Source organism: Pholcus phalangioides, unplaced genomic scaffold, assembly GCF_987345545.1.
Source record: "Pholcus phalangioides strain wild (caught in Gottingen) unplaced genomic scaffold, Ppha-v1.0 ptg000002l_1, whole genome shotgun sequence".
In the NCBI taxonomy this organism is placed as follows: Eukaryota; Metazoa; Arthropoda; class Arachnida; order Araneae; family Pholcidae; genus Pholcus; species Pholcus phalangioides.
The window spans coordinates 9,797,303-9,869,391 of record NW_028301595.1 but is presented as its reverse complement, the minus strand read 5'-3'; the positions used below and the strand labels follow the sequence as shown (position 1 = coordinate 9,869,391).

At 37.7% G+C, this 72,089-nt stretch overlaps 1 protein-coding gene across 1 annotated transcript; it reads left to right on the top strand.

Annotated features, from left to right (window-relative positions):
* Nucleotides 1-31,535: 31,535 nt before the first annotated feature.
* Nucleotides 31,536-70,277, top strand: LOC149089356 (sodium- and chloride-dependent glycine transporter 1-like). Its single transcript, XM_089238276.1, has 15 exons — nt 31,536-31,907; nt 43,524-43,890; nt 50,408-50,539; nt 50,698-50,870; nt 54,212-54,261; nt 57,770-57,902; nt 57,998-58,132; nt 59,445-59,548; nt 59,669-59,799; nt 61,082-61,194; nt 61,303-61,431; nt 63,205-63,304; nt 64,089-64,189; nt 69,764-69,934; nt 70,021-70,277. The coding sequence occupies exons 2-15, from the start codon at nt 43,524-43,526 to the stop codon at nt 70,192-70,194; spliced, it is 2,013 nt and encodes a 670-aa protein (XP_089094402.1). The 5' UTR covers nt 31,536-31,907; the 3' UTR covers nt 70,195-70,277.
* Nucleotides 70,278-72,089: the final 1,812 nt, after the last annotated feature.

The window sequence follows — 72,089 nt, the reverse complement described above, 5'->3', positions numbered from 1 at the left end:
GTAAGCCACAGGACCCAATCCCGCCGAGGCCCCCCATCGCCCCCGACTCCTGGCAATTACACCCCCAAAGTCCCCGGAAACCCCCGCCAAGGAGCCCGGGCGAATCGCCCGCAAGAGGCCAACAAAAACATCTCGAGCCATCCGCCATCATCACTGTACTCTGTCCCCAACCATCAGCCAATCTGCAACACCAACTTCACTCATCTTGTCTTTTGTTGGAAGGGTTTTTTCATAGGTCCGAATCTGCAAATAGAACATGAAAAACAGGATACATGTACAAATTCAGGTCCAATGAACTATAAATATGTAAGTGGGAATTATCGATATTGATCAATTGCTGGTGTTAATAATATCACAAGACTGAAGGAGCCGGGGGGGGACTTTTCATTGCCAGTTAGAGACATGTTTAGATTTGGTTATTATAATCCTAATGATGAGATCAAGTCCGAAGAAATTACAAAGTTCACTTGAACATACAAAGTTCAGTTGCGCACTAGTGGATTCACCGGTGGTATACATTGGAACACATGAATATATTGATGAATAACAAAAATTATGGCGTTTCATAGCAGTTGAGAAAGTATATATAATGTGCTTATAAGCAGGTGTCCGGGTACAACGTCAGAGTTTTTATAACAGATGGGCTGTGGGAATGATCTAGACAAACAGCGATGCCACGAAACGTAAGATATATAGCGTACATGATGATATTATGTAAGCATTAAATAGTATATAACATGCATAGTAAATATACATGAAATGAGACAAAATTTAATTATGCTTATAGGACAACATCTGCAAACTACGCATGATTCAATAATAAAAATTTAGTGAACAATTCAATCAAAAAAAAAAAAAAAAAAATTAAAATTCAATCGACAATGCAAGTAATAATAAAATTCAATCAAAATTCAATCACAATCAATAATTCAATCAAAAATAAAATTCAATCAATAATTCAATCAAAAAAAAAATTCAATCAATAATTCAATCAAAAAAAATTCAATCAATAATTCAATCAACAATTGCGCTCAGCCCATCAAAGCAGAGTAGAAAAATTCAAACAGGATATTATTAAACATTGAATCTGAAGTAGATACTTTGGATACAAAAAATATATATGAACATGGAAAGAATACATATTGGCATCACTGACAATGATAAATTTCATTAAAATATCACTATACATATTTTATAGCACATGGGGTTAGGAAAGACGTCGCAATTATGGTACATAGTCTGAGTCCGAATCAGAGTCCAAGGGATCTTCTCTGTCTTGATATGCCATAGGTCTCGGGAAGATGTATAACTCTTGATTATTTTCCATAAAGTTGATAAGATTTTTAATCTTATTATAACTGCCAGGATTTTGGAAGACCTTCAACTTCCAAGACTGTGTATCAGCAACAGGGATTTGTAAGTGGAAGTCTTTGGTGAACGGGCAGGCTGTAGAGTAGTGGATGACCGTGCCCTCCCCGCCACATTTGCATTTCTCAGTCTGTCGATGAAATCTCGCCAGATATGCTGGGAAAGGACCATGTTCGGAAAAGAATATAACCATTTCCCTGGTCCATTTCCTATATCTGTATCTTGCTGTGGGGAGGAGAGCATATATTTTCCTGCCAACTTTGCGTTCTGTCTGCCATCGATTTTGCCACTTCTGCATCATTTCCTCAGATAAGATGTTCTTTGCCCATGACTTAGGGAAGAGCAGCGAAAAGTCAGACGTCACTCTTGCAGTCGCAGCTTTTGCAAGTTGGTCTGCCTGTTCATTCCCATATGTTCCTGCATGAGCTTTCACCCAATTGAGACTGATTTGAGGATTGGCACACAGAACCTTTCTGATTTGCCTAGCGATGATGTGTTGAGACAGGGGATCCCTGATTGAGTGGAGTGATGAAAGTGAATCTGTGAAGATAGATGTTCTCTTCTGGAGTTCTTCCGCTTTCTTAATAGCCATAAGTAAAGCAAAAAGTTCGGCTTGGAATACTGTGTTATTGGTATTCAATTTACAAGACCATCTGTAGAAGATGTCATCTTTCTGAAGGATAGTAAAAGCTGCTGCAACTCCATTTTCCGTCTTTGAACCATCGGTATAGATGTCGAAATAGGGTTTTTTAAACAGTTCAGTGTCAGTCGGATCTGCAGACATTTGTCTATCATCAGGATATTCTGCCGGGTGTCTCGTCCATCCGGTGATTTTCCTTTGGATTTGAGTGTGACTGATGTGAGTTGCATCTTGTAGTTGGATATTGCGTTTGTTCCGAAGTGCCCCCATTTTAGCTTCGTACTCCACGATATATCTTAGTGGAGGCAGACCAGCCAAGATTTGCAGGGCGTTTGTTGGTGATGTCGAGTAAGCTTTGAGGATGTACAATAAGCAACCACGTTGGATAGAATCAAGACGTCTACCCTGTTCCTCCGTTAATGTGATACCCCAGGCTGGGGCACCATATGCGATGATCCTCTCAGCCACTGTCATATATAGGATTCTTCGCATTGACGTGGTAATGCCCCATTCCTTTCCAGTAGAGCACCATAATCTTGGCATGAGGGCATTAATTTTGGTCGAAATTGTAGCGATATGGCTGTACCAATTCAGTTGGTCATCAAATGTCACCCCGAGAATCTTAATATTAGATCGTTTCTTAATGAAATTGTCGCCAATTTTTACCGATGGTGGTCTTTTGGAAGAGAGCCATAAAAAGTTGGTTTTATCCATTGCGATGCTGAGTCCGTGTTGGTCTAACCAATGATGGATTTCATTTAGCACATATGTGGCTAGTCTACCTGTGCCTTCTACTGTAGGGCCCGAGGCTATTACCGTAATGTCATCTGCGTAGGCCTGAACCCTGACATTCTTCGGCCACCTCTTAAGGAGGAGATCATTAAGGAATAAGTTCCAAAGTAGTGGCCCGGAACACGATCCTTGAGGGCATCCCCTTGCCATTCTATGTCGAACTGTTCCTAATGGTGTCCGCATCTGTACCACCCTGTGTTGGAGCATGCTTATCAGAATATTGGCTAGATTAGATGGTATAGGCAGATTAAGCAACTTTTCCCTGATAATATTATGATTGATGTGATCGAAAGCCCCCTGGATGTCCAGGGTAATTATTATGACGTTATGTTTTTTAATTCTTTGATTTTTGATCTCTGTGACAATGTCCATGAGAGCTTGTTCTGCCGAACTCCCATGGCGAAATCCATATTGAAGGGGGCTGATGACATTAGATTTTTCCAAGAAGAAGATAACTCTCTGGCAAATGACTTTTTCGAACAATTTACCCAGTGTTGATAACAAATGTATGGGTCTATATGATTTAGTTGATGTTGGATCTTTGTCTTTTTTGAGGAAGAAGAGGACATTGCTAATCTTGAAATGTCGTGGAAAATGTTCAAGTTGAAAGCATTTATTAAATAATGCGGAGAACACCTCGGGAAAGCTTTGCAGTAGAGCTTGAAGGGTTACATTATTAATTGCGTCTTCACCAGGAGCTTTTTTCTTATTTAAATGACTTGCAATGTACCACAGTTCTTGGCGTGAGATTTTCTTATTATCCGGCTCGTGAGACACCAAACTAGCCGTTGAAAAGTTTATTTGATGATTGGTTGGATAGTTAGCCTCAGGGAAAAATTCTTGAAGTTGCTTTTGGGCTTGTTCTAGGACAGTCAAATTCTCGTCTGTATCAGTTTGGAAAAAAAGTTGTGGGGACAGAGAAGATTGTTTCACCGTTGCTTTGTAAAATATACCGTACGGATTTGTAGCTGAGTTACACAATTCCCTCCAGGAGCTTCTTTTTGTCTTCCTGATTAATTTTGAATATAAGGCCCTGTTACGGTGGTAAATGATTCTCAATACCTCCTTATTATCTAGGTTTGCCGCTAGATACCTTCTCTTACTAGTCCTGCATTTCCGTCTAGCGACCTCTAAATCTTTGGTCCACCACCCGTCGAAATATCGTGTCTTTTGCTTTGATATAAGGAGATACTTGTTACCCTGCGTTTTCAAGAGATTGAAGAGATCATTCGTGCATTCTTCCAATTGTTCAGTGGATGTAGCTAAGTTGATATTTTGTACATGGAGAGGTAATTGATCAACCATTGATCTCGTGAACTTCTCAATTCGGCGTCTCGAGTTGGAGAATTTGACCGTCTTAATGATTGATGGTTGAACAGAAATAGAAATTTCTATATGTGAATGCGGGCTATGTGTAACATCGAGATGCCTGACCTTCCAAGTTACATTATCAAGCGGTGGAACAAAATTTGACAATGTAACGTCTGGAGCGCCTGTGGCCCCGAAGTATTCGTATGTGTTCGAGCCATCATTGTGAAATATCAGATGATTGGCATTAGCGAAATCCAGCAGCGACCATCCTCTGTTGTTATTATCCTTATATCCCCAGCTTTGGTGGTGGGCGTTCATATCTGCAGATATTAAAATTGGAGAGTTACCAGCTTTCCCACAAATAAGGTTCAGTTCTTGAATGGTATTTTCAATTTTCTGGTATGGGGATGAATATGCCGAGACTATAATTATTTCTCCAGAAATGGTGCAAATTTTAATTGCCACACAATTTGTCATGATGGAAAAAGTGGCACCGGAGAGATGTTGACTAGCAAGGACTATCGCTGCTTTTTTATTTAGAGAGGTCCATTTCGGCCAAGACGCTGGAAGTTCGAGTAGTTTACCTTTACCAATCAGAGGTTCTTGTAACATCAATATACCCCAAGAGTTTTTGGTGGCTTGCAACGGAAGAAGCGCAGTCGCATTTCTGCATTTGTTGGCATAAAATTGTAATATTTTGATGCCATTTGTGGAAGATGTTGGAACAGACACTGAACGTTGATGATCAGGAGAAGACATAATCCTATATAATGACAAATAAGGTGTTCTCTTAAGGGATGTTACACAAGAATTTAGAACCACGAAAAGAAGAAAAGTCTTTTGATCTAACGATAAGCCTGAGGATTAGATGACGCGTAGGTGAAGTTTGAGTTTAAAATTGTTATTGATCTCTCTCCTGATCGCTGCTTGTCCATACAAGGAGGAGCAATCTATAAAAAGACCATTCGGGCATTGAGAAATACGCCGAACTAGATGTTGGAATCCGGCATATTTGAGCTGTTCCTCCAGGTTTTTCATTGTGAGAGTTGGATTTCTACTGCTACAGTAGGTCATGTGAATTGGAAATTTCTCCTGTTCCTGATATTGCCTGTTATCGGAGGAGGTCGAAGATTGTGTTTGGTTCCATCGGTCACTCTTTTTACTAGGCATTCGAGATTTGATAAAGGCAATAGCATGATGATTTAGATAGTCATTATTCTCCAGGGAACTCTTAATATTGTAGCAAATTTCCCTGGATTTACATTGAATAGCCAGCCCATTTCTAACTGGACGAGTACAAATAATTTCTGAGTCGAATTCATCAAGAAATTCAATGAGGCTGATTGTTTCTTGACCTGTTGACTCTCTTCTCCTGTAAATTAAAACCGTCCCTGCCTGTGATGTCTTCTCCCGCTCTAGGTAAATATTTGATCGAGATTCAGCATTTTTACTAGATGATAATGTATTCCCAAGAACTCGATTAATTTTTGACGATTGTTGGCTGTTTCTATCCCCCATTTGGGAGTTGTTCGTGGGGATGGCATAGATATTGTCTCTTGTCACTTTTCTAGAGAGGACAGCTGTTTTTATTTCTTGACATGTTTTATTTTGGTAGCAATCAAGTGCATATCCTCTGCTTATTTTTCTGATTCTGCCTATGCCATTATGAAATTGGTTTAAAATTATTCGAAACTCATTAAAAATATATTTTTTTGTAGAGTTATTGTTTTTCAAAAGAAGAATTGTAAAAAATTCATCTGGATTTCTTCGTTCCTGTGAGATTCCTCTTTCCTGTACCTTTCGCTTATTCTTTTTCTTCTTGCGCACCTCTTGAAATTGTTCTTGTATTGTTTTGTCTTCCTGTTCTACGATCAGCTCTTCCACAATCTCAAATTGCCCCAATTCTTCTGACGCCGTTGCTTTTTCAGAAGCAGATTCTATTGGAGGCGGAATGGTTAGATTATCAATCTCGGTCTTTTCTTTATCCTCCGTATTGTTTTCCTGGGTCTGTGAAGAAGAGGGATTTTTGAGACTCACCTTCTTCACCTTTTTCTTCCTCTGCGGAAGGGGGGGAGGAAGCCCGAGAATTTTAGTAGAATTTCCCTTCGTTATCTTTGCACCGTCCTCTACAACTGAAGGATTTTTCAAAATTGTATTTCCTCCAATTACCTGTTTCTCTTGTGCTGTTTTGGACAATTTCTCATTTTCTCTACAACTTTCTTCTATCCAATCTTCCACGAGTTTGATTAATTTATCTGCTCTTTTGCGGGCGGCTCGAGGGATGTTGTGTCTAATCTTGTTCTCTACAATTGTAGAAGAATGTACAATGTCCGTGATACAGGTCATCATTTGCAGAATATTTGTGCATTTATCAAATCGTCCATATTCCTTGAATTGTATTTTTTTGCGATCAGGCTGAAGTCGGAACGCCAAGTCTTCCGCTTCTCGGACTCTGTTTTCATAGTACTCCTCCAAATTGCTGTTTTCTTCAGTACAATATAGACCTTCTAGTCTCTCCAATAGTTTTTTAGTCGCTAAATCTCTAAAAGATGCCTTACAGTGTCCACAAACTGGTTCGATACTCTTCTCGACGTCCGAGTCTGTAATATTTTGTGGATTACTGTCCAAGAGATTAAATTCTTTCGAAATACAATTTAATTGATTTGTTTCTGTACCTTTTTCATCTCGACGATTGTTGGGTGTATTCTTATCCCTGATATTCCGATCATCATGTTTTTTTCCCTTCTTAGTTGAGGATATACTTTGATGTTTTTTTGTTTTCTTGAAACTTTTTCTTCTTGTATTCACCTCGTCCATCAAAGCAGTATCGTCCTCTTGCGAAGAATCACTTAAGTTAGGGCTCCTGAAGTATAGAGATTTTTTGCTAACCTCTTTTTCCGTTTGCTGGGATGAAGACAAGTCGTTCGATGCATCGTAGGGTTCGTCGTCTCCCTCCTCGAAGGTGGTAGCCATTGAAGAAGAGTCCAAATTGAGGGACTGATTCTCGAAAAAAGACGAGTTCACGATATTTGAAGTGGCAAATCCGAATCTGGCCTGTGTGGCAGGGATAGGTGGTGTTGCTTGTCGTTGAAGATCTCCAGCTTGATGCGCTGAATCCAACGATATAGATGAGACACCTGATGAATTGTGCATCTCCGACATTGAGGTGACAGACAAATTAAAATCCAATGATGTTTGCGTCGGTCCTTTGGCAGTGGAACACATGGATTGCAGTCGTTGGCTTCGTCTGGGCGGATGAGGAGAGGTAAACCGGAAAAAAGATGGGCCTCTATCACACATTATTGGAGAATATACTGTACTGTTCGGAGAAGCCCGTGAATCGTCAGTTAGCGTCTCTTCCTGATTGGTGATTTTACTAACATTTTCAAGATTCTCAAAAACAGTTGCAAGTTTTTCTGTTGATTTCTCGTTTGCTAACACGTTTTTCAGCAATTTATAGTGCCCGGAGTATGTGCGACTCATTTTACACTGTTTTTACACAATAAGGGACAAAAAGCAACAAAAACAGGACAAAGAATGGGAACGTGACGTATGGTTCAGATTTCACCAATTAGCGCTAAATTCAGGAAGAAACATTTGATTCAACAATGCCAAGAATGACGAAAGACTTAATCCCGTATTCAAACATTTAACAAAAAATTCCCATACAAAATATAGTGATACAAACACACAGTGGTATGCAGTTAAGGCTATTCTCAAATATATTGATGATATAATGCAATAAAATGTCTCAATCTCAGAAAATAAACACATTATGTGTAACATAGGGCCATCATACCACAAAATGCATAATGGATATTGTCAAACTAAAACTTTATCATTCTATAATTGAGACAGTCCAGGATCATGTGAGAGGCTATGGTATGATATATAGATGCGTACAATAGACACAGAATGCTAAATAAAACAATGTCTCGCAAAATTTAAAAGTAATATGGTCACCAACCTATTACGGGACTGCGTAATAATCAATAGTTAAATTATCCACGGGGTACACGACGCTATTAATTACATATATCCATACTATCAGCATATGATGCAAATATACAATGTTCAGATTCTCAATTCAAATTATGGTCCGTCTTCAAATACGGGACTATAGAGTCCAGCTTGCGTTCAATTTATAACCTCCAAGTTTTAACCCTGTATAATTTTTTGCACGCTTCTGTCCCTGGCCACGTTGCTTCGATAATGGCGACCAAATGTCAAAACCAATGTTATAATAAGCATTCAAAAACATATATCTTGAATAATAATCATCTCAGAATTTAAATAATGACAGATTCTGAATCAAAAAAAAAAAAAAATATATATATATATATATATATATATATATATATATAAACGCCCCAGTTGGATACAAACAATGACATCCTACAAAACATATTACCTAATGGGTAATCATCTTTGTCTAACAGAGGGGCCGCAGCATTCAACTCCCAGAAACGTTTGGTTCCAAACATTTTGGGCCAATTAACATGATTTTTTTTCCCCCTTTTTTTTCTTTTCTTTTTTCTTTTCTTTTTTTTTTTTAAAGATTTTTCAAAGTTTCCCGTACTTACAGCTCCCGAACATTACACACGACTGTGTTAGCCCCAACACCTCGCAACGGCGTGGCATTTCCAATATCCACAGAACTTTCTCTCACTTCACTCGATTGCACAATTTTATAAAAACACTGTTTCTCCTACACTTAATGAATACTTATAACACATATAGTACCCGTCATGTTCTAATATACACATAAAAAATGTAATTTTTTTTTTCGAGCACGAAAATAAACAATCCCACTCCATTATGACTTGACTGGACTTCCGAGACACATGTACTAGACAATAGTAAACCAGACACATGTACTAGACAATAGTAAACCAGACACATGTACTAGACAATAGTAAACCAGACACATGCACCTCGTCCATATTTCTCTGCCGAACTTCTAACGAACTGGTAGATGTTGGAATGTACGTGTCGTGAACCTAACGCGAAGTTCGTTTATGTGTAATTTTTCTTATATGCAGTGCTGCCATCGGCCATCAACTTTTCTAACCATAATGATTGAAGATTTTATCGTTATAGACCTGCTGCTCCGTGCGGAGAGACTTTTTAACGAGGAGATCGGCTCGCATTAGCGCCTCGAAGTTGGGAAAACCAACTTCAGCCGACCACCACGATAACAACGGTGGGGTTTGAACCCGGGTCCTCGCACTGGCGAGTCCGTCGCTATGACCACTCGACCACCACAGCGACCATAGGTCGTCACTGCCAGTACCACTAAAAAAATGAGCTCTTAAGTATTTATTGTGAGAAACTAATTCATTAGTTCATAAAATTCGGTTAAATGCATTGCCCCATCTACAGGACTTTATTGCACAACACTTTTGTGTCTTACACAGAAAATATTGATACCAACAACTTCATCAACACTTTCGGTTATCATATGGGGCGAAATACCGACGATATTTATTCGCCCTCGGAAGAACGACAGCAAATGGCAAAGTTGAAATTGAATTCAAGACGGTTTTGAGCAAAATATAAAAATATATCGTTGAAGCGGTGTCAAAATCTCTTTAAACATCGTTAAAGAGGGACTTATCGTTGTGAAGAATATCGTCGTATCGAAAGGCGTTTAACGCTAGACTATAGACAATTCCAAATAAGATTTGAAAAATATCGTTTTTGAGAGGAGATTAATCGTTATGTTGAATATCGTTGTAGAGAGCAAGGTTTTACCGCATTATACTAGTGATATTACGAAAACGCAACTCAATGCTTACAGTCTTGTCTGTGCCTTCGAGCGCGTCATGCCTGCGTATCATAAAAGCCTGGTTTTGATGACTTTGACCACATACTGATGTTGATTTCCTCAACTACAGCCGGTCTTGCCACAGATCTAACGCAGAAAATATACAGTCGGCCTCGCTTAATCAGATTACGGATAACCGAATACATCGCTTGAACGGATCAAATCCTCGGTCACTATAATTTCTCCCGTAGAGACAATGCTAAACTTCTCCGATTAACCACTTTTGTGACTTGCCCGTGTCAGACACAGGCATCGCTTTCTTCTCAAAACTGACTTGCCTGTGTGAGATATGGATTTTTTCACCTTTTTGATCACTTATATTGTCTAACCTTAAGAAAAATCTGCCCTCATTGGGCAAAAGTGGGATTTAAATCAAATTAACTTTTATTCAAGTTACAGCAGTTTTACAAATGTACTGATTGGATAACACAAGAATGTAATGTTGAAAGTAAATATATATATTCAACGCGCGCGCCGCATGCATATTTGACATCATTTTCAAACACAAGGTCAGAACAAGCGAAATGCCCAACGAGGTCGCTAAAAAAAGATATCCATAACAAATATGGATGCCGTACACCTTTAAAATACAGCAACCCAATCAAAACTGCAATTATATAAACTAAAATCTATTTATATCCATGATAAAATATAATACACTGTCCATAAAAAATATTTATGGCTTTGCCTTATTCTAAGTATAGATAGCTTCTCGATTTACTTGAACATGTTTATTGTATTTATTTTTAAACATGTCAATATCGTGTTAGAATTTACTACCACCAGGGGTGTTATGGAGAATGGGAAAAATGGAAGGTGTAGTGTTATTATTTTTGTGATTATTATTTATTATACTCATTCGTCATATACACACACACGTAAATACTCCCTGTTCATATGTGGCCCACACGTAAAAACAAACACTACACAGTCACTAATTACTCTTATTAATTATTATGTGTTTCAGCGAGGCTGAAAATTGTATTATTTTTTATATATTTTAAAATTGTTAAATACCTCATTTGTGGACATTTTCTCTGTTCCCCATGCTCATGAGTTATACCATTCGGCGGCAAATAAAATCAAGAAATCGAATTCCAGATTTCTATCATGATCGTGTTTCGACATGAAACTTTGCTTGCTCTCCCTTCCCTGGTCCGTCCTTCTCTTCCCCCCCCCCCAGGGGTGAGTCACCATTGTCGCGCGTTTTCATCGAGAGGACATGACGTGGCTATCTGGTGACCCCTCCGCCTCCAATTGGAAGGCCGGAAAGTTGAAAGTCCGGAGAAAAGTTGACGAAGACGAGGCTTCCTTTTTTTTGGGAGGACTGAGAGATTTTGAGGTAGGACGTGCTCTCCTGAAGCTGCGTGGCCCCCTCGCCACCTACTCCCCGTAAGTCCGAACAATCCTCCTGCCCACGACTGAAGAAAAGCTCCCCTCCCTCAACCATCCGGGAGGAAGTTGCGAAAGCCGGTATCGCCATGGGTCAGCGACAGGGCCGTGGCCTTACTACCTGCCAAGATGCCGAGCTCCAGTTCCAGACATTACCAATAAACTACTGAAAAGAGCGACACATCCCGACGAACGGTATCAGCCAGCCACCGGGACATCAGCATGGATCAACAACCCGTGCCGAGCTTTAGTTTCTAGATGTCACCAGTGAAGACGGAAAATTCGGCACTTCATCTATGACCGACCTGTCAGATCAGCCACCACCATGGATCCGTCCGTACCGCTCCAGTGAGTGACACTTGCCTTCCGTCTTCCTGAGACAATTCGCATTCCACCCGAGAATGAGCTGAGGTCTTCATCCTCCGGGGGACAGCTCGGTAAAGTACTCTAAATTTACCTATCTTTCGGATACCCCCCCCCCCCCACTTTTTGTTGTCTCCGTCATCTGACGATAATGTCCAATCCTGGATCTTCGCTCAGGGATGCCGCCGTTCGCGGTGTGTCCATGTACAGCTATTAATATCTCTGTAATATTCATATTATTCGTTCCAAAAGGGGCGCCTAGAACCAACGGTTCATTTTTTTAGAATTAAATTCTTAATTATTGAAATGTTGTCTTGCTTGATTCCCTGTATCCTGTGATTTGTTGAGATGGTTTTTCCTTTTTATTTTTGGTAATAATATAATCTCAGAAACTATAAAAGAACCTGGGTGGTTATTCACCCCTTTCCCCCTCTTATCACGGCATTCCTCTATTTAAATTAGGTAATGGTAAACTTAATGCACTAAGAGTTAATCTAAATAAACTATATAACAGGGGTAAGCGATTCCATTTATTAACAACCCTATTGGAGAATAATTCCCTGCGACACCACAACCTGAAATTGCTCCTTACTAAACTATACTGGTGTCCCCCTGTCGAAGCAGTTGATTGACGGTGCATAAATTTCTCATGATCCATCCCGTCGAAAATTTTAAACACTTCGATTATAACCTCTCGACACTTACGTTCTATACCAATGTAAACATATTCAATGAATCAAGCACAAGCCCCGTGTGCCAATAAGGACACGCGCAGCTAATCTCGGCACCGACCCCCCCCCCAAGCAATTCCATATCCCTCTGCAATTATGGTCTCCAAACCCTTACGGCATACTCCAGTCGAGAACGAACTAAGCCCCAAGAAGAATGACTTTAGGAAAACGCGAAGACACCTTCCTAAGAATGAAACCGAGTATTCTGTTCGGTTTTTTGACCACCGCTGAACAATGTTTAGAAAACCTCAGCTACTCGTCAATGAGAATTCCCAAATCGGTGCCCCTAGCTGCATCCGGAATGACACCACCACCATTCAACTCGTAAGTGAAACGTGGGTTGTTCGAACCAGAATGACTGACCATGCACTTGTCAGCGCTGAACGTCACGCTCGATTCATTTGCCAGTGCTGCAATCCTCCATCATCTAGATGAATTCCTCCCCCCTCCTTCTATTCTTACTTCCATAAATTTCGAAATTCATTCTAAATTCGCGCTTCCCCCATTTTTGAAAACTTTCTTCCTCATATTTTTTTATAAGAAAGTCTTTTGTTTCCCGGTAAGTTTCCAACTTCCTGACTTCAATATCTTGGAAAAAGAGAACATTCTTTCGAAAAATTTTTCGTATATTTGAAGCAAATTCAAACTGACTTCTTAAGTCTCAGTTATTCAAGGTTCGACGCGAAGAAGAACCAAAAGGAAAAAAAAAAAGGAAGAGGACACAAGAATAATTAAAAGTAAAATATAAGCAATTAATCTCAACTCATTTATCTTGCGACTGAAACTGCATTCTTTGTTTGCTTCCGTCCCGTTAAATCTTCACTTCCTTCTTCCGCTTCTTTGATTCTGCTATTATATGCAAATTTTTCCCCCGCTGCGTAAACAATCAATAGGATATCTCTTATTTCTGAGATGTTTCCTAAAACTTCTTCCGATAAATTCTTAGACAGTTTTGTTTGGTATTTTCTACTTACGCTTCTCATTTTACCCGAATTTATGCGACATTTTCAAAAAAAAGAAAATTAAAGTAGGAAATTTTATAAGAAGGGAAATATATATAACGGGAGGGGTGGGAGGGGGTTGTTCACCATCGAAGAACCTGTCTGTTTCATGCACAGCTACAGAGCTTATGGCATGGCCTCCCACAAAGGTGGGGCTGATAGGGCTGTATCCCTGGAGCCTGGGACCATTCTCATCATTTTTTGTATTTCCACGCTACAAATTAAACGCAAGAAAAGTCTTTCCTGGGGCCCTGCCAAAGGTCTCAGCCTAGAGGTCCTGCTCCAGGATGTAGAACGAGGGGGTCAGGAGGCTGGTGTTTGAAAAGAAATTATTCTACCACTGCCACATTCACTTACGCTAGAGATGGCAGCACTTCTCGCTCAGTAGGTATCGAATTAATAAATTCATCGTATTCAATGTGCGTATCTGGTCTAAGTGTTCCCTCGTGGAATGCGATGGTGGCATAACTAAAAAAAGCGCATTTTGAGATCAATGAGTTTATAGTTTTCCTGACACTGATGGGTTTGGAGCGAAACTTTTGTAGACCAAGAAAGTTGCATCTAAACGTGATTTTATTTCAGTTCATGCATTTGCAAACACGAACTGCACTATCTAACACAAGTGACACTTACTGTCATGCGCCAATCAGAAATTCTCCTAGAGAGTGCTTACGAGGCCATACACGGTTCAGTACTAGTAGTAGCCGCCCGGAGGCTGTTTCATGACACACCGGAGTTGGTACAAACTGATGTCATGCGTGGCGTCATTTCTCAAGCAGAACCGAGTGCTTCAGCTTTGCTACCCTGTTAATTACGATAGCTTGAAATCTCTTTACTGCCCATTTTACTGAATTATTTACAAAATTATTTTTTTCGATTATTGGCATGAGTATTTGTGCATGTATTTTGGCTTGCTTCGTGTTCAACCATTTAAATAAATTAAAATAAGAGATTTTGCATTTGTGCTTATGGTTTAACTTTCACTGAGAATATTTTTCTCGGATTCATTTCAGTTGAATCACGTACGTTAGTTAATTTTTATTGGATCGATCGAAAACTAACTCGTGATAGATAATTTCAATTATTTTTTCAACTTTCCAACAATTTTTGATTATAATTACAATTATCTTTTGTTTTCGTTTCAATTATGTGTAGCTTTTGGAAGCTTGTACACAACTGCAACATAAAAACATGGAAGCAAATATGAAATGAAATCCTAATATAAAATGTTGGAAGTTATTATTATCATTTTAAATCCTGATATTAAAAGATATATATTATTACTTACCAACAATTTCTTGTATATAATCCATTTCTTAGCTTATAGATTATAAAAACATTATAAAAAATAACACGCGCGCAAACTAGTGACACTGAAACATCATAATGAACGAGACGCCACTCACTTAAGAACAGGAAAATAAGCAACAAAAATGTAAAAAATCAGCATACGTCGTACGCTGATGTCGTCTGCTAAAATAAAAGTGTTTACGCAGTGGCGTAGTTCCGACAATACGCCCACTGAGCCAAGGCGGCAAGCGCGACTTCCAATGGATGAAACAGTCCTTACTATACAGCCCTGGTAGCCACCACCTGTCGTAATCGCACAATGATATTTGCGGTTATTTATGTCAAACATTAGATCTGAATGCGAACTATGCACTGAATATAGTTTCAGGTCCAGATCGCTCATGAATCATGGCAGCACACCTGTCTTTCAAGTGCACCGACTGGTAATAATCTGATAGTGGCAGCATAGTGATCAAAAGTCAACGCGAGAGATCTCTTACAGCTAGATCTGTTGGTGAAATTCGGAACTAATTTGGAAATTCAGCAGCTCCCCACAACGAAGACGTAGCAAACATTGTATTTCTACCGCTAACCCGTTTTGTTTCCTATTCCTTCCAAAAGTGAATAATCGCTGCTGTGGTGGTAGAGTGGTCGTAGTGACGGACCCACATCGCGAGGTCCCGCGTTCTAACCCCCACCGGCGCCAAATAGGTGATCGGCTGAATTTGGTTTTCCCTATAAACCACAAAGATTTGGTTCCCAAATTCCAGGCACGAATGCGAGCCGATCTCCCCGTTAAAGAGTCTCGCCGCAGAGAACAGGCGGCCTACAAACGGTACAAATATTCAGTCACTACACTTGACTTCTGAAACACAGATGGCGGCACTGAAAAATCAGGCACAACACTAGATACGCACTTAAACTGTTGGGTACACACACTTACTATTCCGGCACAACTCACTAGGTAGTAATATGCCCATGGCGATAGACGTGAGTTGTGCTCAATATGAAAAAAAAAAAGTGTATAATTATATTCCAGACACCCTGTTATATCCGTCAGCGGTCATATGGAATGCGATTTTTATTTTTCTAAGTGAAAAACTTTCTTTAATTTGATGCCATTATAATATTCTTTGAAGATGAGACATTCAGAGGAGCGTCTGTATAGAACCAAGCACATCGAAGATTAATGTCCCTTCAACACTATCTGGTTCGAGAACTTCTCTTTTATTGAAAGAGAAAAGAAGGATTTCTCGAAGTAAAGATAACGTAAAGAAAAGCAGGAGAGACGTACACACACATATATATATATATATAAATGTTCTGGAGAAAAAATGTGAATTTTCTTTCTTTCTTTTATTCCAGAAGAAAAATTTGTGGAAAAAAAATCGGGAAAAGGTGGAAAAAGTGTTTCTGCCCATTTACCAACTTTCTATTCAAGGAGATAAACAAGGATGTCTCCGGCACCAGCAAGCGTTAAAAAGCGAAACGGATGGTGATGATGATAGCTGCTTTTCTTTCCCCCCCCCCCCCCGATTTATTGTGAGGATTCCCTTTTTTCCCTAGAAACTCTCTTTTCTTTGCAATTTTTGTTTACTCCATTCTGATATTACATGCTGCTTTTTTTTCTCCCCCCTTGTTACACATTTTTATTTTAGCGCCTTCCATCTCTGTCCGCGTACCTGTTTTCGTTGCTGATGAGTTCAATTGTTGAGTTTGCCATTTTCTTTTCCGGATTTTATTCTTTCATTTGTGCATGCGGTTATTCTTTCAAACCGAGCACACAACTCCGGTCTATCACCATGGGCATTTTGCTACCGAACGAGTTGTGAGGGAAGTGTGAGTGTGCGTACTTGATTGTCTGAGTTATTGTTGTCGTATTTATTGTTGTGCCTGTGAATTGTTAGTACTGCCATCTCTTTTTCACACAATGAATCAGAGCTCATAGTTTGAAATCTGACATGCTCGGGGCATGTAAGAATTTCTACAGGGCATGTATAAGAAATATGAGCCTGTTCTTTGTCTTTTAATATTTTCCATCAACGAAGATAATGCGAGCTGATCCCCCCGTTAAAAAGTCTCGCCACAGAGAGCAACAGTCCTACAACGATAAATCATTCACTCATAACACTTCACTCATAGCTTGAAAAACTGGTGGCAGGTGGCAGCACTACACATAACAAGCATTACAGAGAAACAAAAAACTTCACGTCAGGTTTCACTACACGTACACGCACATTCCCGCATGTACCGATTCGTTGGGGATTCCGCATGTGTGGTGTCGGCTCGGGGATCCATGATGTTCTTAAGTCAGCTACCTCGTTGGGCAATTTGCCTGTTGTGGCGTTGTATTTGTATTTGTATAAGATCCACGGGTTCTCCCACGCACGGGCTTGAAATTTCACACAAATGATTTCTTTGACAGCCATAATACATAGTCAACGTATTTTGATCCATTTGCAGGGACCAAATATTTAGCACCCCGGTGGGTTCTCATGTACTGTAACAACTACTTCACCAAAAACACCAACGCCGGCCCTATCGCTATATTTCAATATACTGCCATTAACGGATTTTGTTGGAAATGAAGGCGTCATCTATCGGTGACGGACTTAATTGAGCTCGTTTAGGGGAAAACCTTATCTGTATTCTTCCCTGGTTCGAACCTGGGACCTGATGGCATTCCCCACGGTGGTAAACGACATTGCACCACTGCGCCACATCAAATAAGGTTGGTTACTAGTCGAGGAAATTCGCCGCTGTGTGGTCCTTTTGGCGCATCGAGTAGGAATCTCATAATCAGGATCCGGGTTTGAACCCCATTAAAGATACAATAGCCTCGCTCACATGGGAAATAGAAAAAGCGGGTTTAAAACTTGCTTCAAGAATTTTCACCAATGACTGTTGTCCATTTCTTTCTTTACGAAGGAAAGAAAGTCGTCAAGCGGGTGCTAGAACTCCCATTGCTACCGCCATATTTACACATGTGAACGGAGCTAGTGATGTTCGTCTCAAGTTCGTTATCTGAGGTTTACCAGCTTTCAGAAACGAATGCGAGCTGGTTCTCATTTGAAAAATCTCTCCAAAGAGAGCAGACAGACCCTCAATACGACATATTTCATGACATGAAAATCGAAACTGTAGAGACAGATGGCAGCACCAAAAAAAAAAAAAGCAGCAAAATAACCACAACTCAATGTACTGTATTTTAACGTGTATAAGGAACTCCTCCCCTCACCCGTTATTTTGAGTTTAAAATTCGGAAAAAAAAAGTTGAAAAATATATCTACAACACTAACCATGTGTTCAAGAAACCCTTCCTATCTTTGGGGCCCAATTTTTGGCGAAAAGGGGTTCCTTATGAACGTTAAGATACAGCAAATACATTAGGGGGGGGGGAAGCCTTGATTCGGTACAAGCAAAACAATTCTGGAAATCAACCCGAAAGTAAGTGATCAAGTAGTTTTCAGTGATCATTATACTCACTTACAGTTTAGATCACGGGTCATCAACGTATATCTCGTAGGCCACATTTGGCCCCCGGATCTTTTTATTGTGGCCCACCAATCGTTTTCTGGAAAAGGTTGAAAAAACATTGAAAAATTATTTTTCTAAAAATTCTTATAAAAAATAATTTCGGAATTTATGAAAACAATAATTCCAAAATTAGTTTGACTTGGGGATTTTTTTTGCACATTAACACGTAAAAATATAATTCCCAAAATAAATATATTATATGATCCTATTATACAGCATATAAAGTGACCGAGAGAGGGAAAAATGGGATTTTCATTTTAGAAATTGTAGAAAATGTTTTACCGCATTTCTTCTCTTACAAAAATATCAGGAAAAATATCCATCACAAAAATATTGGCACCTGCTGCCACCTAGCAGATAAAACTAGCCTAATTGTTATAAGTTTGAATATAAAGTTAGTCGTTTGTTTCAAACCGGTATGCAGCATGAAAATGAACATGAAATGAATGTTATGATTTTATATTACATTTGTTTTTGTTCTACATACCAGTGGAAATTTTGTGAGCCAAAATACTGGTTAATGTTTCATGTTTGCGGTTAAATCACTTTTCTATACGTCTTTAAACATATAAACTGGTATTTTTCCGCATAAAAACTACATCAGTATGTAGAATAATAAAAAAAGTTATACAGTCGAACCCCGTTATAACGAACTCTAAGAGACCGGAGAAATCACTTCGTTATAACGAAATTTCGTTATAAAGGAATTACAGGCTTTTGCATCGTTCCTATGTACGCTTATCTGAGGGATTAGAAAAGTGTTCGTTAAAACGAGATTTTCGCTATAACGGTATTCGCTGAAACGGGATTCGACTGCAGTATTATACACTGTGTGTATAATACTACAGTCTCCGAGAGTCAGTATCCACTTTGCAGTTTAGATCGTTTTCGCGAATTTCCAGAAAAATACTTTGCTAAAAGTTCCGAAATTTAGGTTATTCAATAAAGGAAAAAAGTTTTTGATCGACCCTGTGTGTGTGTATGTGTGTGTGTGTGTGTGTGTGTGTGTGCGCGCGCGCGCATCATAAAAAGCTGCGAATTATTTGTAACTTTAGGAAAGTACATATTGCACTAAAACGTTTTGCCGCAATATCTGTGTGCATTTTTGTGAGAGTAGCACGTATATATTCAGGAAAATGCGTTTTTTTCTATAGAAATTCTAATTTTCAACGTATAATTTTTGCTTTATTACACCGCGAGCTCTCACCCAATTTTCACGAACATAAAATCAATCATGTGCATGAGATATACTTTGCACGAATTTGAAATGCGACAAATTATTATTCAATGAAATATGGGTATTTTAATAAATGATTATGAATTACACATGCAAAGGAAATGTGAATTTTATTTTTCATAATTTGATTGCCATGTATGTACTACTTTATCGCACACCAAAAAAACTCCGAGTACACCGTAATTTCTAACCAGGGGAGTTGGGGAACGAAGTCATTGGTGGTCACCCCGGACTCGATAGGTAAAAAACTTGTTTCCGATGTCTTTGCCCTGATTCGAACCCCTGTAAATAGGATAATACCCTTCGCCGCAGCGGAAGACGAGCATCTTACCACTCGGGCACCCAGGGAGGTACTTAGACTCATATAAAAATCTTGTTTAATGTTTTGAAAATCAATGAAAATATCGATGAAAAAACAGTTTGGTTCCGATCATAGGAAGTTGAAGAGGCCTACGCTTTGCGAGTTTTACCAATGTTATTCATACTGCACACGATCATCAAAAAACCAGTCATCAATCACAATCGAAGAAGCATAACAGTTGCGTCTTTATTTGATAGGTGGCAGAAGGGAAAGGGGTTCCTGTGTTTAATGATGTTTCTCAATATATAATACATAATCTACTGTATAGTTATTTTCTGAAAAGCTTATTTTTACTGATGAAATTTTATTTTTACCCATTTGTTGGTTATGGACAAAAATAACTAGGAAAGACACCATTTTTTCGTAGTTTTTCACCGATTTTTCAATCTTCTACGCAGTGTTAGGGATAAGATGTCAATAATACAATAAAAAAACTGAACGAGGGAGAACCGATCGCCCTTATTATCCCCCCCCCCCCCGTATCCACCTACGTTCAAGTTTGCACATGCACTGCTAGGAGTGAGCGAGTCTAATACGTACGTATAAAAAAATGAATGCACTCTTAATGCACTTTAACTAGAAAGACGTGGGTCTTACACAAATCTAAGGTACTTGAAGCCTGAAAGGTTGGTAACCACGCACTCAGATCACAGCAGAATTATCTTGAGTATTATATAGCGTCACTCAAATTCCATAAATTTCTCTTCAAAACGCTAACAAACTCTATTTTGAGTCTCATACTTCCTGAAAAATACTGACTTCTCACTCTTGGTGATGTATGGGAAGGACTTTTATGGGAGGAATATAAAATTTATGGTTTTTCCTCGAACGTTGATAAAACAAAGTGACAGAGTTCCTTACGTTGAATCTTTCTCTGCCTGCGTTGGAGTATATTCAGAATGGTCATGGTAATAGCCACGAATAAATATAAATACAGAAAGATTTAAATTCATTGATCTTCAGAGAGAGTGAGAGAGAAAGCACTCTTGGGGGATATTCAGTGGAAGAATCTTATTATGGTGTTTCTAAGAGAGATATACCCTTTCATGGCATCTCGAAGGCGTTAGGTGATAAAGCAGGGAGGGCTTTCCGAGCAATATCCAGATTAAGACAACACACACACGCGAACTCTCTCATACCTTATTCCATATGGGGAATTCCGTTGAAAACTACCTCGCTGCACAAATATTTGACTGTTGGCGTATTTGTTTTATGCGTTCAGTATTTTATCTCCCCGTGGCTTTTCTGTTCTAATGAATACAGTTGTGCATATTTCATGTCAGTACTCGGATGTCTCTCAAAAGATATCTTCAATAAATATCAATGCACTTTTGAACTTGAGTGTTGTCGTAAAATATAACCTGTCTATGAATTTCGACAGAAAAGAAGTGCATGGTAAGCTGTATATATCCTTCCGTGGGCTGTAATCTCGCGTAACAATCAGTGACTGGCAAGTGCCACATTGGATTTAGAACATATTTCTCGATTCTTTCGTCCTATTATGAACTATACCACAATATACTCACCGTAGAAGTTGGAATGTATCGAGAAGATAGTCGGTTATATGATACAGCAGTGTATTCTGCCATCCTTTCAACACACTAAATTAGCGTTCTTCAACAATGGTCCGTAGCCGGTCTGTGGGTGTTTCCTGCCGAGATCCACGAAACATTTCACCATATTCTTAAAGTTAAGAGTGAGGTGATAACAATGCTTTTGATATTTTCGTTTCTGTGAAGAAGAAAAAATTGTTTAGCTGCGCCAATATTAAAAACCAACGAGAGGAATCGACTGGAAAACGATCAGAAACAACGCTGAAGTCACGTGAACAGTGAATTTTCAACTACTGAGAAAAATGAAACGGGGTACCTGAATTCGTATATCGGGGTCCCATAGATGAGACTATAACAGCTCATACACCCGCCCCATCATTTTTTACTGTCATCATTCAATTGTCATCATTACATTTCCGTCAGCATCTTGGCTTCTTGATAACTTCAGAGCAGTAATATGGAAGACGTTCGCTAAAAAAAATTGCTAAGACTTAAAAAATGTGTGTGTGCCAAAAGGCCACATTATGGTTGCCTGAGTAATATTGAGAACAGAAAAATGTTCTGAAATATTGCTTGAAATATACAAAAGCGTTGCAATATGACTGTTGCTGCCACCTATCGAATAAAACAGAAACTATTTATTATAAAATTTTCAACTAAATTAAATTTTGATTTTAAAATGATGCGTAGAATATTGGTTGCATTTTCCAAGTTTTATAAATCAATATTTGTAACACTTTATAATGTAATCCCGGCCTAAGACGGAGATTTATCGTTGTGAAAAGCTTTTGAGGCCAAGCTCTGAACGGCGTAATGCTTTATCCAGAACTAAAAACGCTATCCAGAAATTTCGCTCGCTCTGACCATATGAATGACCGAGTAAGTGACCATGTGATTGGGTAAGTGATAGTATGAGTGACCCAGGTGAGTGACCATATGAGTGAGTGTGAGTGACCGTAAGAGTTAGTGAATGACTGTATAAGTGATCAAGTGTGTGAATGAGTTAGTGAATGACTGTATAAGTGATCAAGTGTGTGAATGAGTTAGTGAATGACTGTATAAATGAGTTAGTGAATGACTGTATAAATGATCAAGTGAGTGGATGAGTTACCGTATGAGTATTCAAGTAAGTTAGTAGGTGAGTGATCATAGGTGAATGAGTAGGTGAGTGATCATAGGTGAATGAGTAGGTGAGTGATCATAGGTGAATGAGTAGGTGAGTGATCATAGGTGAATGAGTAGGTGAGTGTCCGTATCGGTAACTAGTTAGTGATAGTATAGGTAAACTAGTTAGTGGCCGTATGAGTGACAAGTACGTGACCATACGTTTGAGTGACAAGTACGTGACCATACGTTTGAATGAACAAGTGAATGACCGATTTTCAGTGATCGCTGTGACGGTCACTCATACAGTTACTCACTTGCTCATTCACTCATATGGTCAGACACTTGTTTACTCATACGGCTATTCATTAATACTTGTCACTCACTCGGTCACTCATATGGTCCATCACTCATACAGCCACTCACACACTCCCTTGCTCACTCATATGGTCACTCACACGGTCAGGATAACCGAAATAGCTGGGACTGAATGTAGGGCGCGAAATATCGGAGGCGGAATTTCCATAAACCCCAAAAAAACAAAACACTGGGTATTTCTATACTCGACAGAAACCACAACAAAATTCTGTGTTACTCTTGAACACGTGTTCACGTGAGATTACGGAAAAGAAATAATAAAGACAAATGGGTTGATAAATATAGATAATGCGTTCTTTCACACATTTTGTCGTGATTTCCCTGGTGAATTTCCCACCGAAATGTGATAGTGGCGAGAGAACAAGAATTCGGAAGTGATTTTCAAAATCCTGGAATTGAGGTGCGAGTGATTTCTTTGCCGCGATTACTCTATATTGTTCCGTCATTCCTCCCAGGAACAAGTTGGAATATATATACAGCTCACCATATATTTCTTTTCTATCGAAAATTCTAGTTCCCGAAAAAAGTGTGTTACGTACACTGAATGCTTTTCCCGAGATCTCTGGAATTTTCTCCCGATTTCTGTTAGTGGTTCGTAAAACGTGGTATTTTGAGGACTGAAGGAGGAAAAAAAACGAAAATAATAATTTTTTTCCCGAGGGGTATTTTTTGGAGGAAATGCATCTCTTTTGTTTCTCATTTTACCCCCGTTTCCTAATCTTTTCCCGTTTTTTTTTTTGTTTCCTCTTCATACCGATTCCGGCTATTGTTTTTCCACTTTGTTGTTTCCATTCTGAAAGGCAATCAAATATTCGAGATGTAGGTACTCGGAAAATACACGAACTTTCGCGTGCATCATGGAGATGAGTTTTCTTCGGTGATCAAATTTAAATCAGCTAAGAGAATAAGAATGCAAATCTCACTCACGTCTATTTTTTTCCGAAGGAAAAACGCCTACAGTCAGCTCATCGGGTAATGGATAAACCGACAACCCGCTTATATGGATGGTATCTTCGGGAACCAAAATTTCTCCCACTGAGAACAATGTTAAAGCCCCCGAAACAGAATAATTTCAACCTTTTCCTTGCTTAATCCAATATTTCAATCCACACAATAAATGTATGGAAAAATAACGACAAAATTATTGCGAGAAATAATACTGCAGAACTACAAAGAGAAGTAAAGAAATAACTGCAGAACTACTGAGAGAAATGAGTGAGGAACTACTGAGAGAAATAAGTGAGGAACTACTGAGAGAAATAAGTGAGGAACTACTGAGAGAAATAAGTGAGGAACTACTGAGTGAAATACTACTGAGTGAACTACTGAGAGAAATAATTGTAGAACTAGTAAATAATTTCAATAATAATTTCAAATAATAATAATAATTATTATTATTATATATATATATATAAGCAATTTTGGAAGAAATAATTTCATAGTGAATGAAATAATAACGAAATTATGGGGACGCATTTTAGAATTAATAAAAGAAATAATTAATAAAAAAAATCGGAATCATGAATGAAATGATTTCAAAATGTATAAAAATTCAAATTCAATGAAAGAAGTAATTTGAGTGAATGAAAATTTTCAATATATTGAGGAACTCTAATAACAGAGATTACCGCGGTATGACTTGGCGGGCCGCGGGCTTCACGAAAGTTTTAATTTGGAACGCAATGACGGAAAGGTTGAACACCCGTGCCTTTATAAGAAGAAAAACTTTTACATATTCTTTAATTCCATAGCATAAAAAGTTATGCCATTTGTACCATTTGCCACAATTATTGCAACGACGAGCATTTTCTAGATACGACTTCCGAACCCTGAGAGAAATATGAAAATTTAAAATTTGTATTTTTTATTCAAAAATAGGTTTGTTTACTTGAAACTGCCATAATGTGAATGTTAACTTCATTTTAAACAATTTTTGCTATCGGAAGTTTTTCCATCGAATCTCTGTACTCGTGACGCGAAACTAAAATTTTAATGTTTCGAAACAGCGGAAGAGTCATTAGGAAATTTGTTTTTTGGAAAATATGTTGGAAATTCGAATAGTGTACTTCATAATTAACCCTTAACTGGCGTGGTAGGCTCATTTTGACCCCACGCATTCTTCATCTTGCCACCCCGTTAGAAAGAAATGAATCTGGATTTTATTTTCAATAACTTTTAAGATAGTTGTTTACACGTGTTATGACAAATTTATGATGTTTTTATACTTTCTATTCCATCTACATCATTGATCAAAGTTTCCGTGGGGTCAAAATGATTCCACCTCACCACGTGCGTAAGTCTTTTTACTATCTTACGGCGGGAGTTATCAGATCGAAATGGGGTATCGGAAGAGCGCCAGTTTTCTCAATAACTGTTTCAAATTAATGGCAAAACATCGAATATCCGAGGTGAGCATGAGGAGAGTGTTGTTAGTGATACGTAAGATACGTAAGTTGATACGTAAGATCTGTGTAATCAACATGTCATGGTGGTTTTTGCAAGTACTGTGTTTCCGACTTAGAATAAGACTAATTTTGGTGCTTGTGAGAATATAGTAAGTATTATTTTCTGAATATATTTCAATCTATATCAACAATTACATCTGTTCAAATTACATAATGATCAAATCTAGAACAGTCACATCTGTTCATTTTTTAGTCAAAAACATTGCGTTCAAAAAAAGTTTAATATGTAATTTAAAATCATTTCGAAAGCCGTGTATCCCTCCATTTCTTTCGAATGTGCGTCTTAGTAAAAGATAAATTTTGGGAGCAATAATTAAAAAATTCAAAAAATTATTTAGTGGATAAATTTATAGATGAATGAAGTCATGTAAAAAACCCAATGCTTTTACGAAAATTTATTTTGTTGATTTTTAAAATGAATTAATACTTGGTGTGATCAAATGGCACCACGACTCCAGATATGCACAGAATTCCCACGCCAGTTAAGGGTTAAAAGGGAACTCATTCAACTGCTAAGTATACGAAATAAGGTTAAATATTTGCAGCAGCAAAAATCAGAGAGAAGAAAATGATTTTCGTCTCCGACTATTATTTTAAGAAGAGTTACATGAAATTATTCTAACTTCTTCATTTTCGGAAAGCCGCAGAGAACCACAAATGCGTGGATACACTACTTCATATTTTCACGTAAAAAATATGCGCAACGAAAAGAAACGGCTGATAATCCATCAAGCACGTCGCTGGAGAAGCATAAACAACAAAAATGATGCAATACTTCACACCTAGATCGAGCACCGCATTCCTCGCATCATAGAAGCGAATATAACTCACGTTTTTCAATGGCTAATTTAGATTCAGGACTGTTACATAACTCTTTTTTTTTCCCCTTCGAGTTTAGAATGTGCGAAGAGACGAAATATCCATGGCTATACATTTAAGAAAGAAATATAAAAGGTACGAACCGGGACAGAATCGCAAAGAGAAGCGGAATTTCCCACGAGTGCTGTCCCCGGTACGTTATTTCGGCAATTTAAATCGGTCGTACATCTACGAATGAGAACACTATTTTCCACTAGAATTCCAGAAAAAGGACTTTCGTAGTTTTTGTGTTTGCGCAGCGTTTACGTCTTTTTCTTTTTGCGAACCATAAATTTTAAGGTAACTTTTTAGTTCTGTTCATAAATTCCTCAAAGGACAAGAACAAAAGAGGATTTGTAACCTACGAGAACAAGAAATATATCGTTGACTTTCTTATAGAAAAGTACAAATACAAATACTGAAAGTTCTCAGCCTATGAATAGTTTTTGGTACAATACTATAGCACCAAGCACAGTCCATGCTGCTTAGTGTGATCATATTAGGACTCGGGGTTTCTGATAACAATAACCGAATGAAAACTATATCCGAAAAGTATCCCTTGCAAGTACGGTGACCATACATCCACTAGACGTATGGTATAAACAGGAATTAGTAAAACCAGGGTATGAAAAATCATGATTTTTTTTTTCTAATCTGATTTTTTTCATTTAAATTGAGTTTTTTGATTGAAATTAACTGGCTGCTTATTAATTGAAACAAATATTATTAATCATTAAGAATGCATATTTTCATATGACGTAACTACTTTTTTCTCCTAATCTCTCAAATTTAATCCATCATTAATGAATAAACTACAAACGAAGTACAAGCAAAAAAGATTCCCAAAATTCTATGTTAAAGATCAAGATTACACTGTAAAAGTTTGTGAAAGTTATTTTACAAAACTTCAAAAACGCAACCAATAAGCGTATCGGTAGCTTTCGAGCGAATATAACCAAGAGATTTATTGGTTGTTTTTATTTTTTCATTTTTTCAAGTTTTGTAAAAGATCATTTGTCAAACTTTTATAGTGTAATCCCAGTCTATGTAAGATGAAAGGTTGTTGAGCTCAAATTAACTTCATGGATTAACATTTCTCTCGTAGAAAAAAAATGCTTTTATTCCCTTCCTCTTTAAAGTGAATGCCTGGTGGCGATTCAGTATCGCATGCGTTGAAGGTAATCATCTATTGACAAGATTGTTTCCTGATTCCTGCGCGATTGATGGATGCACATATCATGATGCATTTCCAACTTGCTTAATAATTTGTGCATTTTCATTCTTTTAGTGACTTAATGTGTTTTTGGTAAAAAACAAGCAAACTTTATACTTGCAGACATTGCGAAGCGTTTGAATGAAGCTGTCTAATGTGCATCACAAATTACGATATTTTTTCAATGTACAAAATCCGTTTCATAGATCCCTTCGAGAAGGTTTCTCGGGAAAAGAAATTTGAACCTAGCCAACTGAAAGAAACTGATCAGGAACTGAAGGAAGACGCTTTTTTTTGGTCATGCATTTGCCTTCACTATAGAAAAAAAAAAATCAAAAACACCTCCACATGCGAGCGCGAAAGTGTGAAGAAAACAGCGGAGGAAAAAAATGGATAACACAGCTTTAATACGGGTAAAGCGTTTTAGCTGCATTTAACGCTGTTTTTGTCAACTCTCGTCCGTTTTTTGACATGGAATATCTAAGTGAATAAAAACGTAGAATTTCTTTTGTTGGCATCAGGCATTTCTGTAATTATGTATACCTTTCGGAGGACTTTGCCTCTCGAAATATATGAAATCATATATCTCAAAAACTGTTTTGACTCTAGGTCTCCTGGCTCTTTCAAATGCACAGCATCACTAATGAATCTGGGAAGCATTTCACAGTTCTAAATACAGTTGTACAGATTTAAATGGGCAGTGCTCTTTAAGAGTTTTTTTTTTTAATTTTTCTGTCTTATACAGCTAATTTCTCAAAAATGGTCGGTGGGGCCACGGCCACATTTGGTCGGACATGGCTTGGGATCCATTTTTTTAGCCGTCATTGAGGGGTCGGTGTAAAAAGTATAAATAGTAATTATCAGAAGTCGGTCATTACTGAGTTGGCAATTTTCTGTTTCAGCTTCGAAGCACAAATGCGAGCCGGACTCCTACTGAGTCTCTTCTCAGAGAGCAATCAGGTAAACGGCATTTAAAGATGTCCTCAGAATCAAAAGAACTTGCCGAAGAAGGTGTCTCAGAACTTTTTGAACGCATACAACTAACATTCCTCAGGAAAAAAAATTTCCGATTGGGTAATCAGCACATTCCATCATGAACCAATTCGTTAGAAATCCCTCAGAGGAATGTTTATGAAGTGCATATAAACTCTTAACCGAATACGGCTGCATCGTACATTCGTGATCATAACTCGCAACCAAAAAATTAGCAACAAAAGAATCTTATACAGATTATGATATCTACAGATCTATCTACCTCTAGTTTATTGGGAAAGAATACTCCATTGACTAAAACAGATCTCTCTTCTCTCACAATGGGCAGCAGCATCTAATCAACACGCTAATCACTCAACTTAATTTCTCTTCCCCGGCATTCCTTACCGAAACTCTAAAGCCCTTTATTTCGAAAAGACATCAAAAATAACATTTTAACCGAATCCAGACAGCAGAGACAGTGTTATCTTTTAAATAAAAGAAATATTTAAGGTGTAGAATCAAGGATAGAGCATTGCCAAAGAGTGAATCCGTAGAAAAAGCAGAAGAAAAAGGCTTTATACGAGAGTAGAGTAAAGGGATGATGGATATCAAAATGCTTATTTTAATTCTGATTCTAAAAAGTAACGTGACTTTTTAAAAACTTCTCAGTTATTTGGAAGCTTCCCTTGCCAAGACAATTTTACGCGTAGTGGAGAAAAAACGTAAGAACACGCTGTAAATAGGGCTTATATCCATATTTAAATCGCTATTCGATCTTTCCTCAAACTCCCTTAATGAAATTACGTCGTTCCAGTGCAAGTTTCGTGCATAATGAAGCATTGCTATATTCTTTACCGAAAATATTTCTGGGAAAGATATGATTTTCCTCACCCAAGATGGCTTCATTTAACCGCACGAATTCTATGCTTTCTTAAGCTCCAAATATCTATTCTATTTAGAAATTTCTAAGAAGCGATTGAGGAATCGATGCCTATAGCGTCTTTTCCGTTACACTCACGTGGATATTATGATATTTTATTCACGTCTATGAGACGTATTTTCAGTATGATATACGGTGAAACACCTCGATAAGTCGTCACCTCATATTATCGGAAAATCATGATGGCTTAAGCGGAGTGACGACTTAAGCGAAGTGCCGTCAGTTCCAATGTGCGATATTGTGAAAATCGTATAAATTTAAATGAATATAACATTCATCATTTATTAATTATGAATCAAAATTACAATGTTAATAAAAACTATATATAGCAAAAGAAAAAAAAATAATAGAAATTTTTTTACCTTTTCGAATTACTTATTACTTAACTTTTTATGGTAAAATATACTGGTACACTTTGATTTATACTAGTAATTTTTATTTCATAATAACCAGAGCAACATAGTTCTTCACAAGAGAACTGTTGCACATTAATTTTACATATACATGAAATTTAATTTTAGTGTTTTAATTGTTCATCAGTAGTTCATGATACAACTACAAGATAGTCTCGAACACAAGAACAACTTTTGACTTGAGTGGGGGGGCAGGGAAAAGTAAACATTAGAAGACCACAACTTTGAAAAGAATGTCTGGTTTTCCAACAAAGATATTTTGTTTAAATTTGAAGCCCAAAATTAGTGGAGCCCATGCAGGAATCTAACATAATCCACTAATAGAACGCTCCCTAACGTTTCGAAAACCTCAGCGTGACTTACTAAAAATCAATCGTTTAAAGAATTTCAAAAAGAGGAGATCTGATAATACATGTATTTTTCCCGAGATTGAGAAAATGATTGAATTTGTTGGTTTGAAAATTTTGAAATCCGTTGTAGGTCATCCCGAAAGTTCCGTGTGTTCGGTAGGAGTACGTTTTAGCTACCGTTGTTGTGTCATTTAAATCATTTGTTTGTATTAATTTTATTTGAGTGTTATATATTTTTTTAATATAAAAGCAATTATATTGCTTTTATATTGGGTTGCTGCATTTTAGTTGTACTTTTCATTCATATTTTTTATGGGCACTTTTTTTCAGCAACCTCGTTGAGTATTTTGCCTCTTCTGGCATTTGTATTTGTAAATTCGAATGATTATAAATTTATATCTGTTTTGTTCAATGACGCCGTTAATTCTCTCCAAAATAAATTGCCAAAACCTTGGAAAAATTACCAAACATACCCGGAATTGTCAACGTATATGCTTTAAGTTGTCAAACAACAAGGGATAGAAGACTACAACAAATAGAAGATTCGGAAAAATTAGGATATCCCAGAAAATACGAGTAAAAAATTTAAGGGCATTCAAACTGAAAAATTTAATCGTATTTACACTCAAGAATTTGAACGTGTTTAGATTCAGAAAAATGTAATCATATATAATCCTAAAAATTTAAATATATTTAGACCAGAAAACTTTAAACGTATTTAGTTTCGAAAATTTAAACTTCTCAAGATTCAGAAAATTCTGAAAGTATTTAAACTAAAAATTTCAAACGCATTCAGACTCAAAAAAATTTCAACATATTTGGTCTCAGTAAAATTTAGGCATATTCAGACTCGGGAAAAGTTTCAATGTATTTAAATTCATAGAAAATTTAAAATGTATTTAGACTCAGAAAAATTCAGATCATATATCCCCACATAAAAAAAATTAAAAATCAACTTATTTACACTCAGAAAAAACAAAGTGTATTCAGACACAGAAAAATTGAAACATATTCAGATTAGGAAAATTTAAACGTATTTGGATTCACAGAAAAATTAAAACTATTCAAAAACGTAAAAATTAATGTAATGTATTTTGTGGTCACTGTTAGTGCACCAATCAATCCCCTTAACAGTTTCGATTATTCACTTAATATTTAAACTGCTCTCTCTCTCTCTACATGGACAACTGGATCACATGTTTGTGAAATTTCCATTCTCAAAAGTTCGAACCTAGAAACACGGGCGTGAATTATATGGAAATTCGCCCTCTTACTTCATACCCAAATCTTTTGGAAACACGTGAGACTTTCCATTTCTTCGCCCACATGCCATAGTAAGCTGCTGCCTCTGCTCCTTCAGGAGAGTGTGTGTGTGTATGTGCAAAATACTCTTGACACGAACATACATATATATTCTGGTTGAAAGGGTGTAGGGCAATGTATATGGAACACTAGGAGAGAGACTCTCCCTCTCTCTCTCTATTTCGGTGAAAGCTGCCAATTTGTCGTCTCAGCCTACCTGACATGAGAATTTCTTGTCTTTTCACCTCCTCTGTATATGCCACCATCAAACTTACTTGCGTAGCCTTACATCCACCCAATGTTCACCCCTTGAGGCACGATATGTGTGTTTCATCTCTCTTTCTCTTACACTCTTACACATAGTTTCAGCTGCGTAACTCAGGAGTGACGGGCTACCTCTAAATAAAGTTGCCATGCCGAGACAAAGCGTTATCCAGTTTTGTATGGATTAGGATTATCACCATAGTTCCGTCCAAGACACATACGCAATAAATATCTATATAAGGGTGAGTATAAGCAATATGATATACATATGATGTTTTTAATGTGTTCATGAATATTCTGGTATTTTATTTGATACGTGAATGTTTATAATCGATTATTTTACTTCTTAATCATTAATTTGAGATCAGTAATTGCAAGTTATGCAATGCAGAGAAGGCAATTGCCCCGGACGACGAAATTTAGGGGGCGGCAGTTTTAGGTGGGAACAAAGAACACCGTTACAAAATTACCGAATTTTCAAATTGTGGGGGTGGCAAAATAATGTTTGCCTCGCGCGGCGAAAATCCTAGTTAGGGCCCTGCTTTCCCATTGCTTTAATATAAAAAAGGAGTTTTGTAGGTTGGTTATAAGTGTGGGCGTATGCAGGATCGACCTTTGGAAGGGGCACAAAATTTGCTTCGCGAGAAATTTTAATATTGGTTAAAATTGCATTTAGAGGACATTTTTCCTCGATATATATTAATTTTTTAACGTAAATATTATTATTTTTTTCTTCTAATTCTTGGTCAGCTTCGGGGAGCACGGGCCTCTCTGTGCCCCTCCACTATGATCACGCCTATGGTTATAGGGGAGACTCCTCGATAGCCTCGGAAATTTTAAAACTGTTTCTGTACTACTGACCCCGTTGCAGTACAGTGATACCTTAATTCGCGTGATCAACTCTTCCCTCATAGACGATTGTATCATTGAAATCTAATACAATCGAATCCCGTTTTACCGAATACCGTTATAGCAAAAATCTCGTTTTATATGAAGAACACTTTTCTAATCCTGCAGGTAAGTTCAGATAGGAACAATGCAGGAAAAACCTGAAATTCTTTTACAACGAAATTTCGTTATAGAAAGCAATTTCTCCGGTCTCTTGGAGTTCGTAATAACGGGATTCGACTGTATATCTGGATTTTAATTTCATCATAGAGATTTTTCTAAAAATTTATTAGCATGGTGAAGTGCAATGTATTTTATGCAGTTGAGTGGTACCATGATATTTTGATTACTGTATAGTCCGTAGGTTTTAAATAAAAAATGAATATCTTAAAAATCTTAATGAAAATGTATTATTATCTTAAAAATCTTAATGAAAATGTATTATTATCTTAAAACCAACCTTAATATCTTAAAATTAATCTTAATCCTAAATTTTGAATATCACGAATAATCTTGAATAAATAATTTTACAATTTCAATCTTATTGTAAAATCTCATTACAAAAATTTAAAATTTATCAAAATATCTTGGGGTGTAGAGTTTTGACCGATTCTCACTTTCTTCAGTTTATGTTTCCCCGAAGAGCTTAGAATGAAAATATATATCATTTAAATGTAATTTGTCGTATAGATGGCAATGAGGATAAAGCTTATTGTACTAAACACCTGGGCAAACATCCCCTTCTTTCCCTTAGGTTTCCATTATTGGCGGTAAAATCAACAATCGGAGGATTGCATTTTATGACAAGTTGGTGCATTTTTAGTGATTTGGATTGCTTGAAACAGGAGGTGCTTGTGAAACCAGGGCCAAACTCATGTCAACGCTGGCCAAGTACGTTCCAAGATTTCTCATGGACAAGTAGTGTGGCCGCCCCACCATTGGGAATGATCGTCAAATGTCGGAGGCTGGAAGGGATCGTATTTCTGGTCGAACAAAACGACCAGTACCCTCCAACCTAAGTCAAAGAAGCCGCCTCTTCCTTTCCAATCTTCACATACGGCGGGCCACACATTGGTCGAAGAACACCAGCAGTCGCAACATAGGGAGTGTTTTCTGGAAGCAAATATTCGCCAAGGAACGTTCAGCCAGGCTGGGCCACTGTGTAGCCATCAGGCTATGCCACTGTAGTCGAGTGGTCATTTAGTGACGGACTCGCATCAAATATTGGAAGCAAATATTTGCGAATGATTATTGGGCTGGGCTCGACACGAGAGTGGCCAGGCTTTAGTTGAGATACTACTGCGAATTTTATCCTGTTGGATCAGTAAATCTCAGCCACGGGCTAGAACTGGGTGAAGGGGGGGGGGGGGACCATGAGATATATGGTTGAATGGGGGGCGCCATCAAAAGAGCTATGAAAAAAGAGCTATGGCCGCTGTGGTGGTCGAGTGGTTATAGTGACGAACTCGCGATGCGAGGATCCGGTTTCGAACCCCACACTGGTGGTCGGCTGAAGTTGGTTTTCTGTGGTTCCCAACTTCAAGGCGCAAATGCGAGCCGATCTCCCCGTTAAAAAGAGAGCAACAGTCCTACAACGATAAATCATTCAATCATAATACTTCACTCATAGTTAAAAAAACTGGTGGCAGATGGCAGCACTATAGTAGTGCTACAGTAGAACTGTAGCCCTGGGTAGAAGTATGTCCAGTGTTATAAGTCGGAAGAGTGATTTATTGGGTAGTTTCGTTGGATCGTACTGTGTTTTACGATACAGAGAGACCAATTTTTCCCATATAGTTAGGTGTTTAGGAGGGACGATCTCTACCCACTCCCCGCAATGGGTCTGCGCCTGGCCCATTGGGGTCCTGGGATCGACCATATTTTTGTTAATTTCAATTTAATCTTTGCTAAATTCAATTCACTAAATAGAAAGGGTCTTTCTACTCGGGCTTCCCACCCCTCCAAGAGAGAGAAAGATGGGACGCCGAGTAAAAAATATTGTCTGAAGGGAGAAATGAGTTAAAGAAGGTTAAAGAAATACTACTCTTAATCAAAATTGGTACGCAGGTTGGGACTCGGGGGGGGGGGGGGGCGTGCAGCCCCCCTCAGACGATGGAAAATTAAAAAAATGTTTTCAAATATTTTTGTTTAAATATATTAATATATTGAAATAATATACTTTCAAATACTATCTTAATCAATTTCGGTTGATTTAAAATGCTTTCTGTAGGTTGGTATTTCAAAATTTTCTCTATTAAAAATCCTTGTGCCCCACCCCCTTCCCGACCGAATGTGTCCCCTCCGAAGGTTAATTCCGCTGCGCCCCTGCTCTTGATTTGTTTGTTTTATTTTGACTATGTATTAGAAATTCGACACCGGCAGAGAATCGTCGTCAGATCTACAAAGTGTATGATCGAAATGGTGATAAGTGGTACCCTTTACTTGTCAGCAATCGTTTCCAATACTCGGTCCACAATGCCCTGTTTGGGCAGTAGTAGTCGCGGTAACCCGACACAAAATGTCGGGATATCATGCATGAAGAACTACGTTCGAGTGGACATAGTTTCCCAGGTCGATAAGATTCTCGCCTAAAGTACCAAAGGACGTTTACACTTGGCGTGAGTTGAATATCTGATTCGTACTTGTCAAAAGTTTTCCTGACGTGGAAGTACAACAGATACGGTGAAAATATTACCACACCTGAACCAGCTATGCCCCCCCCCCCGTCCCCATAGGGGGTATAAGCTGGATAACCCGAGTAGTATGGAGCCATGGTCGTCGATGAAGAACCTGACGATGACGATTTTTGTGCCCAGGACGAGTGAAGAAAACGTGATGTCCGTCATTGTGTGTGTGTGTGTGTGTGTGTGTGTGTGTGTGTGTGTGTGTGTGTGTGTGTGTGTGTGTGTGTGTGTGTGTGTGTGTGTGTGGACACAACTAAGTGCAATATTCACTGAGATATTTGAATTCAAATGACGGAGGAAACATCGAATTTCGAATATCTCAGTGAATTAGAAAGAATATATATTATTTTTTTGCATCAAAAGAGACAGGGTAACAACTTTTGAATTGCGTTTTCGAGCTTTAGGTTTTTGAGCTCCATATAAAAAGGTAATTTTTTTTTCATTCTAAAAACTATACGATCCCTTACAACATGAATTACGTATGTGAGAACTATGCGTTATTTAGGTCGGTATCACACTATAAAAGCTTGATAAAAGATGTTTTACAAGACTTGAAAAAACAACCAATTATCCCATTGGTATCGTAAGATCAAATGTAACTGATACGCTTATTGGTTGCAGAGTCAAGTTTTATAAAAGAACTTTTATCAAATTTTTATAGTGTACTTCCGGTGTTAGATACCTTTTCTAATTGGAGGTTTGCCTCTAGGATCATCGATCGATTTGCCAGTGGAATGTCATACGCTCTGTGACCTATGCAGCCAGTATAATAAATGTGGCAAAGGAAAACGTGTCCAACATTAATGTCCGGCTGTGATACCATACCGTGCAGTTGATGATAAAAATGTATCATTACTAAAATGAATATGATATGACACCACAGAAGAAGATTGCTACCCCCCCCCCCCTCGGGAGTCCCACACTAAGGGGTTAGCGCACCAATTCGGTGAGTAAAAGCAAAACGTCGAACTGGCAATAAATTGATGACCCCTGTCTAATTAGCCCTCGTGTGAAGAAAACGACCGTGGTGGGTGAAAAATGATCGAACTGTAACCTTCTGTGACCGCCGACGTTCAGATGCGTGAGTTGGAAAGTATGAATCATATGTTTTCTAAGCATTTCTCTTCAATAGACTAATCCAGTGGTATTCAATCTTCCGCGAGTAACGAGCACTTTTGATGCCCAATCAGTAGAAGAGCACCAAATGTCCGAGTTGACATTTGGTGCCTTGAATAACTCAAATTATAATACAGTCGAATCACGTTTTAACGGATACCATTATACCGAAAATTTCGTTTTAACGACCACTTTTCTAATTCCTCCAGATAAGTTTACATAGGGACATTTTTAAATAACCTGGAATTAATTTAAAACGAAATTTCGTGAGTTCGTTATAACGGGATTCGACTACATTTGCATCCTTGGATGCAATGTGAATAGGCTGTTTACTAACAGTGTTGATCAGGTACATTCCATGCACGTCAGCAAGTTTGCGTGTGTTGCGCATGAAGAAAAAGAAATTTCGTCAAAATCGAGAACCTGCGAATTTCCCAAGTTCCAAGTTAGCTTATCTTTCGTGCTTCCGAAATTTCATTATAAATTTTATATTTCATTTAGTGATGTAAAATAGTTGCGTTAAATAAAAATAAATGGTGTCATATAAATTCGTAAATAGTTTTTAAATTTATAAAAATTGAAGGAATTAGTATATTCGAAAGCAATTTGAAAAAATTCACTCTTATGGTCACTTTTTCCTCTCAATTTCGTTTTAGTACGGAAAAAATAATAGTTCAGAACTTTATCCATAGAGGGCGCTGCAAAACACTGGGGGAAATATCCAAATAGGAGTCCTATAAAACACCTGGTGTTCGATTAACTTCTCATTTCTCAGTTTCCCTGTTACTAGCACTTACATGACGTTTTTATTATGATATTCACATCGGTGGGTAAAGCAAAAGGACTATCGGTGAATTTGTTATATTTCAGCCAGAATCACCGGCTGTAGCTTCTCGAACGTTTCGGGCACGGAAGAGATTGAAGAAAGGTTCACAGGTTTAATCACTCCAGATTTGCTTCCGTGCAGCACCCTCTATCAGCAGGAAATTTCAACTGATTTTTTTTTTCTGTACCAAAAAAAAAAAAAATCCTCCTCCGTTAGAATAAATACTGCATTCGAATAACCAATTATTTCAATTTGTATGAATTTTTAAACTATTTACGAATCTATGGGGCGCCCTGTAGTTGATTGCAAGAATTTTTGACATTTTGGCATTAGAAAAATCTGCATATTCCGACACTAAGTGATTGCTGCAACCCTGGACTCCATTGACGTACAAATGTAATGAGACCTACCACGTTTCCAAGCGTCTAAAATAGACCGCATTACTCCGCGAAGTCAACGAAGTACTGTGAAAACATCTCATCAATTGCTTGGTTATCTTATCAGTGATGAGTGATTTTAGTTTCTGACCTACCAGAGTGTGTGTGAATTATTTTCTTAAGTGAAAGTAATAACAACTTCTCAGAAGAACTTTGAACAATCAGCAGCTGAAAACGGATTGTTGCTGCAAGATCTATTTTAGGGCAGACTGAGAAGCCAATGATGTTGCCACGTGGAACGCGTGAGCTTAAAGATTCGAAGAAATATTTATGGCTTCCAAAAGCAAGGGGTCATTCAAGTATTACGTCACAATCGATGGAAGACTGGAGGTGAGGGAATTTCGGGTTCGATCACTTTTTAAGGTGGGGGGGGGGGGTAAATGATGCTAACGTCATTAACCATCCTTTATAAAAATATGAAATATTCTTAATGGCATCTTGCGCTCAGTGTGCCAAATACGAGAAAAACTTTTCGCTAGTTTGTGAGCACCCGAACTCATTCTTCCTATAGAGCCGTGTAAGTGAGCTCTAAATGAATACATGGCTTAGAGGGTGGGTCGCAATGAATTTCTTACAATAAATTTTTGTTTTAGTTCTTAGCCTTCAAAAGCACTGAAATTGACTGAAATTGATTATAATATATAAAAAAAAATTCCTTCCGTTCAAGAAAAAAAATGAATTTTAGTTTTTTAAAATATTTTTTGTATAAAAAAATATTTTTTTGATCGTCCGGGATGGGTTACGATCCCCCTATAGTCGCGAGCACCACCTGTATCCATCATCAAAAGAAGAGCACCCTTACGGGAAGCATGAAATCGATGAACGAATGCATGAAATCAGGATTGATTTCAATCCTGAAATGAAATTCTTACAAGGTTTTTAATTTCAACTTTGACCAAGTGCTCGCTAGCACGAAATCGGACACGAGCATCGATTACTCTGGATGTTCCGGGGAGCACCGTGGTGCTCGCGAGCAACGGGTCGAAGGTGCCTGAGTTAGGGAGTAGGAGACAGAGCTGACAAAATTTCGCTGACAGAGGGTAGGAAGGGATCGAAAAACGTAATACTTGAACGGTCCCCCAACAGAAAAGAATACCCGAATTCTTTAAATAGCCAGCACCCAACCAACCAATCACCGATCACACATACGCGTTTGCGCGCACATTATTCACTTTTTTTTAATCAAGTAATTTCACACAACTCTTTTAATTAACAATCATTTTTTTTGCATCCAAATTGCATTACAATATTTCTTCTTATAATTCGATTTAAATATAAATTTAATTTATTATTATTTCTTTTAAAAAATTAAATTCCTCTTTAATTTCATCATGATCATAATTTTTTTTTTCAATTCATCAATAGGAAAATTGAAAAAAAATAATTTAAAAATTCTACATGTTTTTTGTCACATGGTACATTAGATTTAACAGAGACATAATTTCTAATTAATGTACCATAATTGAATAACAATTACATAATATTAACATAAAATAAACTTATCTAATTTCGCCTACTTTTCATTAACTTCTCATTATATGTTCTGATAAAGTAATCAGAAACTACAAAACAATGGAGAAATTTCCTCAAAAATGTGTGGGAAGAAGTATTGATACTAAAAGGTCCAGTCGAAAAGGTTTTGTATCATAAACAAGTTGTAAATGAAGTCCTGAACACTATGTAATTTCCTGTATGTAATATGAAAGCACAAATTCTGGATGAAAATTGTCTATTTTTCTTCTCTAATCTGTACGTCTCATCTGTGAATTTCCAAAAAAAAAATTATTACAAATTAAAGAACAGTCGAGTACACTTATAACATACCCCGGATATAACATACGATTTTGCAATCTCCGATCACTCACTTCCATGAATTTTTACCTCTGTTAATAAATATCCCGCTTAAAAAATACACCTGCCGATATAACGTAACATATGTACCATAAACACTCCCCTTAACCTAGCAAATGAATCGGATATAACATACTGTAAGGAAAAACCTGTGAAAAATGAAGCCAAAAAGTAACTTATTTGTGCAACATTCATGGTATTCGGTGATATCTTGACTTATTCTTTCACAGAAGTTTGAGGGAATTTCTTTAATAACGGGAGAATTAACCGAAATAATTACATTTGTAACTGATAGATTTCTCTATAATGAATCAGGGGCGGCGGGGCACCCCTTGACCTCTCCAGATCTAGAATATATAGCTTCGCAGAGCCAATGAAATTGAAGATAATGGTTTCGCAGGAAAATACGGGACTTATATTCACCACATGTCCTTTGCTTCTACTAATTTGCCGCCCATATCATATTACTCTGGATCCCCGCCTGTGACGGATAACTAGAAAGCACTACCTGTTAGTACGCAATTGTTATGTTGTGGGAAATTTCTTGTTATGCAAATGCATAATTTTTGATGATGAAATTTATGGACATTAGTTTCTTCTTTTTTTTATTTACTTCACAAATACAAACATATAATACACTAAAAATACATGCACACATATTGCAAACACTTTGTAGCCTCAAGGGACTGAAAAGTCCTTCAAGCAAACCTACAGGAATAAGCTATAGAATTTTTTCTTTCTTTTTTGCAACAGCATTATTATATTTATTAGATATGTGTTCAAATGTATTTTCGTTAATGGATATATCTAAATAAAGTTCACAAGTGAGCGTGAACCCAAATGATGTCAGTCAAATCAATTAAATCAAGCAGAAATTTATGCATGTTCGGTATAACATGTAAGCTAATAAGTTTTTAAAATTCCTTAGAACCAAAAAATACATTCATTCTACATTAAACCTATTCACGTGTTGCATAAGCTTATTCAGGAAACGACAATCTCACTAATGCACTTACTTTATACATGTAACTCTTAACCACGATTCCATCCAATTCATCCCGTATCTCATGTAAACGGTTCAAGAGTTTACCATGATGGACCCAATTGAATGCCTTCTTTAAATCAAAATAAAGTACATCGACGCTTTCGTCTTTTCCCAAAGCCTTAGTCCCGTGAACATAGAAGCAAAGAGTGTTGGTTGCACACGAGTCCCACTTCCCGAGCCTACGCTGGCTTTCCGACAACACGTTAATCTATCCGCTATCCACTTCACTGATTCACTGATTGTATTTTGATAATAATTTCCAAATTTTCGAGAGGAAGCTCGTCAAACTCACTGGAAAATAATTCGACACGGTTTCTCTGCTACCCTTTGCAAATGTCGGAAACACATTAGCTAGCTTCCAATCCCATGGGACGATACCCTCAGCAACACTATTCCTGTAAATCTGTGCGACTGGCCCCAATGATTCATTAGCACATTCCCTGAGGACCTTAGGATAGATAGCATCTGGTCCCGGTGTTTTGCTTGCACATACATTTTTTAAAAGTCTTAGGACTTCCACATCTTCTACTTGAATTTCATTGTGCACTTCGTCACCCCATACCGCACCGGTACTTTGTGTATTGCCTTCACTATTTAAGACGGACGAAAAAAGTCATTGAAAGCACTATGCATACCTACATTGCGCTGTACCCTAGACCCTCCCATCGAGAGGGAGGTCAAATGTCCCTTTACATTATTGACGTACCTGAAAAATGATTTTGGGTGAGCGCCAATGTTATCTTCCGATCTTGATTCAACTTTCTTTTTACTTTACCTAATCAACTTTTTCAATTTTTTTCCCCCGTAAATGATGCCAGTCGCCTGTTCCACTTTTATACACTCTAAATGTCCTTCTCTTTTCAAGATAAAGATTACGCACTTTTTCGGTGAATCAGAGTGGGTGCGACAAACAAATGCGCTTTTTACGAGCGAAGGGTATGAAATAATACAAAACAAAAAATAGTTCTGCCTTATGTTCTTCCTATTGACTTAACACACCAACTGATTGCAATGGACATTTGAAATCTCTCGCTACCTTTCTCTTAAAAGGTCAAAGTTTGTGTTCTCCTAAAACACGGAACCATTCTTCTGTTACTAGCTTTTCTCGAAAAAAAGTTACAGAGAAAATCAACGACACGATGATTCTAGTAATAAATTACTCATTCCTCACCCAAAAATGTTCAGATCAAGATCCTTGGTACTAGTGAGAACTAAATCCAAAATTGAGGTATCCCTAGTGGCTTCTGATACAAAGAATTATTGATCATCAACTTAATAAAGCCTGTCTCATATTGGTCTGTAACCTATAGGTCCTCCCAATCGATATCCGGATCATTGAAATCCCCGAATATAATAACCCTCTTATGCTTACACATGTGAGAAATTCCCTTACCAAGTTTGGAGATGTAGTTCGGATCCCTTATTCGGTTCTCTATAGCAAACTCTTACCATAAGCTCATGACGGGTTTTTTTTTCAAGCTCAACCCATGTACATAGTTTCAATGTCCCTACTCTGTATGTTACACTCTCGAGCCTGCAAACATGATATCACGTAAATCAAGACTCCACCTCTCTTATCCCTTTCCACAGTACCTGATATGGGGGAGGAGGGAAATTATTGCTACTTACATATTAAACTGATATTTAGTTTCAGTTTCAAAACCTGCCGTTTGCTTGCCCTAACACGAGAAATAAATTTAAACTAATAATAGTTCCTTGGCAAGCCGCTTGAAAATCGCTACCGTGTGTAATGATGAATATTCACTCATTGTTTTGTCCCCTCATTTTCCATATACCACATTGCCTATGATTATGGAATCACTAAAATCTCTTTATAAAAAAGTTCTGGTATGTAAGTACCAAAACATAATCTAACTAAAAAGTAATCTTTTTCCTTTTGTTTCTCATGTAATCGTGGGGATTCCGCTTATAATGAATCCTTGCACGGGATCACTAAACAGGTAAACAATAACAGTAACTTGTGCAACCATGTAGGGGCTTCGAGATTATGTTTCATAATTTTTTGTGCTATCTATCCTTAAAAGATGGCGCAACAAACCAATACAACAAAATATTGAGCGTGGGAACTTCTTCGTTCATAGAGAATGCAGTAGTATCGATACGACCAACTGTATATAGTTTATTATGAACAACGAGGAATGCCATTATACCTGATACGCATATGGAATACGTGGTAAATTGAACTATAAAATGTGAATAAATAACTGGTATTCCAAAATATTAAAAATAATGGATCTACTTTAAAGTTTTAAAATCAAATTTTGTAAGAACTTTTCAAATCTAAAGCTTTTTTTAGGCTGATGGTAATCGTATATTTCAAGCATCCTCTTTAAAAATTGCTACCGAAAAAAAAAAAAATCCACGTTACATTTGAAAGCCCCGTAGCAAGTTGGAAATGAATTTATTTTTTCTTTTCTTCGAGATCGATCAGAACGAGCAATAAAACAAAATCCTAAGAGAAATAAATACACACAAAAGCAAAGACAATAGGAGAAAACGCAATAAAAATGAAAATACCTCGCGAGATATTGATTGATACTCTTCACAGTGAAGTCCATTTTCCCTTGGAGAATGTTTATCATAAAACATCTAAACACCCTTCATAAAATATTTACTAGACTTTTCTCTCCCCTTGCGATTTGAATAATGCATATATAGATATGTAAAAACACTCGCGAGAGAGAAAAAGACTAGCAAATACTTACTCATCATCATTATTTGAGTTTTTTGGCATCACGTCTCTCTCTATTATTTTCGGAATGTTTAAACATTTATTTTCTCTCTCAAATATTCCTCGCCTATGCATTTATAATGTTTGATTTTGAAATGAGGGGAGAACAATGGGGCCCAGGGACTTGCATTTGCATTTTATTTATACGCTGATGGACGGGACAACGAGAAAGTTTCAGGATTTATTGCCCCGAAATATTCATTCCTGGTAGATGAATTTTAATGTGTTTTTTTTTTTGTTTTGTTTTCTCATTTCCTAGATGGACCGGAAGGTCTGTTTCTCACCGAACAACCCGAAAGATGTGGAACCGGACGAGGAAGACACCAAGAGGACACCAATGGCTGGTGTTGCAAATAATAACTCGAATTCTTACAAAAGTGGGAAAACAAAACTGGCGAAGAGACCACCACCTCTCGAGAGACAGATTTCCAGATCGTCTTTGAGGAAAGCGACGTGTATATTGAATCGCAGGGGAAGCTCGAGCATACGCAAGCCTTCGACCCAAGCAATTGCAGCCAGAGGCAGCTGGGGTTCCAAATGGGAATTTCTGTTGTCGTGCATCGGCCTCTCCGTCGGTATCGGTAACGTCTGGAGGTTCCCGTATCTTGCGTATGAGAACGGAGGCGGTAAGAGAAATAAATCCCTTGTAAATTATGTTATATTCATGGTGGTTTAAAATTTCATGGGAAAAACTTTCAGAAGAGGTAGGAAACATCAAAATGAATCGTATCTACTTGAAAGATATGATGTCCCTCTTCTCTGGGATCCGGAAATTTCTCCCCTGGCTCGTTCACCCTCCGTTACATTTCGCCTGCCCTTACCGCATGAGTGACCAAGTGAATGAGTAACTGTGTGATTGACTACGTGATTTGTGAATTACCGTATGAGTTACCATATAGGTTGGTCAGTGAGTAGCCAAGTGTACGGTCACGCACTTGGTCACTCATACGGTCATGAACTTGATCACTTGCTTGGTCACTTATACACTCACGCATTTGGATGCTCATATGGTCATAAATTTTGTCACTCACTTGGTCACTCCATTCGGTCACTCATACAGTCACTTACTCTGTCACTCTCCCACTCACTTCATCACTCACATGGTCAGGGCAGGCGAAATGACAGGATACGAAATGTGCCATGACCGAAATTTCCAAAAACCCTCTCTCCCATTCATACAAGGGAAATGCCCATAAATATTGATTGAAATAGAGGAACTTTGCATTAAGAGCCCCTGCTGAATGAATGAATGAACGACAGAACTCTGCCATCGAACTTATCCCATTCTCTTCCGAGATCCCGTCCAGCCTTAGCTTCGTGGCACACACTGGAACAGTTAGGACGTCTGCTGCCGCCTATCAAATAAGAACAATTATGTAATAAATTCTTCAAGTTATCTTGACTGTTGTTTTTATACCGGTGTGCAAAATGAAAATGGATAATATGTGGTTTCTACCATATATTATGGGTTGCGGGTTTTCATGCTTTGTACCAATGTAAATCTCATGAGCCATAGTACCGGTTGCTATATTTTTATGTTAGCAGTGAAATTATTATCACCAGACTATAATTGAACGTTTCCAGCCCCTTAAAGGCTGTCTGGCGACCTATAGATCACCAAGGGTGGTATGTGAAGGGGGAAAGATTAGGCATGTGCGCGAGTTGTGTAGTGTATGTATGTGCAGAAAATGCAAAAAGCTAGGAGAGGATTGTTTACAAATCTTTGCAAAATGAGTGCTTATCGAGATAAAACACAAAGCAACACTATTAAAATGTTATGCATTAATAAGATAATGCTAGAGTAATTCATAGACCAATTGAAGAAGCACTCATGCCGTTGCCGTTGCTGGTTGATGCGAAGTACCGAGCACTGAGCTCTCGTCTTCTTCGTCTTGGTTTCTCTACTTAGGTAGAGATATTGACCAGTCAATGGCAAAATGGTTGTTTAAAAACAACCACCAGTCATTTTTTTTAAATTATATATAACCCTTTATGTATAAAATATTCTCACTAATACAAAACAATATCAATATACTGTCAACAGTTTTCAAGGGTTAAAACATCTTCTACCCCATCAGATTACACTTACTTTCAAAATAAATCTCGTCGACTACAATATTCTCACAATATGTACAATATTAAACAATCAGTTTTTCACAAAGTGATTAACACAACATAAGTTTACAGCATATTTTGCAATATATTTCCATTTAGACAAAAAATGATATGCGTATATACATAAAAACTCCAACAATGTCACCAAAACCATTCAATATGATTTCTAAACATTTGACAAACATATTTAAAAAATATATAATTATAAAATAGAAAAATAGAGTATAAGGTTACAAATGGTCATTAGAATTTACAGAACATCAATGCACTCCTCAGAATCATATTACGTAACTCTTGAGCATTTGACAACTATATTAAATTAAAAAAATCTATGCTGATTAGGTCACATAACAAATGGTTATATAATTCACAAAGCGTTCATACCAATGTACCACGGAAATAAAAAATACATGGTATCATACCACGTATTGTTCATTTTCACATTTTCATGTAGCACGCCGGTTTAAAATCCAAAACCAATTTTACTTGGAAGAATTTCAAATAGTTTTTTCTTTCTCTGATAGGTGGCAGCATGGGTCTCCGTTAAACTGTTTCTCACATGATGAAATATAATAAGTTAAAAGATTGAGAAGTTCTTCCTCTAATTATTATTTTTTCTCAGATTCGCAAACTATTTCCCCGTTCATGTCGGTCCGTGAAATTGTTCACTTAATCTCACCGGTCCTTAAGTTGATAAAAGTTTAATAATACTGCTGTATATCAATCATTCTGTTGACGACTGCGGCGAAAAATATGCTTGCACCGTGTCCATACGGTGCAGGTGGCGGCCTATTGCTCGGGATGACCAGCCTGATTCACATATCCCTACTATGCGACCACGTTCGAAGTCGTCCAATTGGCTATAAGGTCTTCGGCTACGTCGCAACGGCATTATTGGTTGTGTTTCCAGGCAACTGCAACTCCATCAACGGGAAAAGATAAACCGCTCGCAATGCTTGCTACCTATTTTATACAATGCTAGTTGCTCAGTGAAACGGGCGCTAAGACCTTATAGCCAATTGGACGACTTCGAACGTGGTCGCACAGTAGGGATATGCGAATCAGGCTGGTCATACCGAGCAGTAGCCCGCCACCTGCACCGTATGGACACGGCGGTGCCAAGTCTTGGCAGAAATGGTTGCTTCAGGAACCCCTCATCGGCGGAATGAAGGCTCTGGAAGGCCAAGATCGGATGATTGCGCGACAGAACCGAACTGCCTCAACGACATCATCGTCCGCTATCCAACGTGTTACAGACTCTTTCATACTGCCTTCCACCATATCAAGACGCGGGGCTGAAGCGCCGGTAAGGAAGGTCCGCCTTTAAACCCACAACATCGGCAGAGTCGTCCAGGTGGGTGTCGTGGCGAATCATCATGTCTGCCAGCAGACTGGCATTGCATAGTGTTCAGCGATGAATTCCGCTTCAGTGTTGGAGCAGATTACCATTATATGCGCGCGCGTGTGTGTGTGTGTGTGTGTGTGTGGGGGGGGGGGGGCAGTGGTCACAATCAGCCTGTGTTTTACGAAGGCATTCAGCCATTACCCCGGTGTGATGGTGTGGGGTGCTATCTCTTACGAAGACAAGTCGTCTTATGTCATCCCGCTCAAAACTTTAACAGCTCAATGATATTTTGATGACTTCCTGCAGCCGGTTCAGCTACCATTCACGGTACGTCATCCTGAGGCTATATTCCAACAAGATATTGCTAGGCCCTCATACGGCTCGCATATCTTTGGACTTCTTCCGTGCTGTTGATATTATTCCTTCCCCAGCAAGATCACCGGACCTTTCACAAATCGAACATGTATGGGTCATGGTAGGCCACACTATTCCAGCACACCAAAATGTTGCAAATCTGGAGCAACAATTGATGAATGTCTAGCAGAATCGTAAAGATTCCCTGGGCAGATCGTAAAGATTCCCTGGGCAGATCGTAAAGATTCCCTGGACAGATCGTAAAGATTCCCTGGACAGATCGTAAAGATTCCCTGGGCATATCGTATAGATCTCTTGGGAATACGTGCTGATCACATTAAAAAGAAATGTATCGGAAGATGAGATTAGAAACTTTTACCACTCCTCACATCAATGTATACAATCATGCATCTTCGCCTGGGGTGGGGGGGGGGGGTTTAAACAATTACTGATTTGCATATTCAATTTGCGATTCCTAGCCATTGATGAGTCTTAAGGTTTTCAATTTTTAATCATTTTATTATCTGCATATGAGCTTTACACATATTTATTTTCCACAAAAACAGACACTTTCTTCACGGTGCTTTGGAATCGGTTGGGTTGTTGAGCCGTGGCGCTTGCGTCTGTTGTGGGGTTTGTTGTCCCGTTCTGGTGGCATTGGAGCAACTGTAGTGACTGATCGTGGACATCACGTGTTCTTCTCTCTCGGCTTGTTTTTTCGGTCTGGGCATCGTCATCGTCAGGTTCTTTTTCCACCATGGCCCACAACCCTCGGGGGAATCCAGGTTATATCTCCTAACCCACACAAGAAAAGGGCTAATATCTCGGAAAGGACAGAACATGGGCCTTGTCTAACAGTTTTTATCGGGACGCCGTGGTTGGTCTGGTGTGTTTGCACTGGGCACATCCTCACTTACGCTACCCGGCTCAGATAAGTGGCAGAGACATATTCAGAAGCGGAAAACCTTTCACTCTTTTGCACCCTTAGAGCATATATGCTGAACGGTACTATACATCGGACCTAGCTTAGCTAATAGCTAGTGTTCGACGACATTGGCCTCCAGGCATACAGTGGGATGATGTGAGCTATTAGCTGGATAAGGTCTGACTGTCCATCGTGCAGTCACTTTCAGCGTGTATAGCGTATGCTCTACGGACGAAAAATGATCGGTGCTTCTGTATCCTAATAATCTAGTGCACTCGTCCAGAATAAAAACGAAGTAATTCATCGCAGTGACCTTGTTACCTTTGCCTGCTATATTGGCCAATTTACCACCAGATTTGTAAAGTGTTAGCCAAATGACCGAAAACCAACCCTTTCTTGCCAAAATGTGGTAACATTTGCTCTCATTAACTGTTTGAATAAAATTTTTGTGGGAAAAGGCAAGAGGAAAAAAAATTAGTTTGCACAGCTCTTTAGCTTTCTTGATCACTCTCAAGGTTACAGCATTGCTATCAGCTTAAAATCGCCAAGTTATACGTTTGGTGCATGTTCGGTGAATTTCGCAGGATTCCGAAAAGTAACGTCAAAATTTTTAATGCGTTATATCTCCATAATAATTAGTCGAATCAAAAAACTGTGAATACACACTACCGTATTATTTTATCACAAGGAGTCACACGTGTAATTATTGGGAGATCAATAATGTATCCACCCTATATATATTATCTTGTGCCTCAACATTTCCAGATTTATTATAATTTCATCAAAACTCTTCCACACATTGTGTTCAGGAAGTTAACGGAGGAAATTTCTCTCTATGTGGACAGGTCATAATATGAATATTCATGAACACACATAGACATGTGAAAAAACTTATTCTCTTCTTTAAAAAAATTGTGTATATATATATACTAATTTTTTTTTAGAAACACACACTGCTTATATGGACCGACTACAGTTTCAGCGTATTATCGTGAGATAATTTGTTGCCGTGTCATCCCTTCACTGGGGGTGGACTATGACTAGACGTCGGATTATATGGAACGTGAAACGTCCTATATCAATTATGTATTCATGTTCCCTCTTTCCGGTCTAGACATACTTCGATTGGAATTAAGTATTCAAAAAAAATAGGACGAGAGGGAAAAAGAAGTGCCTTTGTGGTAACAGATGGTGGAGGCGGAAAGAAATGTCCCTTGTCCTTTTCCCAATTAAGGGGTAGAATTCGCGTTAAATTAAAAAGAAAATATCCACGTTTTTTAATTGGCATGGGAAAAAAAAGTTATAATTAAGCTCTGGTGATTTGGTGTGTAAAGATTATCGTGACGGCAGAACAATTCACATTCACGTATTATTCTTTTAATTAACATCAAAATTTTATGGGCGAAAAGGCAGTGATTGCGTCGATGCTTACACTCTTCAGCCGAAGCTCACAATATGACGATATACCGAGATTTCTTGTAACATAGAAAAGACGAAAGATCATTACACGATCATTGCATGTATCTTTTGCGGTAAACGCTATAAATGATTTTATTATGCATAATTCCCGAGCATTTTGGCAAATTTGATAAATTTCCCTAAATTAATCACTTTTCCCGGCGATTACGCATAGTACCCAAGTGTCGTTGACGAATTCAATAAGTACTGAGAAAATTATCACTTCTATCGGCGATTATGCATAATTCCCAAGAATCGCGTCGTTGGTAAACATGCCAGATCGTCCTATATGATATACTGTACATTATAATTCATACATGCATTGTATCATCATATCCGCACCGACTATATTCATCACACATAATATACTTATTTGGACGTTTTTTTTCATATTTATCAAATTCACCAATTACACTAGGGTATTATGCATAGTCAAAGAAAAAGGCGATGAATTTCGAGTATCTATCAAATATACCGATGACACTTGGTTATTATGCATAATTCAGGCCCCTCATTTGTGGGGGGGTTAAGGGGGAGGCGATTATACCTCCGGCTTTGAAAATACATTAGAAATGGTGTGTATAAATGATGTGATTAGCAGAGTGAATAAAAATATTTTGCAGTTCAAATACACACACACATAGACATTGAGTATATGCTCTTTGCGCCTTCCCCGAAAAAGTTGAAATGACGGGAGCTTGGCATAATCGCCCTTAAAAGTGATAACGTTTTCCGTATTTATCAAATTTGCCAACGACGCTTGGGTTTTATGTATAATCTCCGGTAAAAATTATAAATTCATCAATTTTACCAAGATGATTGATAAGCATGCATAATAACTGTTTATTATGTATAATAACTGATTTCTCACATCTACCGTAGCATATCGAATATATTAACCCGAATGCCACATTCATTGCATTAATGTTGTTTGTTATATGCTCAGGTGCGTTTCTAATACCTTATCTCTTGATGCTATTGCTTGCTGGCAAGCCAATGTATTTCATGGAACTAGCATTCGGACAGTTCGCTGGACTGGGGCCTCTGGCGATATGGACAAGCATTCCCATAGCTAAAGGTGAGAGCTTGTGTATACGCAACAAACTTACGAATTTCATAAATCATTACCTATGAACTTTGACACTTACTTTCTCGTTGTTAAGTTTCGCTGCGGTGATATGTATCAAACTGAAATTAGGTGTATATTTAAAAAAACTTTCTCCTGTTTGCTTCCAGGTGTAGGATACGCAATGGTGACTGTATCACTAATCATCTGTATTTACTACAATGTCATAATGTGCTACACGATCTACTACATGGTGTCTACCACTTTCAGTTCCGTCGTGCCTTGGGCCACTTGCGATGCTGAGTGGACCAATGAAACCTTGTGTCACGTTCGAGATCAGCATGTAAGTTTAGCCAAAATTGCCTTTTTCGTTCGTGAACGTTTTTCTCTCTAAAATAATAATAGGTGTGCGTGCATGCGTGTGCTTTAAGGAGGTCGGTGCACACAAATTTTCCAAAAAAAACGCATTTTCGAATTTTTCAATTTTCAAATACTATGAAATTTTCTGCCTCTAACTGTGTTCAAGTTTTTCCTCTACCCTGTAATAGAAATATTTTAATATAAATTGGCAATATATGTACAGTAATGTTTTCTACTAAAATGCTCTTATCTCAAAACTAAGTTTTCTGATAGATAAGGAACATTTTCTCGATCACCACTCATTCAAAAAGAGTGTGGTGTTACATACATTAATACGAGGATTTTGTTTATTGAAATTATTTTAAAAAATGTTTATGACACATAATATGGGTAAATTTCAATGATTTTTTGACAGTGTTGCATGTTGTTGAAATTAAAATTCGAAAATAGCCAACAATTAAAATCTTATATACTCGTGCTAAATTGTATAAAAATATCATAGTATTTGAGAAAAAACTGAGTGCCTTAAGTGAATAGAAAATTCGCTTAAACGTTCCTTAAAGTAGGGAGATTTTCCCATAGGAAAGTATGGGAAGCAAAAATCGTGCTCCGGTCATCTTAAAAAAACACGTAACTTTATGAACATCCGCTTACCGTCTGTACAGAATATTCCTGGAATTTTCTTTTGGGATTTTGTTCAATGTGCCATCTATTGAACATCGATAGCACTGGATACTATGTAATTGCTACAAATACAGACCGGTGCAAGTTGTTGAACGAATTTCACGGACGTACAAAAAAAAAAGGGAAAAAAATTTGCGGACCGACAAAAAATAAATGGTGAAATCATTTGCGGACCGACAAAAAAGAAAAAAATAGGGAAATATAATTTGCGAAGCGATCAGAAATAAAATAAACACCATACACAATAACAAGAATTTGCGGACCGAGAGAAACTAGATTTGAGAAATAATTTGAAGACTGGAAAAAGACGTAATATTACCGAAAATAAGGGAAATAATTCGCAGATCGGAAAAAATAAAAACCATTGGAATATTTCTGGTAGAAATCACAATGGAAAGCCAGTCGTTTCTATCAAAAGGGAACATAACCACCTTTTTTACACACACTTCGATATTTTTCTTGCCTCGATAACGGACAATCATGGGACCGAAAATTTTGTCCGCTAGCGGGGAATGTCCGTTAATGGATAGCAAGATGCGTTGAGCCCCCGTCGACGTGATTCAAAATTGTGTCCGTCATTGGATGTATCCGCTAACGGTGGAGTCCGTTATGAGAGGTTCCACTGTTGAATGATCATGTTGCTTATGTTAATGACAAAAGGGCACTAAGGGTCTAGTAAAAACCTTCTGAAATTAACAGGTGACGTTAGAAGTTTCAGACTTAAATAGCTGAAATTTTAATTAAAGGTAAGATTTCCACTAAACTTCCATTCTTTCAAAACGGAACATTTCTGAAATTCAAATGTTTATGACTCTCTTGAATGTTGATCAAGAAAAACATAGTATTTAGATATTCCTCTACCATCCCTACATGTTGGGCTGTTTTCTACTTTTGGAAAACAAATGTATTCCGAGGGAATGCGATTTTTTATTTTACTTCTACTGTAAATTTACCAAAACTGTTCCCTTTTTCTCGGTAAAAAATCATCAAATGGAACAAATAGTTTGAGAATTTCAAAACAATTTGAAGAAATCACAGAAGTAATTAGAAAACTGGCAAAAAAAAAATGAATGTGGAAGATTCAATTCGCGAATCAGGAAAAGAAATTTGCACTGTATATAACATATTTGAAGATCGGTAAAAAATGAATGAATGGGAGATGGTGGACATCTATATGTACAGCGAATCCCGTTTTAACAAATACCGTTATAGCGCAAATATCGTTTTAAGAAACACTCTTCTAATCCACCAGATAAGTTTATATAGGAACAATGCAAAAACCTGGAATTCTTTTATAACGAAGTGATTTCTCCTGTCTCTTTTCGAGTTCGTTATAACTGGATTCGACTGTATACTAAACGTGTTTCGAAATAAATTTGATGGTAAGTTTTCTTCATCACTCCTCATATCGAAGAAATCACGATGTAAAAATCTCAAAAACAGTTAACGACAATAACTCACCACAGAATGGAAATATTTCTATGGGAGTAGAATGGCATTTAGGCCCAATATGTAACGCAGTCGAATCCTGTTATAACGAACTCCAGGAGACCGGAGAAATCACTTCGTTGTAGAGAAATTTCGTTATAAAGTAATTCCAAGTATTTGCATTGTTCCTTATGTAAACTTATGAGGGATTAGAAAAGTGTTCGTGCGTTAAAACGAGATTTTCGCTATAACGGTATTCGTTAAAACGAGATTTGAGTGTATATGGAGGAACTAACAATATATCCCGCAAATTTAGTCTGGGAAATTTTTGGTATACTAATTATTGTATAAAGGTGTTCTATAAATTCTCTTAAATACTTCAAAAATTCATAAAAATTGAAGGAATTGCCATATTTGAAATACAGTTTGCGAAAAAGTTATTCTCACGAAAGGGATTTTTTTTGTACAGAAAAGAATTAGTTAGGATTTTCATTGATAGAGGGCGCCAAACGAAAAATCACACGACAGTGATAAGAATCCTATAGAATGCAGATTGCACAATTAACAGCTCATTCTCAATTTCTTTGTCACTGGCTCTTAAGATTTGTGATGTTGACAGTGAATAAAGCTTCTATTAGTAGAAAAACACTATTGGAGGATTAAGTACTGTTAGTGAAAAACCACTATTGGTGGATTAAGTACTGTTAGTGGAAAAAGCACTATTAGTGGATTAAGCACTGTTAGTAGAAAAGCAAAATTGGTGGATTAAGTACTGTTAGTGGAAAACCACTATTGGTGGATTAAGCACTGTTAGTAGAAAAACAAAATTGGTGGATTAAGTACTGTTAGTAGAAAAGCACTATTGGTGGATTAAGTACTGTTAGTGGAAAAGCACTATTGGTGGATAAAGCGCTGAAGTTGTTCTACTCCAGTCACGACTCATCGGCTGAAGCTATATTAACGTTTCGGACACAGAACAGATTAAATAAATGTTCTGTGAATGAATTATGTGATTTTCATCATGTAGCAACATCTATCGACAAAGATTCTAAATATTTTTTGTACACCAAAAAAAAATCCCTCTTCGTGAGATAAACTTTTTCGCAAATCGCAAACTAATATACCAATTCCATCAATTTTTTTATGAATTTTTAATCTCTTTACTAATTTACGGGACACCCTGTTTATAACTTTTGTTTTTCTTTCATATAGAAAAATCATACACTCCCTGGATCGAAATTTTCCAGTCAACTGTACTGGGAGTGAGTATGTGATCACATATTTTCTTCATATATTTCTATCACATTTTCTGAAATTTTATAATCCCGTTACCCTTACTCTGCAACCCCGACCAAACTTTAATTATCTAATTTTAAATTGAAAAATGCAATAAGAATTTATATTTAAAATCCGAATCGATCTAGTAGTCAATGGGAATAGCTTAAGGAAAGAGATCAAAGAGTTTTGGAGACGCTGAATGAAGGGGGAAGACATCAAAAATAATAATTTTTAACTGTTCTCACAAAAGGTCGAGCTCTCAAAAAAAATGTTTAAAATTAGAAATTGGCTGCGTTCCTCATTCTTATGACGCGCTCTTTACTTTTCTTCTTCGACTTTCCACCGGAAAAACATTCTTGTGCGGTGCGATATTAATATCTCCATATTGACAAAAAAACTTAGTTGCCAAAAAATAATTTCTTAACTTTTTTCATCTTCTTTCGTTTTTCACATTCATGGGAAAGTCGCCAATAATTGGTATCGTAGTAGTGAGTGTTCAAGAAGAAATTATAGTTTCTTAGAGGAGTAATTTTGGCTGATGTTCAGACAGTTTTGTTTCAGCGATGGGTATTATCCAAACCGATAGATGGGTCAACTTATCGAATAATGTCTACCGAGAAAGAATTTCAAATTTTATTTATATATTTTTATTGAAATAAATTTAATCTTTATCACGCACTCGGGTGGTTTTAAATGCCATGCAGAAATCGTGCTAAAATCATGGAATCTACATTGAAAGAAGAATAGAGTTCGTTATGAGAGACAAGGATTAAAATTTATAGGTCTGAGCACACCACACGTTTGTGTGGTTCCTAACTTCTGAACTGCCGTATAATAGAAGAGAGGGTTCTGAAGAGCCAGAGAATTGGTCTATTACCTTCAGACAATTATTAATATTCTCTAAAATATCTTTATGTGTTGACATTCAGCCCTCTTCACACGCAGATACTCAAATAGATCTCGAGTTTCCTGAAGACCAAGAGACTGGTTGACTAAATGATTCGATTTGCCCGTCTTCCCTCATACGGTTCCATAAAAATGCGTCACAAACCCAAGAGACTAAGGAAAAATGGAGCAGTTTTTAGTTCCTTCAGATCCCTTCAAGTATTACGTCAACAGATTTTTAGCCATTTTTCACCCCCGCCCTTGTCAGCGAAAGTCAGCAAAACTCTCACCCACCCGCCCTGTCAGCTCCGCCCCCACCTCCTAACGCATATTGGAATCAGAGACGCACGCAGGGAACGGGGTACGACTCCCGTATGCAACCCCCAGATGACCAACAATTTATTTTTTTGTTTCAAAAATATTTTTTTTTTAAATACACTATCGGAAGAAAATACCTTTATATGTTATTATAGTCAATTTCTGGTAATTCCAATGCTATTTGAAGGCAAGAACTTAAAATTTCTCTTTGGGAAATTAGTTGTGGCCCACCTTTTAAGCCATATATGCTCACCTCACGATGCGCAGGCCGAATGTGGAACTCGGGGTTACCTGATGTGGCCCGCCCCCTCAACCCTAATTTTTTTTAAATTGAACTAATCAGCACATTTACGGATCGCTTAAGTGACCCGTGACACAATTCCAGAGCATTTAAGGGGGTTGGTGAACGTAAATTTTCCGAAAAACACATTTTCCAATTACTACGAAATTTTCTGCATCCAACTGTGTTCAAGTTTTTGTTGTACCTGTACAACTCAGGAACATTTTTTCGAACAGCACTCATTCAAACGGCTTGAAACTTTGTGTGTCTCTCAACACTATGGTGTTACATACTTTAACACGAGCTTTTAGGATTTTAATTGTTGGGTTATTTTATCGAATTTTAACTTTTACAAAAATCACCAAAATTTACCCATATTTTGTGCCATAAAAATTTTAAATAATTTTATTAAAAAATCCTCGTGTTGAAGTATGCAACACCATAGTGTTGAGAGAGACGCAAAGTTTCAAGACATTTGGATGAGCGCTGTTCGAAAAAATGTTCCTAATCTAAGCTTAGTTTTGAGAAAAGAGCATTTTAGTGGAAAACATTAGCATGTGTATAATGCTTGCCTCAGCAGTTTATATTAAAATATCTTTAAAATATTTTAGTATAGGTAGAACAAAAACTTGGACACAGTTAGATGCAGAATATTTCAAAGTATTTAAAAATTGAAAATTGGAAAATGTGTTTTTTTGAAAAACTTGCGTGCACAAACCCCCTTAAGCGGACAGAACTTTAACCGTACCACATTATCAGATCACTCAAGTAGGCCCGCTGCACATTCACATATCACTACGTGACCCGCAGCACAGTTCTAGAACAATTAAATGTCCGTGGAAAACTTAGAGATCCATTAAGTGTCATGTGGCACAATTTAAAAGCACTTAAGCGGCCCACGTTGCAGTTCTAAATCTTTCAAGTTACCCGCGGGGCATTTCCGGATTACTCAAATGATCCGCGGCATAATTACGGACCACTTTAGTGACGCGCGGCACATTTGCAGAGCACTTAAGCAGCCCGCGACACATTTCTAGAGCACTTGAGTGACAAGCAACACATTTCTAGAACACTTGAGCGGCCTAGACACATATGCAGATCACTTGAAGAAACCGCGGAACATTCAGAGATCACTAACGTGACTCTATAGAGGACTTATCAATGAGAAAATGTTTGTTCAGGTGCCCACACACTGGGGAAAGGTTTTTCTGTGCTTGGTACACCGAGTAAGATGTCATTAAGAATATTTCATATTGTTATAAAGGTTAATTGATGACGTATTAGCATCATTCAAACTTTCCCCTATAAATGAGAGGGGATAGGAGCGTTTTCCGTCAGCTTACATATATGCGGTTTTTTCCCCAACTTTTCTGAGATTTTTGAACTCGAATAGCTTAGTGAACATTGCACTTCGCTGAATAGTAAACGTGATTTTTTTTTGGCGGGGGAGGTGGGGGGCTCAGAAGACACGGCAATTACTTTCTAATTGGAATGAGGGGAAGATATAAAAGTTTAGATTTTTTTATTTTGTGACACTATATTTTCACTCTCAAAACTGGTGCAGGATGATTTCTGAATACGTTTTGAGTATTTTTTTTTTTTCTGTTTTAAATTGCAATCTCTACGACGAATGGTTGATGAGATAGATGAAAGCGGAATCCGGATTTACAGACACCCTGTATATTTCAAGGCACGGCAAGACAACGCCGTGACCACATATTACCGGAATTGTTCAACAATGAATCCAAGCACGGCCGATGAAACTCCTGTCGCAACTAGCGTGATCATCAATGAGAGGCTTCTTTAGCATGTCTATCGATGGGTAGCCCGTCATTACTAACCAGCATTCAGAACTAATAAACTGTGTATTAGGACTGAACAATCAATCAACGAATTTCATTGAAATTCCGATGTGATGTTGCAATTTCAAATCACATGAATGTAGAGTAGAAAATCGTTTCCATGTCTCGTGCTACTTACTTACCCGTAATTTTCTTTTCTTCTAATAGGAGGAGTGTCCTGGACCTTTCGGACGATATAGGCAACGTAGGAGGGGTTAAATGGGATTTGTGTCTTTGTTTGCTCTTCAGTTGGGTTATTGTAGCGGCATGTCTCGTCAAAGGGATAAAGACATCTGGAAAGGTTTGTATATGTTTACAATGTGCAAACTGCAAAAGGCTGCAGTTTCTTCTTGTGTAACGCAACCATTTGTGACCATTTTTTCTCCTATTTTCCAGGTAGTATACTTCGCCGCAACTTTCCCGTATGCAGTCCTTTTGATATTATTAGTAACTGGTTTATGCCAAGAGGGTGCCTCAGATGGATTGGTCTATTTCTTTATGCCGACGTGGGATAAACTTCTTGACATAGAGGCAAGAAAATTGTTTCGTAATTTATATCAAAAATTGAGAAGTTTTGAATGTACACATGTGTTGCGCATAGATTATGAAATGTTGACAGATCTAAAAAATAATGTTTTTTGCTTAGCCAAGTGTAAGATTCTATCCCTGTTTGATCGTTCTTATGCACCCCCCCACCCCCCCCAAACAAAATTTTCTTATGGTCAGAGGCGGATTTATGGTTTTCCTGCCTGTGGGCTGAAAACATTTCGCAGTCCTTTACCCAGTCTAATCTAATTTTCTTGCCCATTCATTCCTCAAATTCCTCCCCATTTGGATTATCCCCCACTCCCGTAAATACACCCGTCTCTAAGTTACATTAACATTCTCTTGGTCACTCCCATGTTTACACACTATCAAGGTCACTCTTAAGGTAATTTAATTTGTTTTTCTTTTTTTTCTCTTATATTGACTGGTTATTTATGTTTGTTTGTCCTAGCATGTATATGAATATTTATAGGAGAAGCACAGATAGTAGCATAATAACGTGCTAAGTAAAGGTCTCCTAGTGCGAACTTTGACCATCAGACTAAGCGCATGGGAGGGCCGGGTCGCAATCAAATGTGGCATACACTCTTATTGTCACTCTTTTGATTGCTGACTGACATAATCCCTCGCTCTATAGCTTCCCGTTAACACTTCCATGTTCACACACTCTCTCTAGATGACTTCCACGTTCACACACTCTATAGTCCACTCTTTTGGATACTGAACATGCTTGCACATGGTTTTGGTCACTCATATACTTTTAGAGTCTCTAGGTCACTCTCATAGTTAATCGCCTAGTAGCGACTGCTCGAACTTATAGAGGGCTCTAGGTCATCTTGTGATCACCAATATTCTTGCACACTCTATAGGTTAATCTAGTGGTCGCCGCTCATATTCTTGCGCGCTTTCTAGGTCACTATAGGTAGAATAAACTTTATGGTTTCGCCCTAGTTCCCATTCTATTCTAATTTTCTTGGCCATTCGTTCTTCAAATTTTCCGCCCTGGTCTTTAGCCCACTTAGCGCTCCTCCCCCGCCATTCTGCCTTTGCTTTTATATCGATTGATTTCAATATTACGTTGATTTATGATTTAACTTTTATTATGTTCGAACGTATTTTCATCGCATACAAATGAAACTGTCCGAGGAGACACCCACAGTCAGCGAAGACTTTCAGTCAAAATTCCCAAATGGTGATGTGGCTTGGGTATCTCTCGGTTCAACGGTTATTTGCTATACACTACGTTGAATTACCCAATCATTTAATTTTTCGATTCCCGTACTCTTAACAAATACAGGTGTGGCAAGCTGCAGCCGGACAAATGTTCTTCTCACTAGGTGTATCAATGGGTGCACTGATAATGTACAGCAGCTACAACGACTTCAGGAATGACATATTCAGGTTAGTCAAATTATTTGTAACTTGCATTCCAGGTAGAGGGGAGGGTTATATCCACTTGTGTAAAAAACTAAGAGGTTACATTACTATTTCACATAGAACGTTTTGACACTCTATTTCCAGAGATGCCTTAGTTGTCAGCGTACTTGACACCACCACCAGCATTATCTCAGGAATGGTCATCTTTTCTGTGCTGGGAGCAATGGCGCATGAACTTGGTCCGGGCACTAAAGTTGAAGATGTTGTTGCTCACGGTAAAACTTGTTACCATTTATTTCTTATAGTGTCATGTTATACAGAGGGTGCTTCCATAATTTCCTTTGCCGTATTTTAGTGGCGAACCGCTGATCCTATAGGCATGCTTCCAATCAGGAAAATTATCCAAATAACGTGTAAAACTCAGATACGTCATTCATGTTGCAAAAATTTGAATAGTTATTAAAACAAAAAATCAACTTTCCATACGGTCACCCTGTCCTCATAAAACAAAATTACAAAGTTGTTACCCTGTCTACTTTGAGGTAAAAAAAATCCACGTTTCTAAGTGCAATATTCGCAGAGATATTTGAACTCAAAATCGAAGGAAAGTTGGGAAAAAAACGTTTCAACTAACGGGTAACGCTTTTTTCCTTATTTACGCTGTGATTTCCTAACTTTTTTCCCTCCGATTTTTTTATTCCAATATTTCTGCGAATATGGCACTCGAAACGTGGAAGTTTCTTTGAAGAGACCAAGATTTGAAGGTGTGAGGGTCGACTAGTCATAATGACGGACCTCGGGTTCGGACCCCACTGTCGCCGCAGTGATTGGCTGAAGTCGATATTCTATGGTTCCCAACTTCGAGGCGCGAATGTGAGACGATTTCATTGTTGAAAAATCTCGCCACAAAGAGCCTACAGCGATATAATTATTGAATCATTACACTTCACTTCACTGCCATCAAAGTTGTTGACAGCGCTAAATAACTAGCATTACTAGCATTACACAGAAACAAGCTTCACGCAAAATTCCCAACACATATACGCACATTTTCCAGCATAGTCCAGGTCTTCTTCGATCCCCTGCTTATATCTCTTCATTGAGACAGAGCGGTGGGCCAAGATCTGTATAGGAGAAGTCTTCCAGAGAGACAGGACAACTATCTTATCATTGGGTTTTTGAACTCACGGTGGCCGTATAAAAATTTAAACCCCTTGCAACATGAAAGAGGTATCTTAAGTCCACAGAGAGCAACAGGCCTAAAAACGATACAAATATTCAATCATTACGATTCACTTCTGGCACTAAAATATCAGACACCACACTAGATACGCACTTAGACTGTTAGGTACACAGTTTCACTTCCCGCACAACTCACTAGGTAGTAAATTGCACTTGGGCCTGATTTGTGCTCCGTTTGGAAGAAAGAACGCCTGTAATATCAAAGGTTCGCCAGTAAAATGCTGCAAGAGGTAATGAAGTAATCACCCTGTACAACGCTGTCTTGATAAGTGACAACCAAATATCATCACTAAGTGTGCATTCGTGTATGTGCAGGACCAGGACTGGCATTCATGGCTTATCCGGACGCTCTGAGTCGTCTACCCGTTCCTCAGCTTTGGTCCGTTCTGTTCTTCTTCATGTTGTTCATTTTGGGATTAGACAGCGAGGTGAGACATTTGTTAATCTCGAATGGCATTTCAAATACTCTTTAAATGAAACATTAATTAATTTTATATGACTATTAATATTCTGTACATTTTAAATTTCTGATATAGTTCGCCATGTTGGAAAACGTCCTAACTAGCATATCCGATGACTATCCCAGGTTAAGAAACCACAAGATGCTGCTCTGCATTTTGCTCAGTGTAGCGTGTTTCTTGTTAGGATTACCATGTGTCACGAGGGTAAGTATAAATACAACTCATTATCTGACTATTCTTCATGTCCGTATACAGTAAAATTTCCCCACTAAGGATTCTGACGAACGTTCAACACTCGCGACTCTCTCTCACTGTCTCAAATCACTTGTGGTGCAGCGAAATCCCTCTTAACGGACACCCTCTCAGATGCGGTCACTCCTCTTTTACGGCCAAAAAGTAATAATTTGCCCTTGTATAATGAAAGTATGCATTTCAAACCCCTTCATTAACGACGGTTTCCCCTCTTTCACGGTCAAACGTTTTGGTGTCCGCAAAAATAGAAGTCTTACTGTATTATCAATGCAATAACAATTGTACAATCGAGTAAATTGAGATTTTAGCAATGATTAGCAATTTCACTTACCTTCTACATCGTTTATGACAATTAATGGCAATATTTCGTGACATTAGCAACTATTGGAAATTTTATTCGTGCACCTATGACATCATTTTTGAACATGATTGGCAATTTCCTGCGATTCCCAGTATTTTTCTCTAGGAAATATGTTCAGTCTTTTTTTTAAAGCATATTTTTAGGTTTTTACGACACATTTTCAGTTCTTTTGTAGCATATTTTAGTTTTTTAGGGTATAAATGCATTTTTGATGGATCATATTCTGTCGGTTTTTAGGTCATAAAAATCGCAACCCTAGTGATCACAGACGCAAATCACAGGTTTATAATATTATGTATAATCACTAGAACTTTGCTATACGATAATGTTAGACTGTCTACAACACCAATGTGGCCCATGACAATACTCACGTACATTACAGAATAGCTAAATATGTCAAGAATAACAGATTATAATTATCAGTGCTTTTTTTGGATGTGGTATTATTATTTTTCTCTACCTTACAATACACTCTCTCTCTCTCTCAATGCAGCGCAATTTTTTTTGTCAGCGTATATCTTCTATATAAAACATCAAGGGTATGCTATAGATGCTGTATTGGCGAACGCTGCTCCCGATAACGGACACCCACGTGACCGAAATTTTTATCCGCTAGCTAGTCCATTGATATGTAATGAAAACTTTGCAGCCCTGTTCTACAGGCTATAAAAGTGTCCGTTCTCTGTCTGTTCGCTTATGAAGAGTGTCCGTTTGAAAGGCACCCCATCATATTATTATATAAATATATATACAGGGTGTTGCCTTGAAGTGGCGAAAAACTCAGAGGTGTGATATTAGGCATCAAGAGGAACAAAAATCGCCGTAGGATATGGTATCGCAAACCACGTTTTGTCGGTGAAAATTTAACTGTGCTGCACAGGCTATATTGTAATCATGCTGTCGAGTAAATGGTTTTTGTACTTATTTATTTTACATTTTTTTGTACTCATTGCTGTACTTTATTTTGTACACCACAGGCTGTGTTGTAATCATGCTGACAAAGAAAAGTTTTTTCTCCTTACTATTGGCCTTTTTGTCCCATTCGACGTCACACCCTTCATAAGTGTTTTTGCCATTTTCACCGACTAAACGTTGTTTGCAATACCATGTCTTATGGCAATTTTTGTTCCTCTTGATGCCTGTTATTACCCCCTCTGAGTTTGTCACCACTTCAAGGCAACACCCTGTATATATGTTACACATTTGGCATGTTAAACGGTATTTTCGTGAATTATGAATTACATCTTAGTATATGAATTCTATTTGATGAATATTATGCAGATAATTTATTTTAGTGAATTTATAATCACGATGATAGAAACTTGAGCATCACTTACAGATTAAAATTTCCATTTTTCCCACAGAGTGGCCAGTATATCCTGGAGCTGATGGACAAGTACGGCGGAAGCACAGCAGTGATATTCATCGCCGTGATCGAATGCACTTCAGTAATGTGGATATATGGTTTGTAGAATTATGGTTGTTTATTTTATTACTCAAATAATTTTGGGAATACTTAACGTTATGCTGAAGTGATTGTCATTCGGTACCTTCGTTATTACAGCTGACGAATTGTTAACCCTTTGCCTGCGCAAATAGCCGGACATATGCTTCGCCCTCTGCGCAAGCGAAAAGAAAAATCCCTTCCTTTTCAGTTTCCCTTTTGTGAAATGCGGATGGCGATCAAACTCATATGTGTTACATAAATTCAATACAATCCAAAGAAAAAAGGATACAGTAAAATAAAACCTGCATAGTGAATAGGGAATAAAGGTTAAAAAAACCAGGACATATGCAGTAAAACCCCTCAGATGCAGTCATCCCTCTTTTACAGCCAAATAATAATTTCCCTTTGCATAATGAAACTCTCTCTCTCTATGCATTTCAAACCCCTGATTTCCAGTCACTCCTCGTTTACGGACGAATTTGTTTGTCCCGCCGGTGTCCGCTAAAGAAGGGTTTTCATGTAAGTCGTGCTTCATTTTCAGGATTTAATTTGAAAAAAACAAGCAATTCAAATCATCAGAGAATGATTGAGCAGCCCGCGAAGGCGATCATCCAAAAGCGTTTGGAGCATCTCATGGGGGTGTCATCTGTTAGTCATGCTCTTAAGCACTGACAATTGCCAATAATATACCAGCCCCCCCCCCTCACCCGGCCACATTTTTTGGTACAGTAGTTTTCCTAAACCCCCCCCCCCAACAATTCTACCCTATCATAATCTTTCTCCCGAATGTATTTTACACAGGTGTTGACCGATTCTGCGATGATGTGGAGTTCATGCTCGGTAGAAGGCCAAACATATACTGGAGGATCACGTGGAAATTCACCGCACCAGTTATCCTTGCAGTACGTGTATTACGACCTTTTTCTATTGTTTCTATGTAATCTTTGAAATAAACTACGCACATAGGAATTGCGCGTTCAGCGGAATATTCGGGTAATACGTAATGCTGTGGCTCACTCCTCCTTCAGTTATGACCTCAAAGTGGAACAACGGTAAACAACATCAAATGTCCCATGGTGCTCTACAGCAGGGAATCTTTTCAACGTATGGCCCACGGGACGAAACATTTGTCCCACGGAGTTTTCTGTCGTGGCCCGCCGATCATTTTCAGAAAATGGTTGAAAACTTTGAAAAATTATAAAGTCTAGAATAAATGAAAGAATTTCGGAATTAATAAAAAAATTGTTCCAAAATAAATGGAAGAAATTATTTCGGAACAAATTGATGAATACTCAGAATTAGATAAAGAAATAGTTACAGAATTGATGGAAAACCGAGAATTACTGAAAGAAATGATTTTACATTTTTTCAAACTGAAATAATTTCATAATTAGTGAGAAAAAAATAACTTATAATCAATGAGAGAAATACTTCGTAATTTCTAGAAATTATTTCATAATCAATAAAAGAATAATTGCGTAATTATTGAAAGAAATTATTTCAAGATATATTGAGAAGGAAAGTAATTTCTGAACTACCGAAATAAATAATTACATCATAACTTAAAGTGATTTAAGATTAAAATTAGTCTCAAAATTAATTAATTTTATCAATAGTTAATCAAAAAATTTCCAGAATTAGTGAAAACGTGTTTTTAGAACCAATAAAAATTGATAATTAATAAAAGAAAAATAATTTCATAGTAAATAGTCTCAATTATTTTTGTTCCTGTTCAACTCTGGGCTGCATTTGCCCCTTATATTATATAAGATGTCACTACGTTACATAAGTTGGTAGCCTGTGGGCTTCGTGGGAATTTTCAATGTGGCCCACTGCCCTGTCTGAAAGGTTGAAGACCCCTGCTCTACAGAATCTTCCAGACATGGCCCGAGGGCAGGCCTTCGAAGCTTTCTGCAGTGGCCCGCTGACGAAAATAGAGCTCATATAGTTATTAATGCTGAATAGAATGCACATATTTGTAGTAATATGAAGTAGATTATAATGCTGGGATCAAGTCATTACTAAAACGTGTGGGAAAAAAGCCAATGACGTCCTTAAAATTCTGAGACTTACAGTTGATAATTAGACGCATCGATGCAACTCTTCGCTGTCGCGCTTCTTATACTAACAAGGAATACACATACCAAAAAAGAGAAAAATTTATTAGTAATACGTAATACTGGCAAGCGTATATGGTATAAAATTAATACTAAGAAGCTCATGTTCACACCATCAAATAATTAATTATTCAAAAGGCATTCGTGGGATATCTTTTTTATCTCATGGCAAACAGGTGGTAAATATTTGATTTGTCAGAGTATTCCCATCCGCCTTATTCTTGGAAGGGTGAAGCTTCTACCTCTTTATTTGCATATTTTGCACATTATCGGGACATACGAAAACAAAAATAACTTATCTTTCTATGCATTTGTTGTTCAATCCTCGGAAAAAATTCGTTGCTCTCTTTTGTACTAAATAAATTCGCAGGTTCTAACATGGTTTTATTAGGTCTGAACGAATTCGCCCTGAGTTATCAAATTACAAGAACAAAAGCCACAGCAGACAAAATGTCCCACGAAGCGGCTGAAATAAAGATGTCCATAAAAAAATATGCATGTCGAATATACATCTAAACTATATCAAAAATACAGCAACTCAATAAGAGCAATAAAAACCAATAATTATGATAAAATGTAAATATAGTAGCCACTAAAAATTATGGTTTTCTCATCTAAGAATGGATAGCTTGTCGATTCACCCCAGCATGTGTTTATCGTATTTTTTTTTTTTTTTTCAAACATGTCAACTGAGTCAGAATTCACGCTCTTCGGAGGTAAGCTATTCCATTTATTCACAGCCCTATTAGACGAAAACTCCCTGCTACACCACAACCTGGAATTGTCGCTTACTGTGCGATACTGGTGTCCCCTTGCAGAAGCAGTTGGTTGACGATGCATTAATAACTCGCGGTACATTTTGTCCATACCGTTGAAAATTTTTAATACTTCGATCATATCCCCCGGCACCTGCGTTTCTAGAATGTAAGCATTTTCGGAAAATCCAAATTTTTTGAGCCTTCACCAAGCTCAAGAGTCTGAAGGGTTAATACGGTTTGACGGCCCGTGGCGCTACGAACTCCAAGACTGTAAAAACCGGTTTCTGAGGTGTGGCTGAAGTGATTTTGCAGTAAAAAAACTGTTTTTTGAGCAGATCAGAGCGCGTTGGGCTTCACTATGAATTTTCACCAAGTCATAATTTTTTTGTCCATCACATGATTTTCATCATTTTTATTTATTTTTTTAAATTAAGTATGAATAGGCTTTCATCATTCATTAGACTATCATTTTTCCATGGATTTTCTAAGTTTCTTTAAAGTTATACATAATTAATAATACATACATAATTTTTTTTTACAGTTTTCAGACTTTTCGTTGAATAAAAATATTCTGTACATCGTGGTTAATATACAGGGTGATTTAAAAATATTCAACGGATTTCAAAAAGTATTCCAGATAGCAAAATGGATAACTCATCGTTTAAGCAGCTGAAACATTTCAAGTTTTTTTTTCCCCACTACTTATAAGTGTTCTATGTGTCTTCCTATGTTTCACGGCACACGGTCTATACGGTAGATGTGTGCCGTGCACAAACCTATGCGGCATGCCAATATTGATATTCGTAAAAGCGGTGGTACTTCAGTTCTTGAGCTCACTCGAAGTAGCTCTCGGTAGAGGCACGTACACAGCGTCTTTAATGAAACCCCGAAGGAAAAAGTCACAAAAAGTGAAAGATCAGGAGATCTTAGAGTCTGATCCGATGGGACGGTGACTATGCTCTGTATTTTCTTCGGTACGCTCGTTGCACTGAGTCAAGCGATAAAAATGTCGCATAATCCAGAACACAAAACACTTTTGGAATTCCGAATGCGGGGGAAATCAAATGCTTTTTCATATGCCGTTTACTATTAAACGGTACAATTTATGTGGTTCAAGTTGTATTTTTTCCAAACCCGATGATTATTTTTGAATCACCCTGTATATTTACATTTGTCGTGTAAATTAGAATATTGTATTATGCGGGGCGGGGGATGGAACTATTGTGTTAGGCGGTGAACGTGAACATTGTCTCTAGAGAGGGATTTTGGTTTTAGGGGATTTTATCCATTTAACCCGGTTTTTCCCAAACTGGGCAATATAGCCCCCTGTGGGCGATGAAGTTGTCCAGGGGAGCGATTGAAGCTACGGTTTCATAGGATATTATGGATACGGTTGAGTCGGGGGGGGGGGGGGGATGATAGTAAGAAAATTCTGAAAAAGGGAGGCGATGGAACAAAAGGTTTGGGAAAGTATGGTTTAACCCCTTTTAGTACTGACGGTACTTTATAGTACGACTAACTTTTTGATCCCCGTAACATCCCTTACATACGTTGTTGGATTTCGTGAGACGCTAATGGTGCTCCCTGGGGTAGAATGTATGTGTGTGTGTGTGTGTGTGTACAGTGGAACTTCGGTTAACTAGCAATTCGCATAACGAGCAAAAGTTTTGAAAAATTTTGAATTTGATTTGTTTATTTATTGTCACGTTTTCACAACTGAGCTGATGATTTTTCGCTTTCGTCCACATACTTACTGTGGAATTGTGGGTGATATTCTCCCCTACAGTCTCCAGTCAGCGTGACTTACTCGAAAAATGAAATAATGAAACACTCGTGTACGGTCTTGACTGCTTACGATACCAAACTAGATGTCGTGTTGTAACCACGCGTATGAGCGCTTGGAGGTTTTTTTTAAATAAATTATGCTTGGCTAGAAGGTGACTGTAGAAAAACCTCCATTGCCTGCAACAGCCAGCAATATCTTATGGAGGGAATCTTTTCTGAGTAGTAGAGAAGTGCCTCACTTCAAATAAGGTTAGAGAGATGTGTAAAATGCAGAAATCTGTGCAAAGTTCTGTAGAAAAGAACCTGTGAAATAAAGCTGTAGCAGTGTGCGAGAAATAAATCTGTCCAAGAATAATGCAAAGTCCCCATTTTTGAGAAATCCTAAAAAGGAGTCAAAAACAAGTAGTCATTAGATACGTTCTTTTTCAAAGTCGGACAAAAAGAATAAGTTTATTATTATGTTGTATTATTGAATGAAGCCATTTTTTTTATTAGTCACTTTTATGTGAATGAATAATTGTGGAACAAATTATGCGAAATTCCATTATTTCCTATGGGGAAGTTTGATTCGAATAACGAGCTATTGGTATAACGAGCACGTTTGGCGGAACGAATTTAGCTCGTTAACCGAAGTTCCACTGTATATTTTTTTTTTCTTTGCACATTGGGGAAATAAATGCTCCCTCTGGGAAACCCCGTATGGGGCCGGGGTACGTTACTCATGCTCTGTTGTTTGGTTTTGGTACTTTTTGAAGTATAAAGGCTGCGTAAATAATTTATTGTTATCAGATGACAGCACAAGTGTGGGACAATTAGTATTTTAAATATGTTAATTACTAGAATTCAGTTAAACATTTTACTTTTGCAAAAGTGTTTACTGAGTTACACTTTTGTGTTATGCAGTAAAACACTATTTTTTTACAAAATGTTCCCTCACAAATGTATAAAACATTTGGCTTTCGTTGTGAAAAAAATAAATATTCATTATTATGCAAAATATCTGGAGTGGTTTTTATGGAGAAAGACGTCACTCTCCCCTATTATTATAACCGATACGAAAAACTGGCTCAATGAAGAGATATCGATGTTTCAGGGGAAGAAAATCCATCTCTTCTCTCATGGGGGACTTGAACCCCGGTCTCCCATTTGCCGGACGAGTGCTCTACCAGCTAAGCTATGAAATCGTATGTATAGGCTGAATTGCTTCGTGTAATGGACGGCTTTTTTATTGTAAGCGTCTAGTGTGTGACGAAACTTAAGTATCAAATTAATTACATCATTGTGTACTAAATAATTTTTTGACAAAAAATATTTTTAGCCTTAATTGTATTACTGTAATGACCAACCAAAAATTTTACATGATAATTACTTCATTTTCTCATAATGTGGTACTGAAATGGTTAGTCACCTAAAGTCATTGCAGGATCTTATGCGGTTTATAAGATCTGAATGCATTCGCGCCACAAGTTTCTTGGACCTTCAACAGTATATTTTAGCTCAAAATCCTGTTGCACATAAATTTCGTGGCGGTACGAAGCTCCAAGATGTTTGAAAACCGGGTTTTTGAGGGGGGGGGGGGGAGGTGGCTGAAGTGTATGAATTAAGAAAAGGTTTTTGCTTTCGGCACACCCTGTAAAATTGCTCATAGCAGTAGTTTTGCACGCAGAGACAACACCTATTTAAAGATTGCGTAGGAACGTGCTGTTATTGATATCAACAATTATTACTTACCATTTCAAGGAAATTTGGCAATTTCTGTTTTTTTTTTTTTATAAAACAATATCTAGTTATTTACTAGCTAATGTGTCTTTTTTAGTTCGTTTTCATCTATTCATTGGTGAAGCATAAGACTCTAAAGTACGGCGATTACGATTACCCGGATTGGGCCGACGCGATCGGGTGGTGCTTAGCTCTGACATCCATGTTGAACATCCCCTTCTGGGCAGTTGTCGCAGTCTTCCAACAAGATGGAGCCACTGTGAAAGAGGTGATTTTTCGACTGCTCAATTAGTATAATATGTGAGAGTTAGTGAGAGAACATTATTTATAAAAAAAATTTTTTTTTCTTTTTAGAAATTTCTCAACGCCATCAAGCCGAGTGCAGATTGGGGTCCTAGTGACGAATCACTGAAACTGTCTTACAAGTTGAATAATAGTGATTTAAGGACTGACAGCTCGCTGCCAATCAACAGCACCACACCTGTTAAAACTGACTCTATCGAAGCTAATAACACGAGTTATATTTGATGGGTAGAGAGCGGATATATTCGATTGTACATAGTATTTTCCTCACTTCTCACCACCAAATAAGATATAAATTTTATAAAATTTAGTCTCCTGTTTCCTTTTGTGAGCTGTGTTTCACGCTGTGTAATTGGTTTCAAAAAAACTTATATTCATAGACTAGAAATTGACGGCAGTGCATGCTAAACACTTAGCGTATGCATCTCTATTCGTTAAACGCACCATACATGAATCAGCCTGTAAATTCGTTTCGGAACTCAACGTACAAAGGATTATAGGATTTTTTTTTCAAAATTAGTGGCTGTATGTAGCACATACAGGCGTATCCTTTCTTTCAAACTGAGCACAGGTCCAGTCTATCATAATCAGCGCCCGAGTGGCGTGGTGGTAAGATGCTCGGCTACCACCGTGAAATTGATACAGACGATTGATAACGACCAATCGGTCGGTAAGTATCAATTTTTAAAATGTGTCAAGGACTTTTCGCCCAGCCTGTATTTTTTCTTTGTTTTGTTCCGACTATTTCACGAAAATTCAAATTTTAAAACCAATATTGCCTTCAACTCTGGCTAGTCGATTTCAAAAGCTTATGTGTGAGCACGATTTTTTAACTCGAAAGTAAAATATATCTATACAAATTCTTTTCATTTCCAATTTCTTTCCAAAGCAATTTAATGCTTAGTTGTAAGTAATACGTATTAAGTTATCTAAAAAAAATTAATATAAGAGATTATAAATGGGTGGATAAGTTAATCACAGGTGAAATGAATTTAAATTTGAAACAGGGCAAAAAATATTTTGTGATAGTGCCAATTGCCAGCGGCTCAACCTTGAATAAGTTTCGATATTCCCAAGAGATATATGTGACTCGTAGATGACCAGGATTTAAAAATAAATAGAATCAAGAGGAATTATTACTATATATACTATTAGTACGTTTATTACAACTCTATACTGGATATGGCTTCGGTGTCAACAGCAGCCATGAACTTTCATTTGACTGGTTTTATTTCACGATTCCTTGAAAATATGCGTCAATTACTCGCCGGAAAATTTTATCGTTCATTCCGAAGCAGAGTTAAAGATACTATTAACTGGGCTTTGGCTCATCCCGATTCCACTTTGAGTTGCTGAAAGTCCTAAGTAGAAAACTGCTGGAAATTTTCGCATTTGAATTATGAGTGAATCTGTGGAACAATTTTTTTCGCAATGTGAAGGATCGCCTTTATGCTACTACAAGGTATATTTGGCTTCTTCACCGGACACCACTTTTCAATTTACTGCCATTGATGAGTTAGGTTAGAAATGAAGGCGTCATTTATCAGTGATCGCCGTGAGCTCATTAGGGAAAATATTTTTATCCTTCAGTAGATTTGCACCTGGGACCATGACGGCAACTTCCAAATATCTCACCGATATTTGAGTACAAATAGGAAATTGGCGAAGTACCTTTGCACCACTTCGCCAAATCTTAATTTGTACTCAAATATTCTGTGAATAGTTATTTAGAAAAGTTTTATTTATAATAAAAAGTAATAAAATTTCACCCACAGATGGCACGGTATAACGAAAATTTGACGTCAATCGGGACAACACACACACCCACACTTTGCAACTTTTTCTTTCTTCTTTCAACTGCTTTACAGTGGAACCTCCCCTAACGGCCGCTCCCAGTTAATACAAATACAAAGCCAGAACAGGCAAAATGCACAACGAGGTGGATGAGGAAAAAGAAAAAATGTCCATGCAAATATCGATGTCATATATTTCAAAAATACAGCAACCCAATTAAAAACACAATCACAAAAATTATAAACAATATATACACATGATACAATGCCCATAAAGGGTGTTATGGTTGTCTTATTCTAAGTATGGATAACTTCTCGATTTAATCC

What these genes read in the sequence shown, in the direction of transcription:
- LOC149089356 (XM_089238276.1), top strand. Translation starts at nt 43,524, where the DNA reads ATGGACCGGAAGGTCTGTTTCTCACCGAACAACCCGAAAGATGTGGAA. An exon ending in TCCAGTCAACTGTACTGGGA is followed by an intron (nt 54,262 to 57,769) that starts GTGAGTATGTGA and finishes TTCTTCTAATAG; the next exon opens with GAGGAGTGTCCTGGACCTTT. An exon ending in TTTTGGGATTAGACAGCGAG is followed by an intron (nt 61,195 to 61,302) that starts GTGAGACATTTG and finishes TTTCTGATATAG; the next exon opens with TTCGCCATGTTGGAAAACGT.